Source organism: Tasmannia lanceolata, unplaced genomic scaffold, assembly GCF_043159265.1.
Source record: "Tasmannia lanceolata isolate RefF3 unplaced genomic scaffold, GAP_Taslan_0.1 ptg000008l, whole genome shotgun sequence".
NCBI classification, from domain to species: domain Eukaryota; kingdom Viridiplantae; phylum Streptophyta; class Magnoliopsida; order Canellales; family Winteraceae; genus Tasmannia; species Tasmannia lanceolata.
This window is the reverse complement of record NW_027518685.1, coordinates 45,697,630-45,769,718: the sequence shown is the minus strand read 5'-3', so window position 1 is coordinate 45,769,718 and position 72,089 is coordinate 45,697,630.

Genomic DNA, 72,089 nt, shown 5'->3' with positions numbered 1-72,089 from the left:
GGCTTTTAGGCTTTGTGGAGTGATCGGGGTTCCCATGATGCTTACCGTCATAACCTTTATAATTTTTGGGCTTGATCACGTCCTCCTTGACCATCTCTGCAAGCCTTTCAATCTTACCGTCCTCCCTGAATTTGGCTTTTCTTTTCGACGTGTAGAATGGAGTCATCCGTTTCCTGCCATAGCGGCTGCCCCTTGATGTCCACCATTTCCAGTGGATTTTAGGCTTTGTGGAGTGATCGGGGTTCCCATGATGCTTACCGTCATAATCTTTATAATTTTTGGGCTTGATCACGTCCTCCTTGACCATCTCTGCAAGCCTTTCAATCTTACCATCCTCCCTGAATTTGGCTTTTCTTTTCGACGTGTAGAATGGAGTCATCCGTTTCCTGCCATAGCGGCTGCCCCTTGATGTCCACCATTTCCAGTGGCTTTTAGGCTTTGTGGAGTGATCGGGGTTCCCATGATGCTTATCGCTATCCGTATAATCCTCATCACCACGTGTCAAGACACCTTTCCACCGGATACCACTTTTAAAATTTTTTAATGGTCCAGATATAAGTTTTCATGACGTGTCCTTCATTTGGTAATTCCGCCAAGAGGTATCCAACGCATGCCTTACAGAACACGCCATGTTCTTGACGGTGTCAATATCATTCCGCCGAAGAAGGGCAGGTGTAACTATCATACTAGCATCAATCGCCACGTGTTGTTGATCGGCCACTCCTCTCGATTTCTCCGCAGAAGGCCCAGCATGAAACCCAACTGTCCTCCAGCTTTTATCCATTTGTCTTCCAAAAAGACCTAGCATAGAGTCATGGAAATTTGACGTACGGGGAACCATTAACACACAAAATATCAGAGGTGTTTGGGTTTGTCGAAAATGACAGATGGGGGTCAAAACCCGGTTTACGAAAATTTGCATGACGAAAATGCCCCTCCGGCAGAAACAGAGTGATTTGACTTTGACAATAAAAAATACATTTCAGTTTTCCCTCTTCTCTTCTTTCGTCTCTGTTTTTTTTCCTCCTCTCCTCCGGCAACAGTGATCTCGACGGCGATCTCGACGGTGAGGACGAAGGTGAAGCAAGTATCAAACCTCCAAAACAGCAAACCCTACCTGGTACGTCGTTTCCTTCCCTTCCTTTATTCAATCTGTTTTTTATTTATTTTTTAAAATAAAAATCAGGTTGAGAGAGATGCAAAAGGGGGGGGAATCCTTTTTTATTCAATCTGTTTTTTATTTTTTTCATTTCATATGCATGTCCGTTACTGCATTTCCTCCTACAGAGTAAAATAGTTGTAAATGCTTGTAAATGCTGTTTGTTGCTGCTAGGGTTTTATGTTTTACATTAATTTGTGAAATGGAGAAATGTTATGCTATTTTTTGATTCTAGGGTTTTATTTTGTACATTAATTTGTGAAATGGAGAGATGGGATTTCATTTCATACATGTGTATGTTACTGCAAATCCACCTACAGAGTAAAATAGAGGTGCATGCTATTTGTTGATGCTAGGGTTTTATTTTTTACGTTAATTTGTGGGATGGATAAATGCGATTTCATTTCATGTACATATCACTTACCGCATTTCCACCTACAGAGTAAAATAAATGCAAATGCTCGTCTGCTATTTATTTATGCTAGGGTTTTATTTTTACAATTTGTGGAATGGAGGGATTTCATTTCATATAGGATGTGGACAGAAGAAATCTTGCTATAATTTTTTTTTTATGCTTTTCTGTGCCCGGAAGGAATGGTAATTTATATAAATGGCGTGAAGTAGATGTAAATGTTCAGGTTAGAAGTCTCATGTGGCGATTTAAAAAGAGGAAAAGAGCATATTCAATGTGTAGGAGAAAATCACGATTTGAAGTCCGACGGTAATTCAAGTCATTTGAGATTCAGAAAGCTAAGTCTATGGTTCGCTTTAGTCAAAATAGCCAAAGAAAATATCCAGGTGGCTCGTGGCAATGGTCCAATGAAAAATATCCAGGTCCCCCTTTACTACTAGTAACCCAATGTAGGTAGTTGGAAACCCCTGAGTCTGAACTTCATGACCATGGTTTGTAGTTGATAGGCCCTCTATGGGGACTTCTTCTACCCCATTTAAGGGCCAATAATACCTTCTTCAATACCTTGTAGAGCTCCCCTATATTGCCCTTTAAAACCCTCTTTAGGTACTAGTAACCCCACCTAGGTAGCTGAAAACCCTTTTCTGTGAACTTGAGGACAATGGTGGGCAGTTGATCTGCCCTCTATGGGGACTTCTTCTACCCCATTTAAGGACCCATAACACCTTCTTCAATACCATGTAGAGCTCCTCTATATTGCCCTTCAAAACCCTCTTTAGGTACTAGTAACCCCACCTAGGTAGCTGAAAACCCTTTTCTGTGAACTTGGGGACCATGGTGGGCAGTTGATGGGCCCTCTATGGGGACTTCTTCTACCCCATTTAAGGACCCATAACACCTTCTTCAATACCATGTAGAGCTCCCCTATATTGCCCTTCAAAACCTTCTTTAGGTACTAGTAACCTCACCTAATAGCTGAAAACCCTTTTCTGTGAACTTGGGGACCATGGTGGGCAGTTAATGGGGCTTCTATGGGGACTTCTTCTACCCCATTTAAGGACCCATAACACCTTCTTCAATACCATGTAGAGCTCCCCTATATTGCCCTTCAAAACCCTCTCTAGGTACTAGTAACCCCACCTAGGTAGCTGAAAGCCCTTTTCTGTGAACTTGGGGACCATGGTGGGCAGTTGATGGGCCCTCTATGGGGACTTCTTCTACCCCATTTAAGGACCCATAACACCTTCTTCAATACCATGTAGAGTTCCCCTATATTGCCAATGAGAAGCCCCCCTTAGGTACTAGTAACCCCATTTATGTAGCTGAAAACCCCTGAGTTTGAATTTGAGGACCATCTTCTGGATTCGATAGACCCTCCATGGATTCCTCTTCTACCCCATTTGAGGGCCCATAATCCCTTCTGTCATACCATGCACAGCTCCCCTATACTGCCCATGAGAAGCCCCCCTTAGGTACTAGTAACCCCATTTTTGTAGCTGAAAACCCATGACTTTGAACTTCAGGACCATCTTCTGGATTTATGGACCCTCCAAGGGTACTTCTTCTACCCCATTTGAGGACCCATAATCCCTTCTGTAATACCATACACAGCTCCGCTCTATTGCCCATGAGAAGCCCCCCTTAGGTACTAGTAACCCCATTTATGTAGCTGAGAACCCCTGGGTTTGAATTTGAGGACCATCTTCTGGATTTGAAGGACCCTCCAAGGGAACTTCTTCTACCCCATTTGAGGGCCCATAATCCCTTCTGTAATACCATGCACAACTCCCCTCCATTGCCCATGAGAATCCCCCCTTAGGTACTAGCAACCCCATTTATGTAGCTGAAAACCCCTGAGTTTGAATTTGAGGACCATCTTCTGGATTCGATGGACCCCCCATGGATTTTTCTTCTACCCCATTTGAGGGCCCATAATCCCTTCTGTAATACCATGCACAGCTCCCCTATATTGCCCATGACAAGCCCCCCTTAGGTACTAGTAACCCCATTTATGTAGCTGAAAACCCCTGGGTTTGAATTTGAGGATCATCTTCTGGATTTGATGGACCCTCCAAGGAACTTCTTCTACCCCATTTGAGGGCCCATAATCCCTTCTGTAATACCATGCACAGCTCCCCTCCATTGCCCATGAGAAGCCCCCCTTAGGTACTAGTAACCCCATTTATGAAGCTGAAAACCCCTGAGTTTGAATTTGAGGACCATGTTCTGGATTTGATGGGGCCTCCTAGGGTACTTCTTCTACCCCATTTGAGGGCCCATAATCCCTTCTATAATACCATGCACAGCTCCCCTCCATTGCCCATGAGAAGCGCCCCTTAGGTACTAGTAACCCCATTTATGAAGCTGAAAACCCCTGAGTTTGAATTTGAGGACCATGTTATGGATTTGATGGCCCCTCCAAGGGTACTTTTTTTACCCCATTTAAGGGCCCATAATCCCTTCTGGTGTCATTTAATTAAGAAAATATTATATCCTTGCCAGATCTAACATGTTAAACTAATTTCTGGTAGATTTCATCTGTAAACTAGATTTGGTACTGTGACCTGTATACTTGAAATGCAATGTTCACTTATGTGCAATTATTTGCATGCTTTAGTCTGGTATTAAATGTACTCTAAATAAAAATGTTATCATCTTGTTCTCATCTTTAAGTCTTAACCATATCATATACTCCTTTTGCAGACAAGTTCTCAATCAGGAAGGTCATATTTTCTTCTTTCAGAACCACAGTTGTCTGGTTCACGTCCTCAACGTGTGCCTCCCAAGGTTTTGGTTAAGCCGGCCTCTACTTATTCGCCTTGAGCAGCCCCCTTTACGTAGTGGTTCTTATGATATCTTGTCCGCCCTTTGCAGGTCTTCGTAAAGTGGCACGCACAATGCTTTCTCTACTGTTACACTATGATGGCATACTGAAGGATGAAGTTAATTGGGAATATGTTGGTGGGAGTAAGAAATTCTTATTGGTAAGTCCCCGAATGAATCTTAAAGAATTGGAGGCTCTAATCCACAGTCGAATTGGGAGTATTGGAGTACGGGTGTCACTATCCATCAAATGTCGATATGTTGTTGATCCATATATAAGCACTCTAATCGACGTCGATAGCGATGATATCTTCCAAACGTTGGTTAAGGTCCTTGAGAAAGATACTTTCAACTCTGTGATGCTATACATAACAAAAATTGACAATGGCCTAAACAATGTCATACCTTCTACTTCCTTTTCACCGCGAAATCCCTCTCATAACCTGGCCATACCTTTGACTTCTGTACCACCGATTCCCTCTCAAAATCCCTCTCATAATGCATGCATATCTCCTACTTCCGTTCCACCGATTCCACACCTAAGATATCCACCGGAACGAGTAACTGTCACTCCCGACTCTCGTTTTGAAGTAGACTTACAAAGAGAATATGAAACAGAATTGGGTAATACAAGCATAGGAGGTGACTCGGCACAATTTAGTTCAAGGTATGTTTGTAGAATTTTATTTATATTCAAGTACTCAATCTACTATCCTGATTTTATATTGTTGAACTGTGTAGGGTTCGAGTTGACCTAAATGAAAACTTCTCGGACGATATGTATGGGAACCATATCTTCGAAGATATCATTGTACCCGGGAAGGATGCAGATGTGCCGTTGGAGCATATTAATGTTTTCGAGGATGATTTTCATGTCTTCGGTTGTGATTTGGAAGAATTTAGAACTGAAGATGACAATGATGATGATCCTGCAGAGGATGATGATGAGGATGATGACGAGGCTGAGGCTGAGGTTCAGGATGAGCAGGGTGATGAGGCCGCCCATGATCCTGAAAATTATAATGGAAATCAAAATCACGACAAAGATTCTGGTGAAAACCTTAGGCCAACAGAAGTGGCTCCCCCTACCGGCAATGGTCGGCCATTTCTACCTGCTGGCACAAGTCGGCCAGTCGAAGTAGACGACATGTATGTTGGGGCTGATGAGGTAGATGCAGATAATCTTGAGTTCGTTGAGTTAACTGTTGGGGCTATGTATCCAAATATGAAGCAGTTCAAGAAGGCCATTAAGGAGTATGCAATTCGGCAGCGATTCATGTTCAAGAAGTCACGGTCAACTCCCAAGAAGTATGCCGTTGTATGCAAGGAACCAGGTTGCAAGTGGCATATATCAGGCATTAACCGTATGACTTATGTGTTAGTGAAGAAGTTTGTCAGCGACCATACGTGTACATCTCACTTAAAGGGCAATGATAATCATCTAGCTACATCAGCATGGGTTACGGAGACATGCTTACCCCTATTTGATCGTCCAGAAGATGTCGGGACAAGGATCATAAGACAGTACATCAAGTCGCACTGGGGTATAACCATGACCTACCGTAGAGCACACCTTGCGATGAACATCATCCTTGAAATAAAGTGTGGAAATGTGGAGGACTCGTACCGCTTGCTGCCTGCACTGATAGTTGAGATGATGAGAAGAAACCTGGGGATCCGCTACGGCCAGTTGTAGAGGAATTCTATAGTCCCCAAATGCCATCTACCGAAGATGATTGCTTCACAGAGTTCCTCTCCCATGATGACTATATGGGTCAGGATTCTCCCAATTTCAGTGCTCCCCAGATGCAGACCCCGATGACACACACTTCATCGACTATGCCAAATATTGGTAGGTCAATCCCGCACTAGAAGAAATTGATGGTCTTGATCGTGCAGTGCTCGCTGACATATATGAGTATCTAAGCACACACCTGACAGAAGGGCGATCGTTTATTCGCCGTGCGAAGGACCTCCGAGAAATGTATGTCGCTCGATTCATTCAGAGCCGGTCAGTTGGGAGGGAGTGATAGATGGAGTTGCCTACTTCTAACGTCAGTGGTGTTTTGATTGATTTGTTGTTGTGGTTGCTTCTATCTTGTTGTTGTATGCTTCTATCTTGTTGTTGTACGCTTCTCTGTGTTTGACTTCTATCTTGTTGTTGTACTACTGTTGTTGTACGCTTCTTTATGGTATGAGGACCACCCCTTCCCCCATATTACTGATATTAATGTAATGCTTGGATGCTTTTTTTTCAATGGTATAATGCCTGAATGATCTTCTTTCAATAATTGCTATAGGTCCTCTATTTATTAGCTTGATTAGTCTTGAATTGGAGAAGAGAATATATTGTGACAATTGGGTTTTCTGTTGGCTGAACTTCACTTTCAATAGCTCTTGGCTAAAAAATGCCTTATTCCAATTCAGTTTTATGTTTCTCTTTTCTGGGTCTTCTCTATATTGCATTTGCTTCCTTTTTATCCATATAGCTATCGTTTGGATTTGTGTTTGTGCAGGTGAATGGCAAAACAAAAGTTCTACGTGGTTTTTAAGGGAAAGCAAGTTGCGTATTTGACAATTGGCAGGACTGCCATCTTCAGGTGAACAAGTTTAGTGGAGCTTGTTACCAATCATATGGGACCAGGCAGGAGGCAGATGTTGCCCTTCATGCCTATTTACATGGCAGTAGTGGGTGCATACAAAATGAGAAACAGGAGAGCAGCGTTCAAGGGTATTCACTAGCGTCAACAAGTTCTACCTCGTCAACTTCCTCTTCTACTTAGATATGGTTGTAAAGTTTGGTGCTGTTCTTTTCATTTTACTGGACATCTGTAGTGGCTGTAAATATGCTTGGGAATCCAAAATGTGGTATGCTCGTATAACCATACCTGCATACATGTGAAACACCATGTTAATCATACTATAAACAGCGCAGTTAGAATATTAAACGTCATGAGTCCAAATTACCTGAATTACCAACGAGCAGCCACCAAGGTACCTGCCACCCTTGCTGACTCTGTCTAGGTAATCTACGAGCCAGTCATACACTGCCATCGCCCAATTATACTTGCCAATCTTTCCTATGTCGTCGATGTAGGGCCAGAACAGCTCGTCAGCTCGATGTGCGCTTTTTGTGAAAACGACAGACGCAAAAAGATACAGGAGAACATATTTGAGGGTTTTCTCTATCGAAGATTGATTTCGTTCTCTAACTATTGCTGTAATCTCATTCTCGATGATATCTTCCTTCACGTTGGCCTCGGGAAATGGCCAGCCAGGCACTTTAGGTTGGGGTTTTGTCCTGTCGAATGACAGAACCCTCACCACCTCCATTCTCTCTCCACTAAGTGGCAGTCCTAATGCCAATGCAACATCTCTTGGAAGGAAGGGGACATTTATACTCCCTAACGTGAACGTCTTAGTGGCAGGAGTCCACTTATCGTGGATAGCTCTTATCAGAGGCTTGTGCATGATAATGTCCTCCATGCCAAACAGATGTCGAAAAGGAGTCTTTTCTATGACATCAAAATGGACTGGCTTGAACTTTATCCTGTTCATTGCCGATTTGAAAGAAGCTGGAGAACATCGTACTGGGACGTATGGAGCCTGCAAAATAAATTACATCGCCAAAATATATGTGGTAAATGAATTAACTTACTATGATTGATACAATTAACAACATACACACTTACATGTGTTTGTCTCTTCTTCACAGCTCCCGTTTTCCTCTCCTCCCCTTTTAAACTCCTTTCTGACCTTCTTGGAGGCTTTCTTACTTTCAGTCTATCACTCTTTCGCATCAACATCTTTCAAGGCTTTGCAATGGCTCCTGACCTGATAAAAACTGTATGTCAATGTACAACCAAATCAAAATCACCGAGATCAATTCATAACCCAAAAATTCAGTTATATTGACCATCATTAAAATTCTGATCCTCATCATCTCTAAAAGAAATTACCAAGAAAATCAATAAAATCCAACCCATAGCATAAACTCATATTCCCAATCACTACTATTATGAAGAAAAGCTAGCAAACAAACCAACAATTATTACAATTCTCATACTAAGCTGAAAATATGTATCGTGTCTGTAACCTCTAAGGTCTGGCTTCTTAGATATCAAGCAAAGCAAACAAGAAACAAAAGAGCTGACCAATAAGTGCAAAGATCAGTGTTCTATATGAATTTTCTCAAAGCACAACAACAAGGACAAACCCCCAAAACATATTAGGAGGTCTGTTAAAATTCTGATCCACATGGGCATCAGGCGAGTATTAGCTCACATGACTTTAAAAAAAACTCATAGCATCAGACCTTTTGAGAAAGAAAGCAGATAAGCACTAGCTATTGGAATTCAATGACCACCATTGGCCCAATAATTTAATAAATGAAATCCAAGATAAAACAAGTGAACCATGACTGCTTCAACAATGAACATGGGTCTCCACATGGTATTAAAGAAGGCCCATCAACTACAAACTGTGGTATTGAAATTCACACTCAAGGGGTTCCCAGCTACCTATATTGGGTTACTGGTAGGTAAAGGAGGACTTTGTAGGGCAATATAGGGGAGCTCTACATGGTATTGATGAAGGTGTTATGAGTCCTTAAATGGGGTAAAAGAAGTCCCCATAGAGGGCCCATCAACTGCCCACCATGGTCCCCAAGTTCACAGAAAAGGGTTTTCAGCTACCTAGGTGGGGGTTACTAGTACCTAAAGAGGGTTTTGAAGGTCAATATAGGGGAGCTCTACATGGTATTGAAGAAGGTGTTATGGGTCCTTAAATGGGGTAGAAGAAGTCCCCATAGAGGCCCCATCAACTACAAACCATGCTCATGAAGTTCACACTCAACGGTTCCCAGCTACTTATATTGGGTTACTGGTAGGTAAAGGGGGACTCTATAGGGCATTACATGGGTCTCCACATGGTATTGAAGAAGGTGTTATGGGTCCTTAAATGGGGTGGAAGAAGTCCCCATAGAGGGCACATCAACTGCCCACCATGCTCCTCAAGTTCATAGAAAAGGGTTTTCAGCTACCTAGGTGGAGTTACAAGTACCTAAAGAGGGTTTTGAAGGGCAATATAGGGGAGCTCTACATAGTATTGAAGAAGGTGTTATGAGTCCTTAAATGGGGTAGAAAAAGTCCCCATAGAGGGCCCATCAACTGCCCACCATGGTCCCCAAGTTCACAGAAAAGGGTTTTCAGCTACCTAGGTGGGGTTACTAGTACCTAAAGAGGGTTTTGAAGGGCAATATAGGGGAGCTCTATATGGTATTGAAGAAGGTGTTATGGGTCCTTAAATGGGGTAGAAAAAGTCCCCATAGAGGCCCCATCAACTGCCCACTATGGTCCCCAAGTTCACAGAAAAGGGTTTTCAGCTACCTAGGTGGGGTTACTAGTACCTAAAGAGGGTTTTGAAGGGCAATATAGGAGAGTTCTACATGGTATTGAAGAAGGTGTTATGGGTCCTTAAATGGGGTAGAAGAAGTCCCCATAGAGGGCCCATCAACTGCCCACTATGGTCCCCAAGTTCACAGAAAAGGGTTTTCAGCTACCTAGGTGGGGTTACTAGTACCTAAAGAAGGTTTTGAAGGGCAATATATGGGAGCTCTACATGGTATTGAAGAAAGTATTATGGGTCCTTAAATGGGGTAGAAGAAGTCCCCATAGAGGGCACATCAACTGCCCACCATTGTCCTCAAGTTCACAGAAAAGGATTTTCGTTACCTAGGTGGGGTTACTAGTACCTAAAGAGGGTTTTGAAGGGCAATATAGGGGAGCTCTACAAGGTATTGAAGAAGGTATTATTGGCCCTTAAATGGGGTAGAAGAAGTCCCCATAGAGGGCCCATCAACTACAAACCATGGTCATGAAGTTCAGACTCAGGGGTTTCCAACTACCTACATTGGGTTACTAGTAGTAAAGGGGGACCTGGATATTTTTCATTGGAGCATTGCCACGAGCCACCTGGATATTTTCTTTGGCTATTTTGACTAAAGCGAACCATAGATTTGGCTTCCTAAATCTCAAATGACTTGAATTACCGTTAGACTTCAAATCGTGATTTTCTCCTACACATTGAATATGCTATTTTCCTCTTTTTAAATCGCCACATGAGACTTCTAACATGAACATTTACATCTACTTCACGCCATTTATATAAATTACCATTCCTTCCGGGCACAGAAAAGCATACAAAAAAAAAATAATAGCAAGATTTCTTCTGTCCAAATCCTATATGAAATGAAATCCCATTTCTCCATTCCACAAATTGTAAAAATAAAACCCTAGCATAAACAAATAGCAGACGAGCATTTGCATTTATTTTACTCTGTAGGTGGAAATGCGGTAAGTGATATGTACATGAAATGAAATCGCATTTACCCATTCCACAAATTAACGTAAAAAATAAAACCCTAGCATCAACAAATAGCATGCACCTCTATTTTACTCTGTAGGTGGATTTGCAGTAACATACGCATATATGAAATGAAATCCCATCTCTCCATTTCACAAATTAATGTACAAAATAAAACCCTAGAATAAAAAAACAGCATAACATTTCTCCATTTCACAAATTAATGTAAAACATAAAACCCTAGCAGCAACAAACAACATTTACAAGCATTTACAACTATTTTACTCTGTAGGAGGAAATGCAGTAACAGACATGTATATGAAATGAAAAAAATAAAAAACAGATTGAATAAAAAAGGATCCCCCCCCCCTTTTGCATCTCTCTCAACCTGATTTTTCTTTTAAAAAATAAATAAAAAACAGATTGAATAAAGGAAGGGAAGGAAACGACGTACCAGGTAGGGTTTGCTGTTTTGGAGGTTTGATACTTGCTTCACCTTCGTCCTCACCGTCGAGATCGCTGTTGCCGGAGGAGAGGAGGAAAAAAAACAGAGACGAAAGAAGAGAAGAGGGAAAACTGAAATGTATTTTTTATTGTCAAAGTCAAATCACTCTGTTTCTGCCAGAGGGCATTTTCGTCATGCAAATTTTCGTAAACCGGGTATTGACCCCATCTGTCATTTTCGACAAACCCAGACCCCTCTGATATTTTGTGTGTTATTTGTCCCCCGTACGTCAAATTTCCTAGTCATAATCAGCCACGTGTAATCCATCCAGTCCCTCTTTTAACGTTCCACCAAAGACCGCCTATTTTTGAAATTTGAATCAGCGGTCAAGATTTGATCCTGAACATGATCAGCATCCAACGGATATTTTCCTTTTCTTCTCCTTTCAGCGGACCACCGCGATAATTGATCTTGGCCATTCGATTTTGGATGATCAGACGGCCGATCTTTCGTCTTCTTCGCCGCGTCCAGGGACAGAAATGAGTAGACCTGGCAAAAGCAACCCGTGCCCGCGGGTCGACCCGACCCACCTGCAAATTTGTGGGCACGGGTTTGACTTTTAGTGACCCGTCAAATTTAACCCGCGGGTTGACCCAACCAGCAAAAACACGGGCCGGGTCGGGTCAACCCGCGGGCACCCGCATTTTTACAGTAATTTTTAAGAATTCATTGGAGAATGTTATCAGCACTTGGGAAATCATCCTATGGAAATGATTTTTGGAGCATAACCTATTTAGGCTATGGCCCATCTAATGGACGGTTTGGATCATCCGATGGTGTGGGCCATACCATACTTTTAATAAAGTGAGAGTGCCCTCAGTAGTGTTGATAACATTTCGTTTTTTTTTTTTTTTTATAGGTGGTAATACTCTGTGCAAAGATGCGCACATGGGGCGATGGTTTCTAGCCAAAGCAAGCAAAAAGCAAAAAAAAAGTAATCATTAAAAAAAAAAAAAGTAAATAACTGAGTTATAAAGTTTTAAATGAAAAATTACGTATAAATGGTTATGAAGTTATAAAATTACGAGAAAAATACTAACAACATGCCGAGAGTTATGACAATTACTGGAAAAACTTCTGCGGTGCTGTCAAATCATGAGAATTGGTCAAATCATGAGAATTACAATCCCATATTATATTTGCGGGTGACCCGCGGGTTGACCCGTCCCGACCCACCCGTTTGCCAGGTCTAGAAATGAACCAGAATTTTCAGTCCGGCGCGTTACCCTTTCCATACGACCCTCCCGCTTCTAATGCCCCGAAATTTCAAAAGGATATGTAACGTAATCCGGTATATAAGTATATTACAATTTGCACCGGTGCTAAGATCCTCCCCAAACTACCCCGCCACACCAATATTATATAATCTTCCCTCCACCTGCCGGTTTACCACCGATCTAAAGTATCCCCATTTTGAGGTGAACGCTTTGGCTTTTGCATACTCCATACTTTGGGGATCATCCCCCTCCGTTTTGACATCCAAGACCGTTCCAAAAAGCCCACCCAATTCTTCCACAGTAGAATTAGCCCATACATGAAAAGGAATGCCGAAAAATCGGATCCAGACTGCCTTAGCGCCAGTCTTATAAGAGGGGTGCCATGGATTAAGGATAGCAGGTTTTCACCAAACGCTGATGCCCCTTTTCCGAACACATGGTTGGCTTGCTCCTCGGAATCAAAACAAAAAAGTACCTCATCTTTACTAATCTTAAATGGTTTAACAAGTTCAGGAAGATCCCAAAACCATCGAGCCCAAATACCAAGCTCACCCAGCTTCCATTCCTTCGATTTAACTCTTCCGATTAGGCAAGTTCTATGAAGCCTGGTACGGGTTTCCACATGGCTCCCAGAGATTTCGATAACCCTCTGGTTACCTTCCAATTTAGATTTCAGGGTTCCCTCTTCAGGCCATAAAAAGGGCTCATCAACCTTAGGAACCGCCACCTTTCTCCTTATCGGCTCTTTTGCAGATACATGTCTTTTTGGCTTCATACATTTCCTACACTCCAATCGCCGCTTGAAACTGTGATATGAACAGGCGGTGCAAAACCAATCTCCAGGCAGAAACGATTTGCCGTTTTGGTTTCCGTCAGCGGCCTTCCTCCTGTCCTCCATAGATACGGATTGTCGGCAGGGACTTGAAGGGCTTGGGCCCTTAGAGTCGAAACAGAGGAGCAAGAACGGCTTGGGTCCTTCAAATCACCTTAATCGCCAGTGGGAATCTCAGCTAGAAGATTGTTGGCTGCTACTTTTCACCATTTCAGCAATTCACCTTCTTTTTGGGAAAAGAAAATCTCTAATTAAAAACACAAAATATTTTTTCCCTGCTTTTTTAGACACTTCTTACCCTCTCCCCAAAAGACATGTAGATAGAACGTGTAGAGCTCAAACATGGGCATCACTGTTCATGTTCTCTGAAGTGGAAGAACTGATCGGAATTTCCACCAAATTTGGTAAAGGCAATATGCGAACTTGAGAATCTACAGTGGTGGCACCCTGCACAGGAACAGTGACACTTTTTTTTTTTTGAAATGATCAGAAACACATTTTATTGACCTTTTGGCCTTGTGCGTGGGTGTGTGCACGCGGGCGACTCCAATGAAGCAGAAGGACGAGCCCATCTTTGGGGTTTGTGATTGCATTCTAACTCTATCAATGATCCCTTAGTCATTGAAGGTGATTCTTCAAATGTCATTGCATAGACAGCAAAAAAAAAATCATTTGGTTCTTGGAAACTAGTAGGTGCTATTTCTGAAATTAGAGCTCTATTTCAAATTAAGCCATAAATTTCATCATATGCTGAGGTCTACTAATGAACAAGCAGACAAATTGGCTAATGGAGCGGGAAAAGGGAGAACGGGTAATCATCAACTCCAGTCTAACCGAAGGAATGTTGTTGGGTTCTTAGATAGGATTTCAGGTGAGCTTACTTACCTTGTGTCTCTTATGCTCCCTTTGGGATGCCTTGTCCCATTTGAGTATGCTATGCAGATGTGTTGTACATTTTTTAGCAATAAAATTTGTTATCTTTCAAAAAACAAAAATGTTGAAGAACTATCTTATCAAAATGTTTCGAGTAGGCAATATTTTTTCTGAGTTTTTTCTTTCTCTGTTATTGATGCTTCTTGTGGTTGTTTCTAAAGTTTCGCCTCATACATGTTGCTTCTCTACGTTGAGCTTATGCTGGCCATAAAACCAAGACTAGATCTTCCTCCAGCTTCAAGAAACGTATTTGAATATTTTGAGTTCCTATTATGAAATACTATCAACCCTTTATTTTAGGGCAGTGATAAATCGACCCCCGTATCTCTCAAGAGTCAACACTGAGAAGATGCACTGAGAAGTGTCGACACTGAGAAGTGTCATACATTGGGGATTTTACTCACTAGCTGAGATGCACTTAAGAAGCACAGTCAAGCATGTAAGATATATCTCTCATTTGTGGTTATCTTTGCCACTTGTTAATAGTGTCACTGAAGTGTCATACATTGGGGATTTTACCATCTTCTCAAGAGTCAACACTGAGCACCGGTACCAGACCGTACTCACGAACAATTTTTAATTAGTGGTTAAGACATGCAAGATACATGACCTGGATAGGATAGAATGGAAGAAAATGATTCACGTAGACAAACCCAACTAGAGCAAGGATTAGAACCGGGTAGATTGCTTTCACCTTCTTCATGAAATTTTTCTAAAGGATTCATTTAGCCGACCCCAACTAATTTGGGACAAGGGCTTTGTTGATTTGATTTGAGTTGAGTTGAGTTAAAACATGCAAGATATCTCTAAAATTTTTGAAGTATAACTATTGGTTGTAAGAAAAAAATACCCTGAAAATTGCAAATCCAAATTGTCAATGGCTTCTAAGAAAGCCTAATTTTGTTATTTAATTCAAATCATGAATGCATAGCACATATAGAAAACCAGGCCGTAATTTAGCCCTTTAGAGGAGCAATCAGCTTGCTGTTAGGATTTAATCCTAACGGTTGGATGTGGCCTAAGCAAGATCAACGGCCGAGATCATTTTAGTTAGTTAAGTGTTTAAAGAATAAGATGTATCCCTTTATTGTGAAAGGGTATATTTGGAACAGGTGTAAAGAAAGAGACGTTTGAGAGAAGGGTCAACGTGATGATGAGTTGCATCCCTTCCCTCAAACGTCTATAAGAGAAGCCTCCAGTCCCTGCTTGTACACAACTAATTTTTTCCATTCTCTGTGAATCCACGTCTAAGCGAAGAGGAAAACAGTCCCCATCACTGTCTGTTGTGGAACAAGGAGATATATCGGAGTGGAACCATTTCAAGAGACAATAAGACAATATCCATGGCTTCCGGTATGTTCTTTTACTATTTCAATTTCAATTCATATGATTAACTGTGATTTTCTCAAAATTGGACCGCCAAAGATCCGTTGCCCGTGTTCCTTTTATGATGAACACTTACATGTGGTATCAGAGCCACGGTTTCGGCGAGAAAATTGGGAGAAAATCGCATTAAAAGTGATTGAAATAGGGTTTGTGAAAACTTGTATTTTGAGTACCGCCATTAATTCTGGAGTTGGATCGATGATTAAATGGCACTAAAATGTTGCCTGTGTTCCCACGAATCCAACGCAACAAACGGTTTGTCGATCCGATGTCTGGATTGCGTTTGGCGGTGATTTAAAGATGAAAATTTTAACTTTTGGGGAAGTTTTGGACCTCGCCGAAAACCGTGTACCGCCGGCGACCGGCTTGTCCGACCGGAGATTTTTCGGCGTGGTTACGAAGTTCGCCGAGGGACGAGTCCAACGGCGTATTGTGCACCTCAATCGGACTTCAAACGAAGCCGCAATAATAAATCGAACTTTGAGTGTTTTTTCGGATTTTGCTGGAATTTTCACTATTTTAATGAAGAAGACGATGAATAGTGTCGGGCTTCGCGGGCCGAAACGGGCCGAGCGGGCCCATCAAGGATCCACGATAGATTTTTCAATTTAAAAGGGCCCAGTAGACCCTCTAAGCCCACCAGTAGGGGTGCAACTCGGGTCGGGTTGGGTCGGGTTGAAGCCAACCCGACCCAACCCAAGGAACCCATTTTGCCAACCCGACCTGACCCAACCCGATTTCAAACCCGGCGGGACCCAACCTGACCCAACCCGATTTGCAATTGGGTCAACCCGACCCAATCCGATTTCCAATTTATGCACATGTTTTTTGTGGGCCCTACTATTTTTTTTTTTTTTGCTTTTTGCTCACATTCCCACACAGGCATCCACCATATAAAAACTCTGTAACTGAACTGAAGGATAAATTTATGTTGAAATTTAAGCACATTTCTAGATTCAATGGGAAATGACTTCAGTTGAAATCGGGTTTTAAGCATATATCGGAATTGGAAATCGGGTTTCGAGTCGGGTCGGGTTGCCCGACACCCCAACCCAACCTAACCCGATTTCCAATTCGGGTTGATTTTTCCCAACCCAACCCAACCCAACCCAAATTCGGGTTCAACCCGACCCAAGTTGCACCACTACCCACCAGACCGCTTGGCCCAACCTGACCCGAACAGGCCCATAGGCCCAAACAGCCCAAATCTGTGTTTGACTCTGTTTGGCCAATTTTTGTGATATTTTTTGCCGGATTATAGTGGTTCTGGGGGTTTTGACATTTCTTAACCCGATTTTGGGGTCCCTTTATGTATTTGAGGCCTATTTTTCATAATTACAGTATAATTTTCAAAACTTTTGACTTTATAAGTTGATTTTAAGTCAAATATTTTGGGGTTTTGGGCTTAGGTAAAACTGATTCCTAAGCTTACGGACCGTTCTAGACCTATTTTTGAGGTCATATTTGGTATTTAAGTACTGTATGATATAGTTACAGTGTAAAATCAAGACTTTTTGTTTTGTAAGTTTGATTTTAAGTCAAATATTTTGGGGTTTTGGACTTGGGTTAGACCATTCCTATGGTTTTAGACCATTCTGAACCCGTTTCCAAGGTCTGTTTTGGTGTTCGGAGTCTGGATTTTAAAATTCCAGTGTAATTTTATAACTTTTGGGTTTTTTAAAGTGGGCCTTGAGTTTGATTATGATTCCAAACTCTTAAGGAACTTAACCAAATGCCATAGGGCACTGATTTTTAATGAATTTATTACTGATTTATTACTCTAATTAAGTTTGGTTTCAAATTTATTAAAAGACTCTAATATTGTTTATATGCGTTGTGCTTTGCATATAACTTAGTGATTTAAATTATTGTTGAAGTCACATGTGAGACCATACGCTTGTTTGTACATATTGTTCATTAGTTTTAGTTGATTATAGATTGTTATCTTCTTATGATTAATCATTATTTGAATGAACAAATGAACAAAGAACCTCGATTCCACATGGGAAATGGAATCCTTAAGGTTAAGTGGTCAATTTTGAGAAATGTGTCGCATATAGTGACACCTTATGAATTATGAAACCACTTTGAGTTGCGTCTGTTTGTCCAAGAGCAACACTCAGCCCAACGGATGACTGTTGCTTTGCACAAATATGCGGTGTGAGGAGGCTAGGCCTAGATAACTCGGTTTGGGGTTGTGCTTCTGCCCAATGGTGATGTGTGCCCCTAGTACTAGGTTATTTGGCCCTAGTTGGTCTCATGGGAGAGCCAATTGTGTGCCATGGCACGGTCCAACGGACGGCCTATGGTGACACGCCTGGTGTTTCGCGAAAATCGTTTGTGTATTGTGGCACGGCCCATCGGACGGCCCACAATGACACGTCTGATGTTTCGTAAGGATCACATTTATGTGTTTCTGTGGTTCTGGGCAATCCAACTATTTTTCCTAAAGATGAATGACTCTGTATTGTATTTGAGAACCAATTGTGTGCCGTGGCAGGGCCCAACGGACGACCCACGGTGATACACCGATGTCTCTTCATAATCATGATATTGTGTTTTCTAAAGTAGAAACCAATTATGCATCGTGGCACGGCCCAACGGATGGCCCACGATGGCACGTATGGTATCTAATTAGAAGCATACTTATGTATCATCATGATTTTATACATTTTAGTCATTCTTTTCAGTTGGAATGATTGAAATCGTGGATTGAGTTAATTTAAATCCATTTGTGGACTGAATAGGTGTTATAAGAAGTGAGCATGTTTGGAACTGCAAGTCTGTGTCCGTGACAGTAAAGTTGTTGGTATCTTTTCTAGATACCGATTATGTTGAGTACTTTAGTGGGTCATAAACTTTAGCAAGTGATGGAATAGATCTGCATAATTCAAGACTACAAAAGGCTAGACTATGCATCATTGAATGACAGGCTCACTAAACCCACATCTAAAAGCTGCTTATGAATAGTGGGAGTTCAATGTTAGTATCAATCTAGTAGTAATGGTAGACCTCCATTTTTATGCAATTCGAGATGTTTTTAAGACTCGAAAATGCAAAGGAGTTCTTGAATGTAGTTAGTGAATATTTTAGAGGATCATTTGAAGCACTTGCAAATACCCTTATGATGTGTTTTGATAACCTTAAAGTATATTCACCAAAGTTGTAGTTTTGAGCACATTTTGAAAGGCTTTAGATTCAGAACCTTGGTTGTGCTCACTTGACGACACACCTCTTGGTTATTCTAAATGGCAACATTAGAGTCCCGAAGATATAGACCAGCCTTATCATTATCAATTAAAGAGAGTGAACTTAGTATCAAGTGCCATTATCTTGAATAATAAATGACACATAAAGTATGGATCCCTTAAGTTCGATATGGCCTGGAATTAATACCTTATCTTTGTATATTATGATTCCTATTTAGTAAGTACTCCGGAAAAGATTTGTGAATAGATTAAGGCATTACTATTCACATTTAGAATTCTATGTGAGGTCTTTGTGCGAGTCAGGTGCTTAGTAGAGGAGAGTATACCATTATATCGGGAAATAGAATAAAGGTGGTTGTTGAATCCATTGTTACTCGCCACTCTTTTCTGAAATTTTGGTTTCATATGAACTAGAAACCTTATTCTAGAAAAACTTGATTCATTTGGCTCTGAATCAAGGTCTAGAAGTATAATGGATTCTCTCTAGTTTTCCATTTCCCATTTAGTGAGTTTGGTTCTCTTCAGGGCAATCCTTATTGACTTGGATTGCACTTCTCTCAAGGTCAGACTTGGCCCACCTTGCATTAGAATGAGATAATCGGTATTGTTAGAAATAAATAAAATCGTGTGGACAAGAATTTATCCAATCAGTGGCTTAAGTTTTTTAACCACATATCTGAGGATAGTTGGGTAAAAGAAGAATTCTAGATTCACTTGATTTTACTGATTTAAACATTGATACGGGGTACATTGAAGGAAAAATATATAAAGATTAATCGGTTTAGGGTGTCACCAAGAGTATGATCTACTAAAGGTTATTCACAATGACATCTTGGATCTTTTGACTATGACGGTTGGTGGCAAAAGGTGTTATCCTTTTGGTTAAATTTTCTAGCCATAGTTAAATGTGTCTCTCTAATCAGAAGTAGGAGGCTCTATATTTGTTTGTGATCTATAAGGTAAGAGTCAAGAATTAACTTGACATAAACGATCAAAACAATGAGGGCCATTTATGCAACTCTCTGTTGCCTAAGATTGTGGGTTAAAACTCTTAAAACACCCATATATTTTGTGATCCGAGTAAGGCTGTGCCTAAGACCCTTTAAGATTTATGGGTCATAAGGAAGCTGAAATTGAGAAACATGCAACTTTGGGTTGTTTATATGAGGCAAAAGTTTATAACCCATAAATAAAGTGATTAAGCTCTATGACCATAAGTTGCAATTTCATAGATTATCTTAAAGTATTTAAGGGTTTTAGGTTCTGTTGGTTGACCCATATTACGTATATTGACGGGATTAAATGTGCCAAGACTTCTAAATGATGGTGATCTTAGTGGGAGTGTAGTGTCTTTAGTAAAATCACCTTTAAGGAGAACCAAACTGTAGTACCGGTACTGGTGATCCAAGAGCAGGTGGTACCAATGCTCGTTGGAACATCAAAAGGCACATATAAGTTAACAACCCACATTATAGATGTTTTGGCGGTGACGCCTACCGAACAATCCTTGATATGGTCACATTAAGTGAGAATGTCAACTTTTGCTAATGACTATATGTCTTTCTGAGTGGGTGAGAAATGACTAAGTAATTTCATTCTTTCAGTCAAGCACTAATGAGCAATCAAGAAACTCAATGGCTCAAAGCCATGAAAGAAGAGTTTCTCTCAATTAAACCTTGTCGAAGACTTAAGAGTCAAGCCATTTGACTGTATATGGGTCTTTACGACTAGGAAAGACTCCGTAGGTGGAATTAAGAGATATAAAGAAAATTTGATTGCAAAGGCTTCACTTCGAAAGAAACAATAAGAATACTTTCTCTCATGTTTTAAGAAATATTCTTTTGGAATGGTCATGAAGTTTGTAAGTCGTTGTAATCTAGAGTTACAATAAATGATAATAAAAGTAACTTTCTTAAAAGGTGACCCATTTGAGGTTATCTATAACCTGAAGGTTTTGAGGCTAAGGAAAGAGGCACATAGTCTGTAGACTTAGAGATTCTGCTTAAGGTTTAGAGCAGACTTCTTGACAATAGTACATAAAGTTTTATTTAGTACTCTATGTTAGATTGTAAGGAATTGTCACAGAATAATGGATATATCTTAAAGTCAGTGGGAGTAATATTATCTTCCTCATGTTATGTGTTGATGTTATACTACTTGCTAGTAGTACTTGGCCATGTTCAGTGATATTCATACAAAATAATTCAGGTGAAGCATCCTATATGATAGGAGTTTAGGTTCACCTAGTTGGGACTCGAGGATTGCTGAAATTGCAGAAAGCCTATATTGGTATAGTCCTTTAAGTATTGAACATGGATAAATTACTCCATTTGTAGTGTTCCTATAGTTAAGGGTGATATATTCAGTCAGTTCCAAAGTCCTAGGATCGATTCATTATAGGAGCAGATAAAGAGATTCCCTAATAGTTCCGCAATTGGGGGTCTATTGAATGTTTAAATCTACACCTATCTGTGTATAACCGATATGGTGGGCAAATTTAGAAAGTACCAATGTTATTTATGTATGGATCATTGAAAATTTGCCAACAGGTTATACATTGTCTGTAAGGGACTAAAGGTTTAATGCTCACATAAAGTAAATGAGAAAACCATAGTGTGATTGATTAATCTAATTCTGATTGTTGTCGGAACACCTAGAGTTCTGCTCTAGTATATTTTGCAGAAAGTCCTAAATCGTGGAAGAATGTCAGATTGACACTCAGTTGTTTCCACCTTGGGTACGGAGTTTATTGTGTACTTCAATGCCTTGTATTATGCCTTGAAGTCACAGAATTTTGTCTCATGATTTTATCTTGTTGATAGTCGACAAGTTACTGAGAATGTATTGTGATAATTCCGCTGCGGTTTTACAATTCCAAGAACGACAAATCAAGTAATGGGTCAATGTATTGACATATTGTCGTGAGGAAGTTCAGAATCAGTGTGTATCTGAAGATTACATAAGCACCGCACTTATGTTGGCGGATCCTTTGACTGAGGGCTTGTCACCAAAGCTCTTCAGAGAGCATGTAGTGCGCGTAAGGTTGGTTGACACTTTTGAGAGCCTGTGACAGTGGGAGTTTGCATTAGGTATTGAGATACAATGTTGTGATCACATTTTATTTTATGATTCTGATATATATTATTTTCTACCGCTCCATTTTGTGCACATTACGTAAATGGATTGTGAGTAAGAGGTAGAATGTCTGTAGACTGTTTTGGATCATATTTACATCTTATGCATGTATGCGTTTACATTCATGTTGGTAAGTATTACTAATGATATAATCGTGGGGTAGGCTATTGGGTAGAGTTGGTGACCCAATGGTTACATGGTTTATTGTTAGTAGTTTTTGCTGAACGGAATGTTTTATTTATTACTTAACTAACTTAAAGGTATGATTCTTATGTATGGCACAAAGATCTTGCTGGCCAAGCGGGAGAATGTTAGGATTTAATCCTAACGGTGGATGTGGCCTAAGCAAGATCAACTTGCCGAGATCATTTTAGTTAGTTAAGTGTTTAAAGAATAAGATGTATCCCTTTATTGTGAAAGGGTATATTTGGAACAGGTGTAAACAAAGAGACGTTTGAGAGAAGGGTCAACGTAATGAAGAGTTGCATCCCTTCCCTCAAACGTCTATAAGAGAAGCCTCCGGTCCCTGCTTGTACACAACTAATCTTTTCCATTCTCTGTGAATCCACTTCTAAGCGAAGAGGAAAACAGTCCCCATCACTGTCTGTTGTGGAACAAGGAGATATACCGGAGTGGAATCATTTCAAGAGACAATAAGACAATATCCATGGCTTCCTGTATGTTCTTTTACTATTTCAATTTCAATCCATATAATTAACTGTGATTTTCTCAAAGTTGGACCGCCAAAGATCCGTTCCCCGTGTTCCTTTTATGATGAACACTTATACTTGCTATTTCCCAGCGGATTTCATCATTTAGAAGAATTAGTGACTGTAACTTGAGAATAATATTTCCTCCGTTTTGGTTATTGAAGTTAAACACACCTTTTTCCATCATGCTTTATATAGTTTTTCCTTGGTACAATTTGAGCCATCATATTTGATACATGATAAAAAAAAACCAAATAGACGGAATACAACTTTGTACCGACACGTCTAAAAACACATGGCTTTGGCATCTGACTCTATAGTAACACATGGGTCTCCCTATTCTCGTGTTTGGGACTTGTAGGACATTGCCCATACAAGGATCAGATTGTTCTTATTCTTAAGGATAGTATCATCTCCATAAGAGAACTCGTACCTGATGGGGTGTAAAAACAGCAGCCTATCACAGGCCTCCACCTGTCCTGAAGTAGGTGAACTCCAGCCTATAGCAGGCCGCCACCTGTCCTGGACACCTGTCCTGAAGTAGGTGAACTTCAGCCTATAGCAGGCCGCCACCTCTCCTGGACACCTGTCCTAGAGTAGGTGAACTCCAGCCTATAGCAGGCCCCCACCTGTCCTGGACACCTATCCTGAAGTAGGTAAACTCCAGCCTATAGCAGGCCGCCACCTGTCCTGGACACCTGTCCTGGACACGTCATCGAATTTTCCTCTATAAAAGGGAGTTCAAAGCTCAAACCAAGGGTAATGAAAAACCTTCTCTCCACCCTAAACTCTTAAGACTAGCTCTACACTCCTGCTCATAAACTGACTTGAGTGTCGAAGGGCCTGTCCGGAGTAAAACCCGGGTTGGTCTTCTGACCTCGCTTGCCTCTGTGCAGGACTCAGCCCTCATAGCAGGACTCAGCCACTTCATCCCACCTCACTCCAGTCCCTCATGATTCAGCTCCTCTGGTCATCCAGCTCCGCTCTTACGTCACTGTCGTACCTGTTACCGATTTTCGGTCTAACAGATTGGCGCCATCTGTGGGACCCCAGAACTAAAAGCTGTTAAAATCCCTTAAAAAATGGCAGGGCGCAAGAGTGCGCGAATACCAACCGCACGGACGACTCAAGGCGCACTACCTCGCAGGACCCGGAGTGAGCGAATCGCCTCACTGGTGGTGGCAGCCTCTGCCACAGCTGAACAGAGCCCGGCTCGTTCGCAACACCTCAATCCTGCACCTACCCCAGATCAAGTTCAAGCCCTTTTTCAGCAGATGACGGCCCTCGTCGGTCAGTACCAGCAACTACTTCAAGCGTCTCCCCAACCTCCTCTAGAAGCTCCACGACCTATACGGGAAAGGTCGAATGTTCACGGGGGAGAGTCAGCTCGCCAAGGAGAAGACCAGACTCACCACTCAAGGCAAGTCCATCCCCCCAGAGCCAGGCATGCTCATACAGAGCCACACCGCCGCCATAGGCCGCGGTCTCGCTCTGCACAAAGGCACCGAGCTCACGAAGGGCGCGCATAGCAAGAGAAGTTTCGGCCTCGTCAAAAGAGTCCGAAAAGTCAGTCCAGCTCTGCAGCGAACCCGTCAGTAGAGAGAAACAGATCATCGGACCAGCCGGACCGCAGAGCTGACCCGATGCTACGGAGGATGGAAGAAATGGATCACAGGATAGAAGAGCTGGCAAAGGACCAGAGCCGGCCTACTGTGCGGCCGTTCTCAAGTAAAACGTCGTTCACCGACGACGTCATGGGTGCCCCAGCACCCAGAGGATTCAAAATGCCAACCGTCCCGCAGTACGACGGGACCATTGACCCAGTGGACCACTTGGAGACCTTCAGAACAATGATGCTTCTCCACGGCGCGTCAGACGGCTTCCTTTGTAGAGCATTCCCAACAACGTTGACTGGTGCCGCAAGGGACTGGTACTCAAGGATCAAAGCAAACTCCATCAGCAACTTTGATGACTTGGGGGATGATCTGGTCCGCCACTTCATGAGCAGCCGCAGGCCAAGGAAAACAACAGCATCCTTGATGGCCTTGCGGCAGGACGAAAGTGAGCCTCTGAAAGTGTTCGTCCGCCGCTTCAACAGGGAGGCACTTCAAGTGCCAAATCTGGATCCCTCAGCAGCTATGAACGCGCTCCTCACGGGTGCCAGATCCAATGATTTTTGCCGCTCAGTAGCCCGCCAAAATCCGCACTCGCTGGCAGACCTAATGGCAGGGGCTGAGGAGTACATAACGGTGGAAGAGACATTGGCAGCCCTCGACTCAAATCGGAGGAGAACCTCTGAAGACAAAAACCCTACCAAGCAGCGTAGGGAGGATAAAACCCCCAGAGGAGAGAAGTCTCCATAAAGAAGAGAAGTGAACTTCACGCTTCTCAACACCTCCCGGAAACACATACTGGCCGCCATCAGCGGAGAAGAATTCGTGAGGTGGCCAGCTAGAATGATCTCCAAAGAAAATAGGAGGGACCCATCAAAGTACTGTCGGTTCCACAGGGACCACAGCCACGACACGGACGAATGCTGGCAGCTCAAGGAGGAAATCGAGCAGTGGATTGGCCAGGGCTATTTGAAAAAATACGTCCGAGGTGACGGCCGTAAACCGGAGCGCAGAGAGAAGAGTCCTCGGGGCCATAGCCCTCGGCGGTCGCAGCCGCCCCTTACCCGGAACAAGTCCCCTCTGCCATCCAGTTCACAACCAGAGGCACCACGATCCCAGCCAAGGGGGGGTCATTGGCACAATTATGCGCGGACCGGCCGCAGGGGGCACATCAACTGTTGCTCGTAAAGCATATGCCCGTCGGGTAAACGCCGTGCACACAAGCAGTAAGAAGACCAAAGTTGTGACTGAACCACTATAAATCTTGTGCCTTGTGGATGCTTGCTCTTTTCTCTCTCTCTCTCTCTCTCGCACGTGTGGTGATTGGTAATCTCTAACCTTATTTATGTTTATGCTTTAATTAATTGAACAAGGGTTAGTGAATGCACTTAAGATAAATGTCTAAACCCTAAATTGCATTATAATATCTATTTGAAGAACGGTTAGCTAAATGTGCATGATTAGAAAGTTTAATCCCTAGAGTTTATTGATATACCTATTTGAACAAGGGTTAAACTAATTAGTGCTTAATTAAATGGATTAATTTTTAATCTCCTTTAATTAAGATTAAAATTTCTAATTGACCAATTCACCCCCCTCTTGGATTGTTACACCTGTATTTCACCCATCAAACTAGGGGTGCTCGCCCTGAACTATACAAGATCCAATCCCTACACTGGGGTACGTAGGCAGTTCGGTCGTTTCAAAAGGAAAAAAATCAATCGTTCCAAAAAGAAAAAGAAAGAGTATGTCAATCAGAGAAAAAGAAATTAATCAAACAAAGTGAAAAAGAAATCAATCGAAAAAGAGAAAAAAATAGAGTAAAAAAAAGGAGAAAAGAAAAATCAATCTACCTTCAAACTAGGGGCATTCGCCCTGAACTACGCGCGACCTGATTTCTACACTGGGATATACATAGGCAACTTGTTTACAGGTTAAGTCGAAATCTTTGCAAAGCCTTAAGCTTTTTCTTTGAAAAATCTTACCCTACCTATAAAGTCCTTCCGGTGTTTAGAATTAAGAATCTAGATCTAAAACTGAAGAAGAAATTAAGAAAAGAACGGAGTTTGAAGATCTGCTAGACTGAAAACCAGAAAGGGCGGTCTAGGCAAAATTTAAGATCATTCCCTGCTAAGTTGAAAACCTGAAAGGGCGGCTTAGGCAAAAGTTCAGGGGATAGCCTGCTGAGTTGAAAATCCGAAAGGGCGACTATGGCAAAATTGAAGGCCAACATGGTCCGCCAAGTTAAAAGCCCTGAAGAGCTGACTTGGTCACGGTAAGAAAATCATTATACGAAAGCTACAACCAGTATCAAGACTGAAGATCGAAAGGAAGTTCAAGCGAGTTGAAGTGACGTCCTAGAAACTGGGGGCATTGAAACCAAGCAATCCTAGGAATGATAATCAAATTCTTGAGGCATTACCGTTTTAAGGAAGAAGTCCAGTGTTTATCAATTGAGAAACTACTCTTTGAAATGATAGACTTACCAAATAAAATGTTAACTAAGTCAAAAGCATCACTATGTTTGTCAGTATAGTTAGTTAATCTTTGTTATTGTAAGATTCACATTTTCAGAGTTCCTTAGTCTTTTAAATAGTGTCTTTTACCCCAATTTCCTCTTTAAGAAGAGTCAATCGCCGTTCTTGTATCCAAATGATGCAACTGTCTCGGTGAAGGAGGACCGGCGTCGTCAGCTCCCTGTGATTGTACCTGAAAGACCTCAAAAATTTAGTTAACAGCTTCATTTCAAAGAAGATCAGCTCAGAAGAATTTAGAAGTAGAAACATCAGAAAGTGCAGTTTCCACAAAAAGACCATGCCCCGGAGCGGAACTTAAGGCTTGGGAGAGTCCTGTATGTGATAATGGTTGGGCCAATTTCTCAGAAAGATGAACCATTAAAATTCAGAATTTCCTTCTAGTTAGTTGAATACTATCCTGGTCAAGAAATGTTTGTCTAAAAACTTATCAAAAGAAGAAACTAACTTTTCAATTTCAGCATCCAAGAGAGTCGTTGGTCTAGATTACCAATTCCAGGTATTTAGATCAAAGTTTCAGTTAACAAAATCCCCTGCAGAAAAGACCAACTGTCTCTTTGCAATATATATATATATATATATATATATATATATATATGTATAAATATATCTTGTCGAAGCTTCCTGAAGGCGTTCCTAAACCTTTCTCGTTAGTCATACTTTATCGTTCTTAATGTTTATTGTCTCGTCATTCCTCAAAGTCCTATTGTCAATGTCTTCATCGGGCAAGATCTTTATTGTCTCCGATTTCACCCTTCACAAATTTCAAGAAACTAAAGTTCATCAAATTCAAGTTCTCATCAAATTCAAGTTCATGAAAAAACTCCAAATTCTTCATTTTCGAATTCATCAATTCATCTCAACTGAAGTTGTCTCACCTTCTTTGAGCCCGTTTGTGACCAATGCCTCATTTTCTGAGTCCATTTCTAAATGGTCTCATATCTCCCTTGAGCCCGTTTGTGAACGGTGTGTCATTTTCCTAGTCAATTTGTGAATGTTCTCATATCCTCTTTGAGCCCGTTTGTGAACGGTGTCTCATTTTCTGAGTCCATTTGTGATTGGTCTCGTATCCTCTTTGAGCCCGTTTGTGAATGGTGTCTCATTTTCTGAGTCTATTTGTGAATTGCCTCATATCCTCTTTGAGCCTGTTTGTGAACGGTGTCTCATTTTCTGAGTCCATTTGTAAATGGTCTCTTATCCTCTTTCAGCCCGTTTGTGAACGGTGTATGATTTCCCGACTCTATTTGTGAATGGTCTCATATCCTCTTTGCGCCCGTTTGTGAACGGTGTCTCATTTTTCGAGTCCATTTGTGAATGGTCTAATATCCCCTTTGAGTCCGTTTGTGAACGGTGTCTCATTTTTCGAGTCCATTTGTGAATGGCCTCGTATCCTCTTTGAGCATGTTTGTGAACGGTGTCTCATTTTTCGAGTCCATTTGTGAATGGTTTCATATCCTCCTGGGCCCGTTTGTGAACGGTGTCTCATTTTCTGAGTCCATTTATGAATGGTCTCATATCCTTCTTGAGCCTGTTTGTGAACGGTGTCTCATTTTCCGAGTCCATTTGTGAATGGTCTCTTATCCTCTTTGAGCCCATTTGTGAACGGTGTCTCATTTTCTGAGTCCATTTGTGAATGACCTCGTATCCTCTTTGAGCCCGTTTGTGAACAGTATCTCATTTTTCGAGTCCATTTGTGAATGGCCTCGTATCCTCTTTGAGCCTGTTTCTGAAAGGTGTCTCATTTTTCGAGTCCATTTGTGAATGGCCTCGTATCCTCTTTGAGCCCGTTTGTGAACGGTGTCTTATTTTTTGAGTCCATTTGTGAATGGTCTAATATCCTCTTTGAGCCTGTTTGTGAACGGTGTCTCATTTTTTGAGGCCATTTGTGAATGGTCTCGTATCCTCTTTGAGCCCGTTTGTGAACAGTGTCTCATTTTTCGAGTCCATTTGTGAATGGCCTCGTATCATCTTTGAGCCTTTTTTGAACGGTGTCTCATTTTTCGAGTCCATTTGTGAATGGCCTCGTATCCTCATTGAGCATGTTTGTGAACGATGTCTCATTTTCCGAGTCCATTTGTGAATGACCTCGTATCCTCTTTGAGCCCGTTTGTGAACGGTGTCTCATTTTTTGAGTCCATTTGTGAATAGCCTTGTATCCTCTTTGAGCCCGTTTGTGAACGGTGTCTCATTTTCTGAGTCCATTTGTGAATGGTCTCATATTCTCCTTGAGCCCGTTTGTGAACGGTGTCTCGTTTTCCGAGTCCATTTGTGAATGGTCTCATATCCTCTTTGAGCCCGCTTGTGAACGGTGTCTCGTTTTCCGAGTCCATTTGTGAATGGTCTCATATCTTCTTTGAGCCCGTTTGTGAACAATGTCTCATTTTCTGAGTCCATTTGTGAATGGCTTCATATCCTCTTTGAGCCCGTTTGTGAACGATGTCTCATTTTCCGAGTCCATTTGTGAATGGCTCTTATCCTCTTTGAGCCCGTTTGTGAACGGTGTCTCGTTTTCCAAGTCTATTTGTGAATGGTCTCTTATCCTCCTTGAGCCTGTTTGTGAACGATGTCTCATTTTCTTCTATAATCCGTTTGAGAACGATGTTTGTTCTTTCTCTTTAGATTCCATTCGAAAATGATATATCATTCTCTCATTTGCCCGTGTGTGAACGGCGCTACATCCTGATATCTTTCATTCTAAGTTGCGTGATTTTCGCACTTTGATTGAATTCATTTCTCCATTATTCTGAACTACCAGCTCATGGTGGTAAGAATAAATAATTTTTTATTACATTCCAATTCTAGGACTTTGTTTAGGGTCTTGCATTAGGTAGTATATATTTGCATTTAGATTGCATTGCGTGTAGTGAATCTTTTGTTGGTTAAAGCTATGCAAAATGGCTTTGTCACTTTTGCTTTGGAATTCGATGACTACGTCATCTCTACCAAAGAGGGGCATCTGTAGACACCCCCATTTTGCTACGTTTTAAAAAATAAAAGGTTTGTTTGGTTTGTGTCAGTCATCTGTATTAGGTATTCTTGCATTTTAGGGTGAATTACACCTCATTTTAGGAATTTTGAAGTTGATTCGCAATCCTAAAGGTCTTTAGGGGGTGCCATTGAACTCCGAAAGATGAAAATTCAAGTTTCCAATCAAATAAGAAAACTTGCTATTTTTGGGTTTCTCAGGGTTTCCCTCATTTTTGCCTATTTTTGCACATTGGGGTTATTTTGGTAATTTTCAGTGTGTTTCATTTGATCTCCGGGGTATGTCTAAGAGGTTATGGGTTATTTCATGAATTTTAAAAAACCTGCAATTTTTTGAATTTCTTAGGATTTTTCCTATTTTCATCGATTTTTTGCACTATAGGGGTATTTTGGTCATTTCTAATGTGTCCCATTTGACCCATAAGTTGTGTCTGAGAAATCTTGAGTGATTCCATGAATTTTGAAAAACTTGCTAAGTTTAGAATTTCTCAGGGGTTTCACTTGATTAGGAAATTTTGAGTGTCGAGGGCATTTTGGGCATTTTCAGGGGATTCCAAGTGATCCTGTTTGATATCACCCACCAAAAGAAGCAAACTTAAAAATTTTCTATTTTTTAGGTTTGACCATGAAGACTTTCTATTTTTAACTTTTCCCTTTAGGAGCAATCCAATTTAAGGTCATTTTAGTCGCCTTTGGGTGCGTAATGATCAAACAGGGGCATTTTAGTCTGAAAAATTATTTTTTCTAAAGAAGATGGTTCGACCATATGTAGAGGGTGCACCATAAATGTCATATGGGTTGGGTTCATCAATAAAAATTTTGAATTTAAAGAATTTTATTGAATTTTCATTGAAAAACATCCAAAATACATGTCGTAAGGCCCATTGGGCTAAAGCCCACAAGGTGGGGGTCCATGTGGACCCACCCATGTGGGTCAGCTACATAAGTGGTCGCCTCACATGGGGAGGCTACATGCAAAAATGTCCAACATGGGATGAGGTGGTTGGTGACATCATAGTTGTTCTGAAAAAAATAATAAAGAAATGAAGAGTTATAATTAGAAAGGGCTAGTGTGGTCAGATTACCAAAACGGCCTTAAATTTTATTTTCTCATCCAAAAAATTTGAACTTATACTTATTTCAAACGTCTCGAAAAGATCTACAACTTTCTAGTTTACGACTTTTCCTGATTCTGCCCCTAAGTATGTTGCAAATGAGCTCTAACGTTGGGTAGTTCTTTTTGGATGAGAATCTTTCATATATATGTTATTTCTATTGTGTGGGAGCTTCTAGAAGAGACTTGAAAGATCTACCTTATGCAAAATGGCATGCCTTGCTTTGCAAGTAATCCTACTTAGAAGCTAATCTAATTTGGAAACTAAAAGGAAGGAAAGATAAGGAAGAGAAATAAGAAACTACCTAATGTGAGACTCCTCACAAAAGAAACTACATATTCATTATTTTCCAACCCGAGCTTCGTTTTGCGTGCCATAATCATTTCTTATTATAAAATTGATTAATTCCTAAAATTTTCTTCACAGACAGTAATATATATTACTGGTATGTCTTAGAAAAATTCCAATGAATTTTTATAAAGATTTAATATGGTTTTTGATTTTCTATGAAATAAGTGAACTTTTCTTTAAAAATTGGGTTTCTTGGAAAAGTTTCGATTTTCAAGTTCTGAAATTTGAAAGAGAAATATCATGATACATATTATATCAACTATAATTTTCCCTTGATTTTAAGATGACATTAAGTATGCGTTTTGATTGATTCTTATAAAATATGCAGAGTTCGTATGATTTTTATTTAATATCAAATCACAAGAAAATTTTATGAAAGTGTGACAGTAGTTTTCTATCATGGTTATCTTGATACTGAAAAAGTTTGGGATGATTTGAAAGTTGTTTACTATAGATTTCTTTGTGAATTGAACAACCTGACCTCAATTTTGTAAAATTGAAACATAATAGTAAATTAAAATACAAATTGATGAAATTTTTACAGTGATCTATATTCATTCATATCTTAATACTGTAAAAATTTGAGCTCGATTGGAATTACTTTATTATAGGTTGCTTTGTAAATTCACCTACCTGGCCTGGAATTGATAATTCTATTAAAAATTGAAACTAATCCAAAAAATCATGAAAATTTTCTGAAAACTCTAACTTTCTATCCTGTATTCAATATCCAAGCCGATGAAACAGAAACCTTAGGGGTCATAGATCTCCTTTGAAAATTGCCATGGTGGGATAGTTTAGATGCCAAGGCTGCATTCATAATCGTATCTCAATTGTAATTGATCCTTGACAATTTGAGTATTTAAATTATAGTATGTTGTTGGTTCCGAGGTTGTAGTCCACAAAAATCCTAAGAACCATGCCAGGCAATAATATACTATAACTTAGTACTAAATTGCGCAAGGGGAGAGCGCACGCTCCCTTCCATGAAATCAATCTAAGCATGAAATTTGTCAAGCCTTGGAGCTTTTGGTATTCCTTAGATGTTTAGAAATTGAAAATCTTTGAAAGATTGAAAATTATTTAACTTACAAATTCGGGTCGATCTAACTCCTGTGTTTGGAATCGTTGCATTGCGGTCTCCCACCGTAAGAACCTTTAGGGGCCCTTAGGAACATTTACGTCACGTTGTGTTCTAGGTTTGAGGGTGTTCTAGAGTTAGGAGTCTAGCTTCATCACGACCATTTGCTATGGATAGCAACTGTGCCATAGATCTAGCTACACTAGTAAACCTATTTCCCTATATGACAAGCCTAGTTAACCTATGATGTAGGTTCACCTGCATTAGTTTAGGGAACGTCTTGCACTTAGATAGGACCATATAACATCTTAGATGAAGTCCTACGATAATAAAAGCTACTCAACTTGAATCAAATGAATTCCCTAGATTGGTGTCCTAGATGTTTAGGCATATAGGTTAATTTAGGCACCAAACTACGTCGAGTCTGATCCTAGTGAGGCTTGGGTACGTAGGCAACTTGGATGCTTGGACGACATACCAAGCACGAGTCAGCCCCACACACAATCAGTGGGTTTTTTAGGGTAGTTCTTTATTTCTTCTCTCATTTAAAACCCTAAATTAAATTGATTAAATCACTTAGGATTTTTTTTCAAATTAGACTTTTAGGAGAACTTTCACATAGATTGAGTCTCAACAAATCAAGAAAATTAAGATACACATTTAAGAATTACATTGAAATTAGATTTTAGATGCTTGTCACATAGTTCGCACATCAAAAGCGTTTAAATCAGCAATTTAAAAGAAATTCAAGAGAGTTAACTTTTGGAATTGAAGACCGGATTACTGGGCAAGAATGATGCTGTGGGACCCGATCTCGCGAGAGGGGAATGACGCGAGGCATCACGCTCTCTCTTGGTCTCTCGTACCCACGCGATTGGCGCATGCTTTTTATTGTTGATTTTACTTACCCAACCAAGCAGGCAGCAACCAAGCCATATGGTGCAAACAAACGTGCAACCCAGTACCCATAAGGGCAGGGGTAAGCCGTCGAGCCTAGTGAGGTGTGATTTAATTCATCTTTTCCGTGAACTTGGGATCACTAAGGCAATCCGAATTCCACGCAAAAGAGAGTGACAGAGTCGCCACCTAGATGATGGATCTAGGACCCATAATTGACCAGAAATCTAGACTCGTTACCTGGTTATGAGAATGGAAGGTATGGGGAGTTACCACCACATGCACCATTCCTGCCCGATAATCGGTTTTCAATTCCAAAAGTTAACTCTTTTGAATTTCTTTTAAATGGCTCATTTAACTCTATATTAATGTGTGAACTATGTGACATGCATCCTAAGATCTAATTTCAATGTAATTCCTAAATGTGTATCTTGATTTTCTTAATTTGTTTGAATTCAATCTAAGTGAAAGTTCTCTTAAAATTCTAATTTCATGGAAAGTCCTAAGTGATTTAATTACTTTTAATTTAAGGATTAATGTACAAAACCCCACTACTTATGTGTGGAGCCAACTCGTGATTGGTATGCCATCAAGCATCCAAGCTGCCTACGTACCCAAGCCTCACTGGGATCAGAGTCGACGTAGTTCGGTGCACCTAGGCTAAAGCTACTTATGCCTAACTCATCTAAGACACCGATCTAGACTGGATTGACTGTTTCCACAGTTTTAAGAGAAGTTATTTAATTCAAGTTGAAGCTTTTATTATCCTAGGACTTCATCTAAGATGCTATATGATCCTATATAAGTGCAAGTTGTCCCTTAGACTAATGCAGGTTAACCTACATCCTAGGTAACTACGCTTGTCCTATGGGAAAAAGGGATAAGTAGTGTAACTAAATCTATGACTCAATTGCTAATAATAGCAATCGGTCGTAATGAGGCTGAACTCCCCAACTCTAGGACACCCTAAAACCTAGAATACAACATGACACAAGTGTTCCTGAATGGGGCTCTAATGGTTCCTACGATGGGAAGCCGTAATCCAACGGTTCCAAAGACATGGAGTGAGTCAGTTCAATTTTTTAAAGTTGATGATTTTTTATTTCAGGAATTTTCGATTCCTAAACATCTAAGGAATACCAAAGGCTCCATGGAATGGAATCGTGCTCTCGACCCTCGTATAATTTAGCACGTAAGTTATAGTATATTATTGCCTGGCATATTTCTCAGGATTTCCGTGGACAGTGGACCTCGGAGCCAATAACATACTATAATTTACCCACTCTAATTATGCTAGATCAATCGCAATTAGTATACGATTATGGTTACGATCTTGGCATCTAAATTATCCTAGCATGTTATTTTACAAAGGAAATCTATTACTCCTAAGATTTCTATTTCAGATAGCTTAGTGATTGAATACATTATGAAAAGTTAGAGTTCTCTGAAAATTTTTAAGGTGCTTTAGATTAATTTGGATTTTTAAATGAATTTATCACAATTGGATCAGATTAATGATTTTACAAAGAAGCCTATGCTAATTAAGTTATCTGTTCCAGAAAGTTTAGGATATAATGTGCTCTTGAAAAATATATTCTTCTTTAATTTTTCATGATTTTAGAAATTGAAATTCGATTTTTAATTGATTTTCCACTTTCGGGTCAGATTGATGACATTATACTAACAAATATGCCCAAAATTTCCGAGAAATTCACAATATGATTCTGACTAGTCCGTTTATCTTGCTACCAAATTTCAGCTTTTAAGAAGTTTTTTTAATGATATGTTCTTCATATACATGAAAATCAATAATTTTATCAAAACAATTCCAGTAGAAATAATTAATCAACTCCAAATCTTTTGAAAATTTTTGCCTGATATTTAAACATCAAAAATCTACTGAGGACCAAATTTCAATCAGTTTCAATTTTTTTTGTTATACAAACGATTTTTAGAACCATCAAAATCCTATTTTTGGGTATTTTTAAACGAATTTTTGAGCCATCAAAACAGATGAAATCTACAGGAATTTTTAGATTTTTTGTGCTATTTTAACCATATTAAGACTCAGAAAACATAGCTTCACGAAAAACCCTTGGTTTTAAAACACTCACTTTGTAAAAACGATTCAAAAGCCACTAGATATCCCAATCAGTTAAACGCCCAATTTTCTCATATAACGATTAATTTTTGTACCCAAATTGATAATTAAATAAACTGACCCATAAAAATCATGCATGGTAGGTTTTACGAAATTCAAGAAGAAAACAAAGAAGAAATGGCCCTAAGCATGCTTTTCTACTTTTGATTTTAAACCTACAGTTGATCGCGCTCCTTGTCTCTAGGGTGTGTAAATCCGAGGTATACGCTTTGTCGCACCCTTTTATACGCTAGAAAATCCCCGACAATTACACAATATCGATGTCTATTGAAGAAGATATTGAAGAAAAGATGAAGAACTCTGATTGCTCTCCAATCGAGAACCTTTAAGAGAGATGGCCCACTCCTCCAAAAGGGATGAACGAAATTTCTTTGTGTTGGAGAGTGCTACGAAGAGAGAACCAAGATTGGGAGTGAAAGAATAATATGTTGAAGAGAGTGAAAACAATGAATCCTCCAAAAAAAATTTTGAACCTCTCTGGTAAGACCAATCGAGTATATATATATTCTCCTCCCATTTGCCTTAAATCCCTCCCAAAATATACAATAGAAAGTCTGCTAATCAAAAAAAAATTTCCTCTATGCATAACGTACATGCTTTAATCAAGGGTAGATAGAGTTGGAAAGAGTCCAAAAATCAAAGCTTCCTTCTTTTTCTAAAAGAAAATATTCTTTATTCCCTAAATAGTAGAGAGAGGGTGCCATCAACGTATTGAATATAAAAAGAAAACAATTTTTTTATTTTTAGCAAAGGTGATAGTACTATGCATTCCTTTTTTTAAATTGTTATTTAAAGAATACTCAAAACTAACAAACTAGCACCACACCCTTTACATCATTAAAAACCGTGTGGGGCCCATACAAGGAAAGAGAGAGATATCACTTTTTCAACATAACATGCTTCTTATAAAATATGAGGAAGACTCAACCGTACATGCCTTTTAGAGTCATTTTGTGTAATGGTAAGGGATATTGGAATTGTTATTTTAAGAACATTCAAAACCGTGTGAGCACTACACCTTTTCCAATATTAAAAAAAAACCGTGTGGGGCCCATACAAGGAAAGAGAGGTATTACTTTTTCAACATAACATGCTTCTTATAAAATATGAGGAAGACTCAACCGTTCATGCCTTTTTAGAGTCCTTTTGTGTAATGGTAAGAGATAATCCAAGTGGGCCCCATCATAGCAACCGAGTCCCATAGCATCAAAATATCACCGAATCCCATGGCCTAACAAATGCAATTTCCCATTGAATGAAAGTGCATGATCCAAACTGTCCATTTACATCAGCCACACAATAAATGGGTTGCGCTCCCAAATCATTTCCATAAGATGATATAGATTGTCCATTTGATGGAACCCATTTGATGATCTTGACCGTTCAATTGTTGGGCCTTCACTCAAGTGGATTATGTCTCACAAGTAATTTTTTGTTGGCTAATCCGATCCGTTCATTTTATTAGGCCAAAACATAAATTAATTACGATCACTTAATCAATTCTATAGGTTGATCCAAACCACCTAATTGATGGACCATCATATAAATAAGATGTGCCCCTTAAATCATGTATATGGGATGATTTGATCTGTACAATTGATGGGCCATATTACAAATTAGTTGTGCCACAAAATTAATTCTAATTAGAATAATCTCAACCATCAATTTGACTATCCACAGCTTCAAAAATCATTTTCAAGAATGGTTCGGATCAACCTAATATGATAAACACTAAATGTATAGTGGACCCCACTACCTCGCCGATCAACTATTCCTTCAAATTTTTGATTTTCCAAACCTTTGTGACCGCACCAAATGAATTGATTTTATTCAATTTTATTATCTTTAATGTCCAACTCTTGATGTGATAATAAGATCAGTGAGTGGCCCCACTTGTATTTGCTGGATTCCAATAAGATTTAATGATTATCAAGAACGAGTCCCACTTAAGTGACCGAATTCCCCTAGAATAATTTTCAGAATTTATTATTGGTAGGCTCAGACAAGACCAAAACTCTCTTGAAATTTGAACTTTTTCTAATCGACAATTATGTTGGCTCACTTGTTCAACCCGAATCACAATTGTAAGGCCACGAAATTCGTACAAAACTCCTCTCATTCGGAACCTCATGAACACTTTTTCTCAACACTTTGCTGGAAAAGATGAAAAACGCGGTGGAACTGACCGAAAAGATCGAGATAATATAAGAAACGGACATAGAAAGAGAAAACACTGAAAAACTGATAGGAAAACACTAACTTCTTTGTTGATTAAAGCGGAGCAAAATGGGGGTTTTTACAGATGCATGTGGTGGTAATTCCCCATACCTTCCATTCTCGTAATCAGGTAACAAATCTAGACTTCTGGGACCGCAGATCATTGTAGTGTCACTTATGGGTCCTAGGTCCCTTACCTAGGTAGCGATTCTGGTCATTCTCTTTTGTGTGAAATTCTGATTGCTTTAATGATCCCAAGTTCACGGAAAAGATGAATTAAATTAATAATAAAAAGCACACGTCATTCGCGTGGGTACGAGAGACCAAGAGAGAGAGGCAGGTCGCGCCCCCTCTTGCGGGATCGGGTCCCACAGGACGGTAAGAATAGGAAGGTTGGGCTATCATAAGAAACTTACATAGATATGATATTGGCGAGATTCTACATGGCAGATTCCAAGAAGAGATTAGTTCCTTTTAGGCATGGAATCAGGCTATCCAAGAAGATGTCTCCCAAGACACCTGAGGATAAGCGGGTTATGAATAACATTCCCTACACTTCGGCTGTGGGAAGTCTTATGTATGCTATGTTATGCACAAGACCAGATATCTGTCATTTTGTAAGTGTAGTTAGTAAATATCAGTCGGACCCAGGTCTAGAGCATTGAACAACAGGTAAACATATTTTTAAGTATCTTAGGAGAAGTAAACATTATTGTTTAGTTTACGGTGCAGACGAGTTAGTGGTTTCTGGTTTTACTGACGCAGACTGTCAGTCTGACGTTGATGACATGAAATCATCATCGAGTTTTGTGTTCACCTTAGTGTAGACTCCCCATTTTGCTCTGCTGTAATCAACAAAGAAGTTAGTGTTTCCCATTCCCGTGTCCGTCCCTTATGCTTTTTCAATCTTTCCGATCATTTCCGCAATGTTCCGTATTTTTCTTTTCGCTAAATGTTGAGAAGGGTTATTCACAAGAATCCAAAGAAGGGAAAATTTGGACCCATTTCATGCGCCATCATTGAATATTTTGATCAAATTTGGATCAAGCACGGAGCCCGCTGAGTGTTTTTTATGTAAAACTACAAGTATTGGGAAAATGTTCAAGTCTTATGAGGACCCCACCCATTTTTTTTTCAGGCTCATTTACAATTTGTATCTCATATAAAATAGAGGAAGATGCTTTATCGTTTCAATGGTTTAGATTGCCCCAAGAATTAATTAAGGCGGCGGCGCACCCAATTTAATTTGACCTACCAAATGAATTGTTTCGATCATTATATGGATATAATTTAAGGGATGTGACCAAGTTACATTGTCGCTTGTTAAATTGAATAATTCGGATTATCCTATGGAGGCGATTTGCGGGGGGCCTAACCTGTTTGCACCCGATCCAATAAATTGGATGGCTCGGATGAGCCCATGAAGGTAGCTTTGGAGGGATAACTAATTTATATTGTGACGCCTCATTTGGGCCATTCGGAAAATGAGGCCATTCGGATCAGCCCATTGAAATGATTTAAGATGACACAACCTGTTTGTGTTTATGGCCCATTAAATTGGAGGGTTCGGACAGTCCCATGTTATCCAATTCCCTCTCTCATATAGAAAGTAGGGCATGTTTTATTTGGCTCCTCCATCGTCCTAATTTCAGCAGCTTCTATTTTCTTAAAAATCAAAATTTTGGCAGCTTTATTCCTATAAGAAGGATATTCGGACATTTGGGAAAGAGGCCAAGCTAGCTTAATTAAATTGCCATTCGTGGGTCCCAAGTAGACCAACTCAAAATTCCTGTTATTTTATTTTATTTGAATTCCATAAATACAGGTGGTCTATTGTAGGTGAATTGCTAAATACAAATTTAGCCTTTCTAGTTATGGACTCTCGGCAATTTTGCTTTAGTGGGCAATTTTCTAATCTAAGGATATTTTGTAAGGAAAGAAAAGTTGAGAAGTAGAAAGATGTTTAGGAGGGATTCTAAGAAAAGAGTTATGAAAGGAGGAGGGGGACGGTTAAAAAGAAAAAAAGGAAAAAAAAGAAGATGAAGAGGAAAAACAGACAGCTCTCCATCTCTGAATCCCTCGGTGTCTCTCGTCTCTCACCATCTCTGTCTCACTCCTTCTCCCTCTCTATCTCTCTGCGTTGCTTTCTATTTCTCTATATCAACAGCAACAACTCTCATCTTGTTTCTAAAAAAAAAACAGAGCATCGGCTCTCTCTCTCTAAAACGTCCCAACCAAGCCTGAGCTCCATTTCAAAACAAAAACAGAGTATCATTCTGTCTTGCTCTCTCGCTCTCTCTCTCTCTCTCTCTCTCTCTACCACTCTGTGTTGCTCTCTCTCACCCCTCCATCGGTTTGTTTCTGTTGTTTATTTCACAAAAAAAAGAAAAAAAAAGAAAAAAAGAAAAAAACAGAGTCTCGTTTTTTTCCTTCTTCCTCTTGTTCTCATTCTCTCTCTCACTCTCTCACTCTCTCTATATCCCTCTCACCCTCTCTCTGTCTCACTCCCTCACTCTCCCACTCTCTCACTCTCTCTGTCACCCTCCCACTTCCTCTCTGTCTGCCACGCTCACTCTCCTTTATCTATTTCTCTGTTTCTCTTTCACTATCACTCTCTCTCTCTCTCTCTTCTCAAACACTCACTCTCGAACTCTCTATTTACCTCACTATTTCCCTATCTCTGTCCATCTCTTGAACGCTCTCTGTCAATCTCTCATTCACCTTCTTTCTCTCTCTCTCTCTCTCTCTCTCTCTCTCTCTCTCTCTCTCGGGGTCTCTCGGTTTTCTGGCTGAAGTGAGAAAAATAAAAAGAGAAAATAAAGGAAAAGAGAAGAAGGAAAAGGAGCAGATCGAGCGGCGGCGCAATTTTCGAATTTTTCGGCTCTCGGATTCGGCGGGGATCTCCACCATAGGTACGTACACTGTACTTGAATTTTTCCGAAATTATTTGGTATTTTTTTAGATTTTCGCATGATTTTTAAGCATTTAAATGAATTTAATTCAATATTAAATGTGTGTGCTCAAATCATGATTTGCATGGGAGTTTCAATTCCGTTTCGTCCCGAAATTTAATACAATGATCTACTTAAATAGACTAAAATAACTATCGGATCGGATCGGACATTGAATCAAAGGATTTCAAAAATTTGAGTGAAGAGCGGAATTTTATTTAAAATATTGGCTGAGTAATTACAAAATTCAAAAAAATAGCCATCTCAGGATGACCTATTTTTTGGAATTTTAAATTTTTTTTGTGTTCATCATATCAGAACAAGATTAAAGAACATTTTCCGGAGTCGTAATTTTCTCGAAAATCGTGTTTTAAAAATGAAAACTCTTCAAAAATATCTTTTTGACGAAGAAAAATAAATTATATACTAAACGGATTTGAAAATTAATGAAATTTCATGGGAAAATAATATAATACTGGTATATTCTACCATGAATGTTTGCGAATTTTTGGAATTGGTTTGGTATATTATTTTATTCTTTCTTTGAAAATTATCAGATTTTGGGGGAATTTTTACGGACATCAGATCACAGATAAAATTCCCAAACTTTTTACCGTAGTCTTATATTCTATATTTCTAGTTTTTGTAAAATTTTCAAGTGATGTAGATCTTGTTTCATATGGGATGTAGTGTTAATTCATAATCTGATCTGAAAATTGAAAAATCTGAAATTGATAGTAAATAATTTCTAAAATTCATGAAAATCTCACATCATGCTATTTTTACTTATATCTTGTTACTGTAGAAATTTCAATGAATTTAGATTTCTATTTCTAGTAGTTTCCGTGTTATTTTTGCAATCTGGTCAATTAATTGTTAAATCAAAATCAAATATGAGCTTAATGTAAAAATCTGCAAAAATCTTCCAGTAAGCTACCTCTCATCATATATTGTTTCTGTAGATGTTTCAACTCATTTCGAGTTCGTTTGCAACAGTTTCACTTGTAAAATCATTCACATGATTAAAATTGATAAATTCCATTGAAAGTTCGAAATTAATTAAAAATCAATTTAAAGCTTCTAAAAGAACCTTAAAATTCTATCACATGTTCACTCCTCAATTCATTGAAACAGAAATTTTAGGATCTTTAGATTTTCCTGGAAAAATGGCCAGTGTATCATAATCGTATCCCAATTGCACTCGATCTTTGACAATTTGAATATTTAAGCTATAGCATGTTGTTGGCTCCGATGTTACTGTCCACGGAAATCCTGAGATATGCCAGGCAATAAGGTGCTATAACCTAAGTATTAAATTGCACAAGGAAAGAGCGCACGATTCCCTTCCTTGGATGCCCTTCTGGGCCGAAATTGGTGAACCCTAGAACCATTGGTATTCCTTAATTGTCCATAAACTGAAAATCCTTAAAATCTGAAATTCATTAACTTCAAGAACTGAAATCGATTCATCTCGTGTCTCTCGGAACCATTGGATTATGGTTTCCGTCGTAAGAACCATTAGAGCCCAATTTAGGAACACTGGTGTCGTGTCGTGTCATGTCCTAAGTTTTAGGGAGTCTTAGGTTTTAGGGAGTCCTAGAGTTAGGAGTCCAGCCTCATCACGGACGCTTGCTATGGATAGCAACCGTGCCATAGGTCTAGTTACACTAGTCACCCAATCTTTCCCTAGGACAAGCCTAGTAAACTAGGATGTAGGCTAACCTGCATTAGTCTAAGGGACAACTTGCATTTAGATAAGAACCATATAACTAGGATAATAAAATTCTCAACTTGAATTAAATAACTTCTTTTAAAACTGTTAAAACAGTCAATCTCGTCTAGATCGGTGTCTTAGTTGAGTTAGGCATAAGTAGCTTAGCTTAGGTGCACCGAACTACGTCGACTCTGATCCCAGTGAGGCTTGGGTACGTAGGCAGCTTGGATGTCTGATGGCATACCAACCGCGAGTCGGCACCACTACAAATTGTGGTGTTTTGTATATTAATTTTCTTGTAAATGCTTAATCAAATCACTTAGGATTTTCCATGAAATTAAAATTTTAGGAGAACTGTCACTTAGATTGAATCCAGACAAATTAAGAAATCAAGATACACATTTAGGATTCACACTGAAATTAGATCATAGGATGCATGTCACTTAGTTCGCACATTAACTAAGAGTTGAATGAGCTATTTAAAATAAATTTAAAAGAGTTAGCTTTTGGAATTGAAGACCGATTATCGGGCAGGAATGGTGCATGTGGTGGATAACTCCACATACCTTCCATTCTTGTAATCAGGTAGCGAGTCTAGATTTCTGGTTAATCATGGGTCCTAGATCCCACATCTAGGTGGCGACTCTGTCAGTCTCTTTTGTGTGGAATTCGGATTGCCTTAGTAATCCCAAGTTCACATAAAAGACGAATTAAAATCAATACTTAAAATGCACACGTCAATCGCATGGGTACGAGAGACCAAGAGAGAGCGTGGCGGCTCGCGCCCCACCCCCTCCTGCGGGATCGGGTCCCACACTTAGCGAATGGGGAAGTGTCATGGAGAAGTTGCAAGCAAGACACCACAACAGATTCCACGACTGTGGCTGAGTACATCGCTGCGAGTGAAGCAGCGAAGGAGGCAGTATGGCTGTGAAAGTTTTTGGACGACCTTGGAGTCGTACTCTTTGTCGAGAGACCCATTATGCTGCATTGTGATAACAATGGAGTGATTGCTCTAGCAAAAGAACCGAGGTCTCATCAGAAGTCCAAGCATGTACTTCGAAAGTATCATGTGATACGGGAGATCATTGATAGAGGGGATGTGGCTATTGCAAAGGTTGCTTCAGCGGATGACATGGTGGACCTTTCACCAAGCCTCTTAGTCAAAAGGTGTTTGACAGGCATGTAGAGGGGATGGGTCTAAGATTAATGCATAACTGGCTTTGAGGGCAAGTGGGAGACTGTTCGAGTTGGTGCCCTAAAAACTAGTATATTTCGCATGTTAATCAATAAAAGTTTCTTTGTCATGACATTTACTAAAAGTTAAATATGTGTGATATGTTATTTGTTATGACACGTATTTGTCCTTAGGTAGCAAAGTAGGAAATCCATGCTCATGGATTCATAGATCCTAGGCAGCAAGGAGATATGAGATTCCGGTTCTATGCAGACCTTAGTAGTTCCTCGCTGGGGTTAAGGTTGGACACCTCCTCCTGTACACAACTAGTATCTATCTTGCCTACATGCACGAGATGTGGAGTAACTTAGCTGAATCACTTGGGTAGTGGACCCTAAGCAAGATAGAATGGGTACGACAATGAGATTGTGTACTGAAGAGGATCACATTAGAATGGCTTGTGGACAGGAGACAGTTGAGCTATTCTACCAGACAGGACCCTTTACATGCCCTTTGACTTGAGGGGTCATATTGGTCTGTTGGCGAGTCTCTCATTGTTTATCTATCTAACCGTGGTTCTTATTAGAGTCACCAAAGAGTAGTACTAGAATGTTGAACAAACCTTCGAGGTCAATAGTGACACCCGACATGGAATTCTCCGCTTACTTAATAGGATAACATCTGTGATTTTGGTCAGAGCAGTAGGCCTAGAAAAATACCTGGCCAGGTAGATTTGATAATGATGTTTATCAAAAGGATTTCACAAGATAAGTTTTGAAATGGTTTTAGCAAATGCATTTGCGGGCCAACACTGCTTGACTGAAAGGTATACCATGAGTGAGCCCAGAGGGTAATTAATGTCCATCTCCCGTAGGACTCAACTCGGTAGATGTGAACTTGGAGAAATGACTTGCACATTTGATGTGATTAGGGGTATGCTGATTTGACAGTTATCTTCATTGTTACGTCTTGATGGAGGCCACCGACTCAATGAGAAAGAAGCATTAGCTACGGAACAATAATCGCAGTGGGGCTATAAGCCCAAGGGTACATCCCTCTCTTGTTTTGATGATCAACAAACCCAAATTGATGGTAGTTTGCTAATGGCTTCTCTAGTGTTGTGATTTAGACAGGCTTTATTCATGTCAACACTTGGAGCAAGAAGAACAAGGGCTAGTCTTGGAGAAAGTCAAGTCTTGATGGTCACCCTTCAAGCCGTATGGTGTATCAAAGAATCATGGAAGCCACAAGTGCAAGAATGTATTTGATGACTATCTCAAGACAAGGAGAAGCTCATGCAAGCGGCCAACAAGATTGAAGATCAAGAAGACTCAAGGGTATAGTTTTAGAATCCATGAGAGTCCTCTTGGCATTTAGTGCTTGCATGTTTTGATGTTTTCAAATCATCTTTAAAACCATTTTTCTAAGTGCATTAATGTATTTGAAAACACATGTTTAAAGCCCAAAGACCATGGCCCAAAGTCCTTCAAACAAATATTTCAAAACTAGATTTTTAACACAGGGCCGGTTGACCGGGCGACCGCAGGATGCAACCTGAAATTCTAGGACATCTCGAATTTTATCAGGCCGGTCGACCGGGCCAATACGGTCGACCGTGGAATGATTTCTCAATTTTGAGAAATCATCCAGGTTGGTTTTGGCGGTCGACCGCGAAACATTTTAAAGCAAAATAATTTTTAGAAACAGACTGACCATGGCGGGCGACCGCGAAGGTTCGGTCGACTGCGTAAGTCTTTTTCAAGCCAAAATATTTTTCAAATAGGTAGTCCTTGGCGGTCGACCGCGGCAGTTTAGAATTTGAAAATAAAAAAGAGGCGCCTGATAAGGGCGGGCGACCGCCGTGGCTCGGTCGACCGCGCCGGTTCGGTGAAAGAGCCGTTTGAGCCTGCCAGTGGTAGGTGCAAGTACCCCACCTACCCAATTTTTTATGGTTTTGCCATTGAGGTTTTCTAAATGAACTATGAGTATTTAAACATAAAGAAAAACCTCATTTTATAGCTTTTGAATATCTATCAAACCCTAGAGCTTTTCTCTTTAAAAAATCAAAAGGATTATTCATCAAATCTCTTGAGCTTTCAAACTTGCATTCATTTCTTACCAAGAGGTTCTCCCTAAGCTTTTAGTTTCAATCATTGGGAGTCTTGTGAGCTTTGAGAGTTGTATACGCCCACAAGAGGCTTGAGAGGTTTTCATTTTCTTTCATCCTTCTTCCATTTGTATTTGAGATTGCAAAGAGGAGTTTCTTGCTTCAAGGCTGGAGTGCAACGAAGAAGAACATCCTTAGAAGCGGATTTATACTATAAGGGTGTGTCCCCTTGTGGAGGCGGTGATCTCTTGTATACGCTTTGTGAGGCGGTGTTGAGGAGCCTTGCCATAGTGGAGAAAATCTGAAGGAAAGACCAAGTACTTGGGTAGTAGAGTAGGTCAAGTTGTGACCGAACCACTATAAAATCATTGTGTGGTCTCCTTGCTTCCTCTCCTCTCTCTTGTGGTGTGATTGATAATTTCTTTCCATTTTCTATTTGAATATAATTTTGAACAAGGGTTAGAACTAACTAGGCTTCGGGATTGCGAATCAACTTCAAAACACCTAAAATGTAAGAACGCTTGACCTAACGCGGAAGACCGACTCAAAACTTAATGAAACTACTAAATCATTTACTTTTCAAAGTGCGGCAAAATAGGGGTGTCTACAGATGCCCCTCTTTGAGAGATATGACATAGTCATCGTATACCAAAGCAAAAGTGGCATAACCATTTTGCGTAGCATTAATCAACAAAAGATTCACTTGACAATGCAAATGTATGCAATCTAATGCAAAATCCTAAACGAAGTCCTAGAACATAATCAAGATATCAGTTATTCTTACCACCATGAGCTGCAGTTAGGATAACGAAGAACTTGAAATCGATTTAAGAGTGAAAATCACGCAGCTTAGAATGGGAGATGATACAATGCCGTTTTAAAACGGGCAAATAAGAATATAAGATTCAACTTTAGAAATGGATTCGAGATAAAAGGCCGTATTTATACAGACTCGAAAGATTTGAGAAACCATAGTCACATGGATTTGAGAAGAATGAGACAAGAATGAGACACCGTAGTTATATATACCAAAAAGAAGATAAGAGACCATAGTCGTATGGACTCGAAAAAAAATGGGACACCGTAGTCATACAGGCCCAAAGCGAATGGGACACTGTAGTCATACAGACCCAAAAGGATAAAGAGACCATAGTCGTATGGACTCGAAGAGAATGAGACACCGTAGTTGTACGGGTCTCGAAGGAAATGGGAACTGTAGTTATCAGGCCCAAAAGGATAAGAGACCATAGTCGTATGGACTAGAAGACAATGAGACACCGTAGTTGTATGGGCTCAAAGAGAATATGAGACCATTCACAAATGGACTCAAAAAATGAGACACCGTTCACAAACGTGCTCAAAGAGAATATGAGGCCATTCACAAATGGACTCGGAAAATGAGACACCATTCACAAACAGGCTCAAAGAGGATATGAGACCATTCACAAATGGACTCGGAAAATAAGACACCGTTCACAAACGGGCTCAAGGAGGATATGAGACCATTCACAAATGGACTCAAAAAATGAGGCATCGTTCACAAACAGGCTCAAAGAAGGTGAGATAACTTCGGTTGAGATGAATTGATGAATTTGATAATGAAGAATTTGGAGTTTTTTCATGAACTTGAATTTGATACGAAGTTGAATTTGATGAACTTTAGTTTCTTGAAACTAGTGAAGGATGAAATCGGGGACGATAAAGATCGTGCCCGAGGAAGACATTGACACTAGGACTTTAAGGAATGACGAGACAATAAACATTAAGAACGATGAAGTATGACTAACGAGAATGGTTTAGGAACGCCTTCAGGAAGCTTCGACAAGATTTTTTTTTGCAAAGAGACTGTTGGTCTTTTCTGCTTGGTATTTTGATAACTGAAGCCTTGATCTAAAAACCTGGAATTGGTAATCTAGAACAACGGCTCTCTTGGATACTGAAATTGGAAAGTGGAATTTTTCTCTTGGCAGGTATTTAGACTAACATTTCTTGACCAGGATAGTATTCAACTAACTGGAAGAAAATTCTGAATTTAAATGGTCCATCTTTCTGAGAAATTGGCCCAATCATTATCACATACAGGACTCTCTCAAGCTTCAGGTGCCGCTCCGGGGCATGGTCTTCTTATGGAAACTGCACTTTCTGATGTTTCTACTTCTGAATTCTTCTGAGCTGATCTTCTTTAAAATGAAGTTGTTGACTAGATTTTCAAGGTATTTCAGGTACAATCGCAGGGAGCTGACGACGCCGGGCCTCCTTCACCTAGACAGTTGTATCATTTGGACACAAGGACGGCGATTAACTCTTCTGAAAGAGGAAATTGGGGTAAAAGACACTATTCAAAGGACTGAGGAACTATAAAAAGGTGAATCTTAGAATAACAAAGATTAACTAACTATACTGACAAACATAGTGATGCTTCTGATTTAGTTAACATTTTATTTGGTAAGTCTATCATTTTAAATAGTAGTTTCTCAATTGATAAACACTGGACTTCTTCCTTAAAACGACAAAGCCTAAAGAATTTGATTACCATTCCTAGGATTGCTTGGTTTCAATGCCCTAAGTTTCTAGGACGTTACTTGAACTCGCTTGAACTTCCTTTCGATCTTCAGTCTTGATACTGGCTGTAGCCTTCGTATAATGATTCTCTTACTATACCAGGTCACCTCTTCAGGGTTTTTAACTTGGCGGACCGTGTTGGCCTTAACGTTTGCCTGAGTCGCCCTTTCGGATTTTCAACTCAACAGGCTATCCCCTTAACTTTTGCCTAAGCTACCCTTTCGGGTTTTCAACTTACCAGGGAATGATCTTAAATTTTGCCTAGACCGCCCTTTCAGGTTTTCAGTCTAGCAAATCTTCAAACTCTGTTATTTTCTTTGCTTCCTCTTCAACTTTGTTTTGGGATCTAGATCCTTCATTCTGATGACCAGAAGGACTTTATAGGTAGGGTAGAGCTTTTCAAAGAAAAGGCTTATGGCTTTGCAAAGATTTCGACCGAACCAGTAAACAGGTTGCCTAAGTATCCGAGTGTATGAATCAGGTTGCGCGTAGTTCAGGGCGAATGCCCCTAGTTTTAAGGTAGATTGATTTTTTTTTCTCCTTTTTTTTACTCTATTTTTTTCTCTTTTTCGATTGATTTCTTTCTCTTTTTTTCGATAAATTTCTTTTTCTCTGATTGATAGACTCTTTCTTTTTCTTTTTGGAACAATTGAATTTTTTCTTTTGAAACGACTGAACTCGGATTGACCGGGCTGCCTACGTACCCCAGTGTAGGGATCAGGTCTTGGGTAGTTCAGGGCGAATGCCCCTAGTTTGATGGATTTTCAAAGAAATTTTATTCAGGCTCAATGGGTTTGCAAAGGGGTATTCTTTTTTATACCGGGTCATGAATTTGGGATTTGTTCGGCCAAAGGAGGCCTTTCGTTGTTCAGGTTTGGAGTTGATCTAGGTTGATAAATTATCTTTGTTATTTTTTTCTTGCTCTTTTTTTCATAGAGTTTGACGGCATTTCCAGGTAAGAGATAATGGGTCTTCTTCTTTCAAGATTCTGATATATGCTTTTTGACTTTGATGGAGCGAACTCTTTCTCTGTCATCCTTCATTCATGAATCGGATATTTGACGATCGCTTTTCAATACTTGCTCTGAACTTTTCTATCTTGAATTTGTTGGCTTCACATTATGAATTTGGGAACCCAGGTCATTGACTGGATATATGAAATTTGTTTCCAATCCATGCACCTTGTAAATCTGTCTCTCACTTCCTTCATTTTCTTTAGGTTTCTATCTATGTCTTGCACCTGGTATCGGTTATAGCGCTTCTAGACAATCCTCTTATCCTCGAAATAATTTTGTTAATTCTTTACGCTCTTTGGGAGGGTAATGTATTTCTAATTGGCATTTACTGAATTAAAGGTTTTAGTGCCAATGTTTATCATTTCAATTTCTTCCTTGAAATGTTAGAGTCGGCGCTCCTCTTCTTGTTCAAGCAATTACTGTGAATCAATTGGAGTTTTGTCGATCTCTTCCTCATTTGAGGAGGGAGTCTTATTTTTATTGTTATTAAGATCAGAAGCATACTTGAGAGACAAACACATATGGGCAATCGGAACTGAAATTTTCATTTAAAGAAAAACTATTACATCAAATGACCTATCCTGAATATGCTCAGGATTCACAACTTCTAAAACAAGAAGAAAAGCGAAGGATAACTTGCTTGTACTAGGCACCGACTCTTCATTATAAAACCGTAAGACCTGACTTAATATTTGGACTGACCATAATGACTTGACTCAATAAGAAATAGTAAATGACTAAAAACTGCAACTGCTGCAACTGTCTGGCTTTGGAGACCCGACAGAAGCTGGTTCATGTTTGATACTCTCAATTTCTGATTCTTCACTGCACCTGGACCGGTGCTTCTCAAATATAGGGCCTTCTGAGCATTGAGATTGGCAGGCGACACAGCATGGTTCTGCATGGGATTATCAACAATATTCGGCGCTTGTTCGCATGCCAGCCTACGTTCATCAACCAATTTCTGGATCACATGCCTCAAAGTCATGCATTGATCAGTGCTATGCCCCTGTCCTTGTTGAAATCACAGCGATCATGCGCCCTCCATGTCTTGGGGAGTGGATTATGAGGAGGTTTAATGGGAGGTAAATAAATATTGCCTGAAGCTAATTCTCGTTGTAATATGACAGACGGTGAAAACGGGAGAGGGGTAAATTCCTTATTGAGCTCTTGCTTAGGTGTAGCATCTGACTGATCGTATTTGAATACCATAGGATTTTGCGACTGGTTAGTCCTCGATATATCACTTATTTTGGGAATCTGAGCTGGTGTAAGCTCCTTGATATCTTTTAAACCAAAATCGCCCATGGTATAAGCCCCATATGCTATGGCCTCTTTGATTTCCTGACCTGTGAAGATCGGGCTCAATATATTCCGACCCATCATTGTGCATTGATGGTCGTGATTATCGTAAGACTTTCTCTTCATTTGCTCAAACCATGGTTTGCGGTCATCGGGAAAGGATGGAGTTCCGCCGCTTGACAATAGATTATGAGGGTCGAGAAGCTCCGTGTCTATAAGGTCTTGAATATCATATTTCAAACTAAGGCATTAATCAGTAGCATGACCAGGACGTAAATGGTAATCACAAAATTCTTTCATTTGGAAGGTCCTGGGGAGAGGATTGGGAACAGGCTCAGGTCCCAATAGTGTTATCATTCTTTCCTTGAGCAAACATTTCAAAGCATCAGGTTGCGAGATCGGCAAGTCGGTGAATTCTCTTTTTGGAGTCTCAGATGGTGGCTCTTGGTCATATTCAAGAATTAAGGGCCCAACAGAATCCTGATGATGTCGAGAGACGGAGTTTCTGGGAACAACATCCTGGACTTTGATATTTTTGTCAGCGAAATGTTCAGAACTTTGGGACTGACAATACCAGGTTTGCATTTGTTGCTTCATCTAATGAACTTCTTCTGTTAGCGCAGCCATTTGTCTAGAGAGATTCATAATTAGTTCTTCCGAACCCATAACCATGGAGAAGCTAGGACCTTTACCCTTAGAAACAACAGTGGTTGGACTAAATTTTTCAGTTAGTTGAGCCTTTGATGAATTGATTTTCTTCCTTCAATTCCTTCATCTGCTGGACGAGCTAGGTCAAGGCTTCGATGATGTGAGAGAGCTAGGAATTTTTTATAGAGTTTGCCATGAGTATGGAAGGAGAGGATTAGAGACACTTCCAAAGAAAATGGGAAATTAGCTTCGTCACTGACCGCGAATAGATTCAAACCCAAGAAACTTTCCTTTAATTTCAGCTGTGAACTGACATGAAAACAATAAGAACAGTATATGAGCTTGACATTCAAGGAGTGTTCATTCTCAATGACTGAAAAAAGATTACACACTAAGCAAGTAATTGGGACAATAGAATGAATCCTAATGATCGAGACATAACAATGATGGCACAACCGCGCAAGGGAATGCCCCTAGTTTAATGATCATGAGAATGAACTCTGAAGGGTTTAGCAAAGTAATCTTGAAAAATGTCACCCCTTGAGTAAGAAGAGACCAAGCATACAAGTATGATCAGATCATTTCAAAAGGAGGATCAGGATTACATAATCATAACATCGAGACACACTTCCTGCCAATTAATAAAAGGAATGAAGACATTATTGAATCTCATACGAGAAAAATAATAGACGCATGATCAAAAGATTAGGCAAATTGCTCAAGATTGGACTCAACAGTTAGATCAAGAAGAGACTAATTCTATGAGATGGGATTTATATCCTAATCCCAAGGGAAAAGCTTTGAATCTTCTTACATATTATTGGTGTTACCTGAAGGCATCAATCTTAATCCTAATCAAGCGGAGTGGAGAAAGGATCTCTACTCTTGACTTTGTTTATTTACATAAAACCGATCGTAGCCATTGGAAGATGGACTACGGCCTAATCTAAACACAAATGAATAGGATATCCTAAGCTAGGCTTACACATGTGATGCATGCATGTTCGTACTATATGCAAGTATAGGATAATCTAGGGGTAAGGCCAAGAGTTCCCTTAGCGCGAATCTGTGTTCGATATACTCTACCGGTATCCAGAGTAGGAGTACGTAAACCAACGGATCCGTTTACGCACCATAAAGGTACTAGGCTAAGGGTGGAATGCTTCTCTAACACAGAGGCACCGGGTCATGACCTCCCAGTTAACCATGCTAGATAACACTCCGGGTTCCTAAATAGAACGTGTGTGTATGTGAGATGCATAGATTTTGATGCAAGTGATGTAAGTGTGTGCAATAAGTTCTCGCAGTCTATGATGCCTTCAGATTTTGTTAGATTAAGTTTGTATTATAATGTGATGAGAAAATAAAGCAAAACGAACAAACTAATCTAGCAAGCATATAAGATAAAAGATAGAGTTTTTATGAGCCAATTAAATTAAATTCAAATGAGTTATCCTTAGAAATTTTTATGAAGTTAGGTGGTCCCCAGCAGAGTCGCCAGTCTGTAGGACCCGATCTCGCGAGAGGGGCGCAAACCGCCTCCCCCTCTTGGTCTCTCGTACCCATGCGGTTGGCGTGTGCCTTCTATTATTGATTTAATTCATCTTTTTCATGAACTTGGGATCACTAAAGCAATCCGAATTTCATACAAAAGAGAATGACCAGAGTTGCCACCTTGGTAAGGGACCTAGGACCCATAAGTGACACTGCAATTATCTGCGGTCCTAGAAGTCTAGATTCGTTACCTGATTACGAAATGAAAGGTATGGGGAATTACCACCACATGTACCATTCTTGCCCGGTAATCCAGCCTTCAATTCCAAAAGTTAACTCTCTTGAATTTCTTTTAAATGACTCATTTAAACCTTTTGATGTGCGAACTATGTGACATGCCTTCTAAAATCTAATTTCAATGTAATTCCTAAATGTGTATCTTGATTTTCTTGATTTGTTGAGATTCAATTTATGTGAAAGTTTTTCTAAAATTCTAATTTGGGAAAAAATCCTAAGTGATTTAATCAATTTAATTTAGGGTTTTAAATGAGAAAAAATAAAAAAACTACCTTAAAAATCCAAGTAATTATGTGTGGAGGGCCAACTCGTGCTCGGTATGCCATCCAAGCATCCAAAGCTGCCTATGTATCCAAGCCTCACTCGAATCAGAGTCAATAGTAGTTCGGTGCCTAAATTAAGCTATATGCCTACGACATCTAGGACACCAATCTAAATCAGACTGACTGTTTCAACAGTTTAAGTGAATTCATTTAATTCAAGTTAAGTAGCTTTTATTATCCTAAGACTTCATCTAAGATGCTATATGGTCCTATCTAAGTGCAAGACGTTTCCTAAACTAATGCAGGTGAACCTACATCCTATGTTAACTAGGCTTGTCCTATAAGGAAATGGGTTAACTAGTGTAACTAGATCTATTGCACGATTGCTATCCATAGCAAACAGCCATGATGAGGCTAGACTCCTAACTCTAGAATACCCTAAAATCTAGAACACAACATGACGTAAATGTTCCTAAGGGGCCCTAAAGGTTCTTACGATGGGAGAGCGCAATCCAACGGTTCCAAAAGCATGGATCAAATGAACTTAATTTGTTAAGTTGCTGATTTTTTAGTTTTTAAAGGGGTTCTTAATATCTAAAATTTAAGGGAAACCTAAGACTCTAAGGGATGACATATTCTTATGCATAGGTTGCCTTCATGGAAGGGAATCATGCTTTCCACTCTTATACAATTTAGCATATAAATTATAACACCTTATTGCCTGGCATGTTCTTAGGATTTTCGTGGATAGAAGACCTCGGAGCAAAAACATGCTATAGTTTAGATGCCTAGACTACACAAGATGGATGCAATTAATAAATGATTATGAATTCAACCTTTGCACATAGAATAACCTAACACTCTAAATTCCAAAGGAAACGACTAACATCTATGGCTTCTGTTTAAATAGTTTAAGAATTATATTTTTACTGAAAGGTTTAGATGTTTTAAAAAATTTCACGGTTTTTTGGAATTAAAATCAATTTTTAAAGGATTTTATCAATTTGAGGCCAGATTGGTGATTTACAAAGCAACAGATAGCAAATCTATTTAGATTAAGTGCATATTTTTACAATAATATGATGACCATAAAATAAGCTTACTGTAAAACTTTTATTGATTTTTATTATGATTTACTATTAATTTTTCAATTGTAATAGCTTGAGTCCAGGTTGTTGATTTACTAAGTAACCTATAACAATCAGATTCTAATCAATTTTAAAGTTTTACAGAAACTTCCTCATAACCAGAGAAGGTTATTACTAAGCAACCTATAACAATCAGATTCTAATCAATTTTAAAGTTTTACAGAAACTTCCTCATAACCAGAGAAGGTTACTATAAAACTCTTAGGAATTAATAAGGTGATTTAGTATCATAATCTGATTTTATTAGATTTAGTCCAGATTGTATGAATTACAAGACAACCCAAAGCAAAAAAATTCCAAATTAATCGAACATTCTACAGTATCATTATAATCATGATAGAAAACTACTGTAAAAATTTCATTAAATTTTATTATGGTTTGATATCCAATAAAAGTCACACAAATCTGGATATTTTGGAAGAATCAATCAAAAGTCGTACTTAATGACATCCTAAAATTAAAGAAAAATTAGAGTAGATATAATATATATCATGATATTTCTCTTCCAAATTTCATAACTTGAAAATCAAAATTTTTCCAAGAAACCCAATTTTAAAAGAAAAGATCACTTGTTTCTTGGAAAATAAAAACCCGCTTTATTCAAAAAAAAAAAAAAAAAACCATATTAAATATTTATAACAATTCATGAAAAAATTTCTAAGACATATCAGTAATCTATATTACTGGTTTGTAAAGAATTTTTTTGTAATTAATCGATTTTATCATCTGAAATAATTATGGTATGCAAAGCGAAGCTCGGGTTAGAAAACAATGAATAAAGAAAATTATTTAAAATTTATTTTATGAAAAATTCTATTTATATATTAACCTAATATCTGAAAAGTTTCATGAGTTTTCAAATTGTTTTGATATTTATTAGAAATATCCCAAATTTAAAATAATTGAAAATTGGATTAAACATATTCTAAAAAATTCAAAAATTTATGAGTGATCTGTAAATCTAAAAATCGGTTTACAAATAATTTCCCATCGAATTTGGATTTGATTTGACCCATTTTTTATTTTATTCTTTGAGAAATAACCCTTTTCTATGTTATCTTTTGAAAAATAAAATGGAAAATAAAACGATCAAACCATGGTCAAAAATTATATTTTCCAATAGTTTTTATTTTTATATTAAACTCGGAAAATATTAAGTATTGAAAAACATAACGATTTGGAGGACTTGCTTTGAAAATCTCATTCAAAACCCATATTGAAGAAAGATCGAAGGAAATCAATATTTTAATGAAGAAAATTCAATTTTCAAGTAAAAATCTGAAAAATAAAAGATCATGATTTATATTATGTCATGCTCAAATTTCATCCAAAAACTCCATTGGTTAGATTATATTTGAAAATTAAACCCTAAATTTCTAAACAAAAAAGTGAAAAAGTGAAAGAACGCCCACCGTTGGTCGCGAGTCCTTGTCTCTACGGTGATATTCCGAGATATATGCTTTGTCCAGCCCTTATAATCGCTAAAGAAAGCCCGAAGAATGATCCAATAATCCGCAATATGTCATGTGTTGAAGAGGAAGAAGAAGGAATTCAAGTACACTTTGTGTAGAACACTTGGGAGAGATGAACCAAACACACTCAAAGGAGGGGATGAATTTTCTTGGGGAGTGAGGAGAGAGGGACGAATTTTCAAGAGCAGCCCAAGAGTTGATGTGTAGTTTCTTTTATAGAAAAAGTTAGGTTTGAAAAATGAATAGTAATTCTCAATGTGAGAGCTCTTACCATTAGCTAGCTTCCAATTTTCTTCTTTTGCTTTCTTTCTCTTTTGTTACTAAATTAGATTAGTTTTTAATTAGGATTACTTGCAAAGCAAGGTATGCCATTTTGCATACGATAGATCTTTCAAGACTCTTCTAGAAGCTCTCACACAATGGAAATAACATATACATGAAAGATTCCCGTCCAAAAAGGACTGCCCAATGTTGGAGCTCATTTTCGACTTATTTAGGGGCATAATCAGGAAAAGTTGTAAACTAGAAAGTTGTAGATCTTTTCGAGACGTTCGAAACAAGTATAAAAATAATTTTTTTGGCCAAAAAGGTAAAACGTTATTACCGTTTTAGTAACCTGACCATACTAGCCCTTTCTAATTATAACTCTTCATTTTTTTTATTGTTTCTTTCAAAACAAATATGATGTCACTAACCACCTCATCCCTTGGACGTTTTTGCATGTGGCCCCCCCATGTGGGGCGCCCACTTATGTAGCTGACACACATGGGTGGGTCCACATGGACTCCCACCTTGTGGGCTTTAGCCCAATGGGCCTTATGACATGTATTTTAGATTTTTTTTCAAGAAAATTCAATAAAATCCTTTAAATTTAAAATCTTTATTGATTAACCCAACCCATATGACATTTATGGTGCACCTTCGACATATGGTCGACCCATCATCTTTAGAAATAATTTTTCGGACCAAAATGCCCCTATTTGATCATTACGCACCCAAAGGCGACTCAAATAACCTTAAATTGGATTGCCCCCAAAGGGGAAAGTTAAAAATAGAAAGTCTTCATGGTCAAACCTAAAAAATAGGAAGTTTTTAAGCTTGCTTCTTTTGGTGGGTGATATCAAATAGGATCACTTGGAATCCCCTGAAAATGTCCAAAATGCCCTCGACACACGAAATTTTCAAATCAAGTGAAACCCCTGAAACTTCCGAATTTAGTAAGTTTTCCAAAATTCACGAAATGACTCGTGACTCCTTTGACACACTCTAGAGATCAAGTGAAACACATTGAAAATGACCAAATTACCCAAGAGGTGCAAAAATTGATAAAAAATAGGAAAAATCCTGAGAAATTCTAAAAATAGCAGGTTTTCTAAAATTCACGAAATGACTCGAGATTTCTCAAACACGGTCCAGGGATCAAATGAATCATACTGGAAAAGGCCAGAATACCCATGAAGTACAAAAAATAGGAGAAACATTGAGAAATCTAAATTTTGCAGGTCTCCCAAAGTTTATGAAATGACTTCTTGTAGACACCCTCATTTTGCTCCACTTTAACCAACAAAAAATTAGTATTATTCTTTTGATTTTTTCCAATGTTCTCCATTTCTGGGTTCATTCTCCATCTTGCCAAGACTCTTTTTTCACTTTTGGATATTCTCCCGAAAATTCCCTAGCCTTTTTAATTCCAGGAACATTTCCAGGGTTCGTCTTGGGCTTCCATTTACAATTTCCCATCATTGTGGCATTTTTCTAGTTGTTGGGAAAATTGTTAATTTTTCTATTTTCCCAAAGTTTTCTCTCCATTCATTTTTCTTAATACATTTTTCAAAGAGAATTCATTTTCCATGGAAAATTGAAAGGTCCTAATTCGGTCGAGGAGTGGACATATCAGTTTTTATACGAGTTTCAAAATGGGGATAGTGGTGGGCCCATCAAGTTCTCCAAATTGGGTATTATTTCAATTTGTTTCGGTCGTTCAAGTGGACCCACCCAATGTTTAAAATTTCAGTCTTTTAGGTTGTGGAGTTGTACACTTGGAGATTTGGAAAATTCAAGTGGGCCCACTATTTGTATTTTTCGAAAATTGTGGGATTCTTTACAAAGTAGAGTTCCGACCAAGCTTGAAAGTGGGGCCCGCTGAATGTTTATAATATACAACCACAAGGTGTTGGCAATTTGTCCATCTTATGAGGGACCCAATTGAAATTATCCTAATTCAACAATGAGAAAAACTCTTTCGGTATTTATTCTTAGGGAATGTTATCCGTACCCCCATATTTTGATGATTGCACTCCTCACTTTATTGAACATTTCTTTTGTTAGCCCAAGGGTTCCCCATGGGTTCATTCAATCACCTTGTTTTGATGATTAACAAACACAAATTGATTAGTCTTTTATGGACTAATTGTTTGCCTTGAGTGTTGTGCTATACACAGGGAATTCACATGTCAATCCATGCTAGCACACACCGTTGATAGCCTATGCTTGAAGATGAACCAAACAAAGGACAAAGGAGCTAGAGCATATTTGGACAAACCATACCTTGGAGGATCAACCAAGGAGAAGTTCCACACAACCATCTCAAAGCATTGAACAAACAAAGGAAGATCAATGGAGGCCAAAGCTTGTACATTAACAACTTGCAAAGGAGCTTGAACCAAATGGTGGCATCATCCTTTGAAGGTGTCAAGTAAAGAAGCTCAACCTTGAAGATCCCAAAGCAAACCAAGCACACCATTGAAGATCAAATGAAGATTGGCTTAAGAGAACAAGGGAATACTTAGAATGGTAGTATGTATCACCTTTCTCTCTTTTATTTTTTCTTGATCAAGGCACACCTTAAAACCCCTAAAAATATATTTTTCAAAGAGACTAACACACCCTTTAAGGACTTAAATGGATAAGTGAATGGCCATGGTGGTGCACCAACATGTTGGGTCCCATATGGCATTCAACACAACATTGAACAAAACAGAGTTTTAAGAGTACAATCTGGACCAGCAACTAAATCCTATCAAAACTTGTTTAAAACATTTTCAAATATTTTTGAAAATATTTTTAACAGATAGATCTCATTTTTCTCATATCCGTAGAGTATAAGAACGTCGAAATCCGACAAGAAACGAAGGAGATATGAATTTTTCAAATTGGAAGCTGTTTGCTGGAAATCCAGTCTCGGAGCTCCGAGAATTTTCTCGGAACTCCGAGACATTTCTCGGAGCTCCGAGAAAACAACCTGGACACAAAAAAATAGAGCCGTTGGGGGCCCAACGGCTAGTAGTTTTTTGACCCAAAAATGACCGAAATACCCCCAAAACGGTCATATTGAGTTGGAACTATATATATACACATTGTATGGACCTAAAACCACAAGAAGAACATGTTCCAACTCAAAAGAACCCTTGAAAACTACTTGCAATCATTTTGGGTTAATTTTCTCTCACCAACCTCTTGTTCCTTGATTTGAGAAAATCATTTGATATTGGTTTAGGCATTACTTGTAATTATCTTTGAGAGTGCATTGTGAGCTCTACTTTGTATTAGCCTATCTAGAGGCAAGTGAGCAACATCTTCTTCTCTTCATTGTATTTGGCAACAAAGGGCGCCGTATTTAAGACCTTTGGAGCTTGGACGCTCGGATTGTACAAGGCGAAAGGAACGCCGTATTTAAGTTCCTTGGAAGATAGTGGATACCTCAAGGAGAGCAAACTTGAGAAGAGTGGAGTAGGTCTTGGGTTTAAGACCGAACCACTATAAAAGCACTTGTGTCAAAGCCTCTTGTCTCTCTACCTCCTTCTCTTGATTGGTGATTGGTACACATCTCTCTTGCTCTCTCTTATAGGTGCTTTAATATTCATATCCTTGCTTGAGTGAGTGATTAGCACTTAAGTTGAAATTGCATATTAATCTCTTTCTAATTAAGCCTCTCATCATTCTAGTCAAGTTATAAAATCAACTAGGGAGTAAAGTTTACATCATTAATATTAAGCTTAATTAATCAAACTAACTTGATTGAGAAAAGTTAAAACTAGGGTAATTTTGGTAAGGAGTTTTTAAAGAGAATAAGTTTTTTTAAAGAAACCCAATTCACTCCCCTCTTGGGTTGCCTAGTGGGATTTCACTTGGTATCAAAGCTAAAGGCTCTAATATAGATTTTTGAACTTTCAAATTTCTTCAAGAGAAAAGATCTATATTGGCAACCTAATGGCTTCTAGACTTCCTTGTCTTGATGGAACCAACTATGGATCTTGGTCGATCCATATGAGGTCTTATCTAAAGAGTCTAGATAAAGACTTGCTTAAATCAATTGAAAATGGCTTTGTTTTAAATTCCAAATCTAAGAGAATTAGTGATTATGATAAAAGATTATTTTCTCTTAACTCAAAAGCCATGATTTCCTTATGTTGCTCCTTGCCCTCACATCTATTTGAAAAAGTTTCTTCATGCAAAAATGCTAAAGAAATTTGGATTTCATTAGAAAACAATTTCAAAGAAAATATTTGCTTGATGGCTCTTGAAAATCAAAATGAAGAAAATGGTGATTTAAGTGATGATGAATTAGATGGTTTTGTGCCTCCTAATTATGAAGATCTTGTGAATAACTATGTTAAACTTAATGATCAATTTGAACTACAAACCACAAAGAATCAATCACTTAAAAAATCTCTCAAATCAATTTCAAATGAACTTGAAAATCTTCAAAATGAATATGTAAATTTACAAAATGAAGAAAATAAATTAATTGAATATAACATTGAACTTGAAAAGAAAAACCTTGATTTATTGGAAAAACTTAAAGTTATCAATGAAGAAGAAGATAGAAATAGAGTTTTCTCATCTCTTGAATCAATAAACGTAAAAAGGGAAATAACTGATTTGAAAACCGAGAATGAGAAACTTGAGTTGGAAAACTATTGTCTACAAGAAGAAAAAGCTAAACATAATTGTCACCATATGCACTCTTGTAGTTCATCATGTTCATCTAGTCCTTCTACCTATTCTTCCATGTCTTGTGATTATTGTGGTAGATTAGGACATTACAAATCTAGATGTAGATTTAAATTTGTAAAAAGCTCTAAGTTTGTGTGGGTTAGAAAAGACTCATTACATCACACAAACTTAGTTGGGCCCAACATGGTTTGGGTTCCAAAACCCCCAACATGATCTATATTATGTTTATCTTAGATTAGGGGATGTGCTTTAATTGAATATCATTGGAAAATAAATTTGTTGATACAATGTGCTTATTCTTGTTTAAATTTTTTTTGTATCAATACATGTTGTGCCTTAAATTGAAAATCCTTTCAAAACATGTGTATGTAGATATCATATGCTCATATTTGCTTAAATAACTTATATCTATATATCACTTTAAAATTCAAAGTCTATATGCTCAAACTTAGTTAATATGAGACTTTAATACATATGAGCTTAATTGAATATCATAATTAGAACCACCACTCTAAGTGCATACATTACGATTTAGATATGCTTGCACTTAGTGAACATCCATAAAAGAAAACCACTCTAAAGAACTTAAAGTGAAAATCATAAATTGTGCTTATAGAATATTCAACCACACATATTGCCCATATGTTCAAATTAAATCTTCAAGTGCATCTTTAAAATTTGAACCCATTTTGGTAGTTGCTAGGAGTTACGTTAATTGATCACATCATTCTAGCAAAACCAAAAGAAAAGAAACCCATAGGTTTAAAGACTTGAACTTAAATGAAAATTTTTGGCAATCATATAATACTTGAGCAAAAATTGAGAAACTGCTAAAGTATTATTCTTTGAACTCTATTTTGGTCAAACATGGCACTTGCTAGATAATTAAGTATCTAAATTGGTTTAATATATCTTCTAGCAAAATTAAGAAACTAAATGCTATGTCTAAGAAATCACTTAAAATTCCTTCTTAGATATCTGTTTGTACCTTAGGTGAATAAACATGTTTATTCTTTGTACCTAATTGTCCTATCAAACCCATTCTAGTACATACTTAATAATTTTCATCAAATGTAATAAGAATCATAGATGGGTTAAAAATTAGTATATTTCCAAAAGCTTTAATTGGATAATCTCATAACTAAGTTGAATCTTGAAATGTATAGGTATTTTATATGTAATTCACTTCAAGTAGTCATGAAAGCTCATATTGGAATACATGTGTCCAAGGTGGTTTCTATCATATGATAAATATATTTCAAAATCCTTGGATCTTTCCCTAGAAACACAAAAGGATATAATATGTAGAAAAGTTAAAAATATGCCTAGATTCAATGTATGCTTGAAATGAAAATATCATAGGAATCTAGAATCATATTTGGGCATTTACTCACTTAAGTAAAATTAAAATTCACTATGGTGGTTGTATACATTAAATTGTGATGGGAACATGTGTCTCCCACATATTTTTGGTTTTCAATGGGCTTATGCACCTTGTGCCTAATGCCTTGTCATTTTACATGTGGTTGTGGATGTAGATGAAATGTTTAGACCATGCACATTATGTGTCATGTCCTTTGTGTCAAAACATGATAGATTATCTATGGAAACCTTGATGATCATATCTTTCTCATGAGGTATACTCTCACCTTCATGAATCATGGATGTCTCTCTAAGACATGGTACTTTATCGACCATGCTCACTATGTCTTAGTCCTATAGAATTGAATTAAAATTGGTTTATACATATTCTATAGTTATCACCCCTTGTTTGATAATATCTACACGTATGAGATATTAAACCTTAATCTTAAAAGTCACTCAATTGGTGCCCTTAGCCTTCTTAGATTCTAAGAGGGAGATGGTACATTCACCTTAATTAAAATATCTAACAAATTGGCCTTGTGCCAACATCTCAAACATGAATAGATATATGTTTGTGTGATCTCCCTATCTAGTTTATATGGTAAACACTTAAGGGAAGCAAAATTTGAAATAGTAAAATCAATATCACACTTCGGAGGAGCATGTGCTCTAAATTGTAAATCTTTTGTGCTATGCTTGTTTATCATGATGAGCTAGACTATAGCTATCATTTTATCATGATAAACTAACACTTGGAGAGTAAGTGTCATTGTAGCCCAAGGGTTGAGTTTAACTTGGTATCTTTTGGAAAATATATCCAAAAACCTTTGGAGTCTATGCAAGGACATCCCTTTGGATTCATGCATTGCATGATTCATTTTTAAAGGGAAAGCTTAAAGGTAAATTTGTCCTTAGTTACTTATCATATGATTCATAATGTGGTTATCACCTCACATATGATAAGTACACTCATTTGGAGCATGGTTGCTCCATATGGGTTGTTCGGGCTTGTCTTGTGTTCTTATTTTGGTATTAGTTCCTTTTTGTACAGACAAAAAGTCCATAGCCTAAAACTTAGTGTTATATCCTTTAGGCTTTTGACTTATCTTGGATAATCGAATGTGCTATCATCCATTCCAAGGATAAGGTTTGTTGGCCAAGTATTCAATTGATATATCTTTGGCCTATTGTATCATGTCATGCCTTGATTCATATGGTTTATATAAGGCCAATGACAAATACAAAGGGGGAGATCTAATTTTTGCTATTTTTATGTTTACATGGATCATTGTGAGATGGTCACATTATCCATTTAAACATATCCCCTCTAATTGTTCTAAAATTTTTCATATCTTAACAAAGAATTAGAGCTTAAATGATTTATCCTTTTACACAAGAGCTAAAAAATTGCATATCTTTCTAGATGTACATTCATAGAAGAAAATTAAACTTGCTAATCTATTTTCTATGAATTTGAGTACCTATCATGTGTTTTTCACTTCGCTATCTGTGTATCCACGATAGAGCTAGTTGTCATGCCATATATCCTAATAGTTAGCCGTATTAGGATCAAATGTCCATTTCTATGCATGACAATTTAAGAAAATAGTTTTAACTTGAAAATATATATTCTTGCTTATCATGATGAGTCTATAACTCCACATCACCTTATGATAAGATTCTAATAGAAATTTCTAAAACAAAAGGGGGCTTATCATGCTAAACTATACACTTGCTTGTTTTCTTTCATTATAAGAAAAATATAAGCTTTAACTTGCTAATCTATTATTATATTACGGGTCATAGGGTAGATTTATATTGGATTTATATATATATATACTAAGATACACCCTAAAAATTTGTGCTAAAATTGAAATGTCTCTTTGTTTTGCCAACATAGGCTTCATTTGTTTTGTGATTATTCATTTCCTATGTTGACTGTCTCTTATCATGCCATATATACTTTGGATTATACTTTGATTTTAATTGGTAACTCATGATAAGAAGCTAGGGGAGCATCTAGTCTCACTGAATATCTTTGATGCTTTTTGTATTATGCTTAAATGTTTAATCCTTCCTTTTTGCTAATGCCAAAAGGGGGAGAATTTGTGTAATTGATTAGATCCATAATCATATGCATTCTTATACTATAATTTGTTAAATATAACTCATGCATATGTTGAGGGGGAGTAGTTATTCTTACATTGTTTATCTAATCCTCATAAGAGGATCCTCCCACCTCTCTAATCAATTTAGTTTGTCATCATAAAAAAGGGGGAGATTGTTAGCCCAAGGGTTCCCCATGGGTTCATTCAATCACCTTGTTTTGATGATTAACAAACACAAATTGATTAGTCTTTTATGGACTAATTGTTTGCCTTGAGTGTTGTGCTATACACAGGGAATTCACATGTCAATCCATGCTAGCACACACCGTTGATAGCCTATGCTTGAAGATGAACCAAACAAAGGACAAAGGAGCTAGAGCATATTTGGACAAACCATACCTTGGAGGATCAACCAAGGAGAAGTTCCACACAACCATCTCAAAGCATTGAACAAACAAAGGAAGATCAATGGAGGCCAAAGCTTGTACATTAACAACTTGCAAAGGAGCTTGAACCAAATGGTGGCATCATCCTTTGAAGGTGTCAAGTAAAGAAGCTCAACCTTGAAGATCCCAAAGCAAACCAAGCACACCATTGAAGATCAAATGAAGATTGGCTTAAGAGAACAAGGGAATACTTAGAATGGTAGTATGTATCACCTTTCTCTCTTTTATTTTTTCTTGATCAAGGCACACCTTAAAACCCCTAAAAATATATTTTTCAAAGAGACTAACACACCCTTTAAGGACTTAAATGGATAAGTGAATGGCCATGGTGGTGCACCAACATGTTGGGTCCCATATGGCATTCAACACAACATTGAACAAAACAGAGTTTTAAGAGTACAATCTGGACCAGCAACTAAATCCATCAAAACTTGTTTAAAACATTTTCAAATATTTTTGAAAATATTTTTAACAGATAGCTCTCATTTTTCTCATATCCGTAGAGTATAAGAACGTCGAAATCCGACAAGAAACGAAGGAGATATGAATTTTTCAAATTGGAAGCTGTTTGCTGGAAATCCAGTCTCGGAGCTCCGAGAATTTTCTCGGAACTCCGAGACATTTCTCGGAGCTCCGAGAAAACAACCTGGACACAAAAAAATAGAGCCGTTGGGGGCCCAACGGCTAGTAGTTTTTTGACCCAAAAATGACCGAAATACCCCCAAAACGGTCATATTGAGTTGGAACTATATATATACACATTGTATGGACCTAAAACCACAAGAAGAACATGTTCCAACTCAAAAGAACCCTTGAAAACTACTTGCAATCATTTTGGGTTAATTTTCTCTCACCAACCTCTTGTTCCTTGATTTGAGAAAATCATTTGATATTGGTTTAGGCATTACTTGTAATTATCTTTGAGAGTGCATTGTGAGCTCTACTTTGTATTAGCCTATCTAGAGGCAAGTGAGCAACATCTTCTTCTCTTCATTGTATTTGGCAACAAAGGGCGCCGTATTTAAGACCTTTGGAGCTTGGACGCTCGGATTGTACAAGGCGAAAGGAACGCCGTATTTAAGTTCCTTGGAAGATAGTGGATACCTCAAGGAGAGCAAACTTGAGAAGAGTGGAGTAGGTCTTGGGTTTAAGACCGAACCACTATAAAAGCACTTGTGTCAAAGCCTCTTGTCTCTCTACCTCCTTCTCTTGATTGGTGATTGGTACACATCTCTCTTGCTCTCTCTTATAGGTGCTTTAATATTCATATCCTTGCTTGAGTGAGTGATTAGCACTTAAGTTGAAATTGCATATTAATCTCTTTCTAATTAAGCCTCTCATCATTCTAGTCAAGTTATAAAATCAACTAGGGAGTAAAGTTTACATCATTAATATTAAGCTTAATTAATCAAACTAACTTGATTGAGAAAAGTTAAAACTAGGGTAATTTTGGTAAGGAGTTTTTAAAGAGAATAAGTTTTTTTAAAGAAACCCAATTCACCCCCCTCTTGGGTTGCCTAGTGGGATTTCATCTTTCTTCTGAATTTTTACAATGATTAACAGCTAATTAGAATGGTATAGATTAAGGGTGTCAATTTTGGCTCGGGCTCAGAAGCTCGCTCGAGCTCGGCTCGAATCCTTAACGAGCCGAGCCGAGCCGGCTCGTTAAGCTTAACGAGCCGAGCCCAAGTTAGGCCAGGCTCGGCTCGTTAAGAATTTAATATATTTAAATATATATATTATATATTAATATGTACATTAAAAGGGTTGTCCATCGAGTGAAGGGGGGGGGGGGAATATGTCACTTCATTTTTGGAACCCCATTTGTTACTAGGACCACGCCCCATAGTGTAAAAAAAGTAGTCAAATTACACTAGTAGGGCTGTCCAGGGAAGATGAGGGGTGTGAACATAATATAACCCGAGCTCGGTAAGGCTTGCGAGCCTGGCCGAGCCGAGCCGAGCCCGAGCCGAGCCTCACTTGTGAGCTTAACGAGCCGAGCCGAGCCGAGCCTGGCCAAGCTCGGCTCAGCTCGGCTCGTTTACACCCCTAGTATAGATTGAAGATGGGAGTGCCAATAGCAAATATGGGAGTGTGAATATCATTACCCTTATTATAAGAGTGATAAAAATCACATTCGGTTACTTTGTAAGGGGTAAAACCAATTTGAATTGTGGCCCATCCATTGGACGGTTTAGATCATCCTATGGAACTAATTTTGGGGACAAAATCCATTTACGTTGTGGCCCAATCAATCGGATGGCGGATCAGCCTAGGGAAATGATTTAGGGGCGCGCCTAAATTTAGGTTGCAGCCCATTAGTTGAACGGTTCGGATCACTCCATGATGCAGACCACACACACACATTGTGCCACCTCACCTTGAGAGAGACAAGCAACAGCTTCTCTTCTCTCCATGTACATCCCATAGTCACATATCTCCACATCTCATCTTCCTTATTTCCTAATTCCCAGCTACCATACCCATGGGAAATTCAATCACGTAAGCCACTCATATAAAATCAATTTACAAACCCTCCATGGCCCAATTTTTGGCATGTTGATAAAAGTGTTTTTCTTTTTACTGAAATAAAGAACCGACCCTTTGATTTCTCACCTTTGAAATTCTCGCCCAAGCCTACAAAAGAAAGAAATTTATTAATCAAGGCATTCCCATATTAATAGTAATTATATATGATGTTCAAAAGGCAATAGCAGATTTTCTGATGTCACATGGCTGCAAAATTTTGGGCAAGCAGATTCATCTCATACCTATTCCGGAAAGGTCAAATTCGGCAATGGAAAGATGCTGCGATTGAACAAATAAAAAGAGGATACATAAAAGAAGATTTAGAAGGCGGTTGTGCATGTTTTGGAAACCCCAATCAATTTTCTAAAAGAAAGAGGGAATAAGGATTGGTTGTTATCTTGGAAAAATAGCAACTGGGTAAAATTAGCAACAGTCTCACTATAAATACTCCCATATACCTTCATAAAAAAAGGAGCAGCCCCTTCCCTTCATTCTCAAACTAGCACCACGCCTCCTCCTCCTCCATTTTCGAACCAGCACTATGCCTCTTCCCACTCCCTAATAACCATTTGGCTAGCATCCTAACCCAACTCCACCATTGGCTATCACCTCCTTTTTTACAGCCCTTGCATCCGGTCTCACCACAATTCGCAGCTGCCACCATCATTACCTTGCCCGTAACACCACCATTTTGTAGCCCTTACCACCTCTATTTGCAGCCCTTTTCTACAGCCCTTAACGCCCAACAAAAACAGCCCTCTCTCTCGCTGTTTTAGAAAAAAGAAACTCACTCACTCTCTTTTGGCGGTGTTTATCTTTCAATTGTGTTGAGTCGGGTTCTAGTCTGGAACATCCCCTTCTCTTTGAATCGCTTGGGATTATCTATCATCAGGAATCATCTTGGTTATCATCATCAAAGGACTTCACCAAGGGAATTCGAAACTCGAAGGAGAGCGATATCAAACTCCGGAAAAAGTAGGTCTACACTATAAATCCACGTTGTAGTTAGGCTGAGGTTATTTTTTAGTTCAATTATCTCTCATTTATCCATCTCTGTCATCTCTCTCATCTCTATCTTCCTTTTCATTTTTTTTAATGCTCTTTTGTTATCCCACCAACCCTTAAAGACTTTTGGTTTTGAACCCCCATACCCGAGCCCCAAATGGCCGTGAGCCATAAACCTTGCCATCTTGTGTAGATAATTTCAATTTGAAACCCACTTCCATGTCTACTGTGCGCAAAGTGTACACACCTTTACTTATCCACTCTCTTGTACACTGTTGGCACACTTTGAATTCCTTGAACAAGCTACTGTCGTGTACGCTGTGTATATATATGAAAGGAATTCAATTTTATATGCACAGTGGACATGGCCACAACCGGCCCAATTTTAAGAGTGCACATCTATTCAACCATTGAAACATGCACTCCGTGCATTAATTCGGGTCCAACCCGGACCCACTGGATCCTCCCGGTCAAACCCCGAGTCAACCTGATCCGGCCCACATTGTCCCAAACTCAACCCATATCCCATCCCTCATCCATCATAGCCATCATTCTTCACCCATCCATACTCACAACAGCGCACACGCCCCCTCACGATAACCCCATTCGGCCACATATCCCTTAAACCATGTCCCATATCAAATTAGTTTACCCTGTAGCCCATTCATCTCATAACATGGCCGAGCCTTACCCATCCAATATAATTCATTCACACCCAACAGAGCCTATCTTATTACCCATTTGGCCATCCGTACATCATACCACATCCAAACCATGGCCAAATATGCCCATGTTTCTATCCCCACTTCATACGATATCCAATCCATGTTGCCATCCTCACATCATATCTCATCAACCCATGGCCTGTTTCTACAATTAATACGCTATATTACCGCACTCCCATTCAAGCATCCAATCGACTCAACCTAAATCCTACACACCCAATCTAATCTCATCATCACCCATCCTTGTTATGCCTCATCAAAGTGGACCCAGCCCCCTACTTCAATTAAATTGACTTACCCTCTACAATCAATCGAGCTACACTCTATCCTATTTCACCCTACCAGAGAGCCCCATCCTCTCTTATCCTACCATGAAAACCTCATCCTTTTATGCCCGACTTAGTCATTCTCCCCTCATTTTAATCATAACTGAGTTACACCCTTTCCCATAGCCGAGTTACGCCTTTTCTCCTATAATCGAGTTGCACTCTCTACCCCAAACCGAGTGTCTCCTAACCAAGTGGCCCTCATCTCCCGAACTGCCCTCATCTCCCAAATTTGTTAGACCCCACCCTCTAAGCCAAGTCACACGCGCCTTTAGCCCCAACCGAGTTGCATACCTATGCCGGAATCTATTTGGCCGAATCTCATAAGTCCACCACTTTTGAATTCTTAAAATGATGACTTTGTGATTCAATCCTTCGGAGCTAATTCCCAGTTTGCAATCTAAATTCCCTATCCAAGTCTCCAATTCTCAATTCTAGCTTCCAAAGCTAATCCAAATCCAAATCCCAATTCGTAATCTCAACCACCCCAAGGAACTAGGGTGGCTTGATCCCTACCATGGGGTGCGTAGGCAACTTGGCACTCCCAAGTTCAATCGCACCTTTCTCCATCATTCTCATTCCCTTACACCTTTCCTCATCTCTTTCATTCCCCTTTTCACCCTTTTCTTTTCCCTAATTTTTTTTTTTCATGCTAGATGTTTCATTTTATATTCTAGTCGCATGAATAATTGCATGTTAGATTTTTTCTTTTGATAATTGTTCTCATCGTATGCTAGAAATAGTATGTTGCTTGCTTGTTATGCTTAGAATTCGCATGCTAGGTTGTTTGTTTCTGTTAGAATAATTGTTTGTATGCTTAGTTATTTGTGCTGTTGAAACTCTAAAAGAATTCAAAAATCTAAAAGAACCTAAGAACTCCCATTCATTAGAAAATCACTATTCGAAAATTTTAAATTCCAAGAACATAAATACCTTAGGTTCTAAAACTTAGAAATTTCAATCTAGGTTTCACAGTAGAACTTTTAGAACCCAAACTTCACAAAAATACTAAAAATGCAATTTAGGTCCATTGCATTAGATCTAGGTTCATATAGCATAGGTCACTTCACATCAAATCAATCAATCTAATCCAACTCAAACCAAATCCCTTCAATCTCATAAAGTATCTAAAAACACTCACATAGGCTCATAGGCATGTAGTTGCATGTATGATGCACTCCTGGCCCGCATGAGTCTAAACTGTGAATAGCCAAATCCTTAGTAATATTTAGATTTTCCAAATAAAACTCACATTTACCCCCTTTAGTTAAAACTTAAACAACTAAAGCATTTAAAAGGTAAAGTCTGACTTTCGTTAGGCAATATTGATGATGTACACTTCGTGCGGTACACCTTCCGATCTCGTAACCAGATAACTTACCTAGAATTTAAATCGTAGACCAAATATACAGAGTCAATCATGGGTCCTAGATCCATAATTTACGTGGCGACTCTGGTCATGACTTCTCTCGTAAATTAGGATTTTTATCCCAAATTTACGAGAAAAGAAACCATATTCAAATTCAATGGACAAAGGCTCTATCATCATAAAAACACACACCCTTGTGGGATCGACCTCCGGGACGGGATTCACAGACTGGCGACTCTGCTGGGGATAAATTACCTAACTTTATAACTTTTAAAAGGTTTAGTCATTTAAGTCGTAATTAAAATGGATAAATGTGGAACAAAAATCAAAAAAATCAAAAATCCAAAAAGTAAAAAAAATCCAAAAAATATTTCAAAAACTCAAAAATTCAAAAAAACAGAAAAAGACGAACCCAAAATATTGTGTGCTTGAATAATCCCTCACCCAAACCTTCAAAAGATTAATTAAGGACTTGAGGGCATTAGATGCGAATTCCCAAATTGCACACACTTGCATTTGCATTTGCATATCACAACACACACGTCCTATTTAGGAACCTGGAGTGTTATCTAGGATAGTTGACTGTGAGGTCATGACGCGGTGCCTCTGTGTTAGAGAAGCATTCTACTCTTAGCCTAGTACTTTTATGGTGTGTAAATGGATCTGTTGCTTCACGTACTCTACTCTGGACACCGGTAGAGTATATCGAACACGGATTCGCCCTAAGGGAACTCTTGGCCTTACCCCTAGATTACCCCACACATTCATGTAGATCAGACATGTGTACTTCACGCATGTGAGCCAGACTAGGAAATCCTTTCCCATCTTTAGAATAGGTAGCCGATCTCTTGAGGCTACATCCGATGTCTTAGGAACATAAACAAAGTCATGAATCGATCATAATGGTTCCCCTAGATTAGGAGTTAGGAATTGCGCCCTCCAAGTAAAGCACAAAAATAAAATGCCTTTGAGGTTGGGATAATAATCTCATTGTTCTTAGATTTAGAAAATCCATCAATTCCTACCAATCATCTCCTCTTGATCAACAATTTTGTAAAATCATTACCCTCTATTCCTTTCCTGTGGATCGTGGGGCAATGTCCTATTGCTTAGGGTTCCCTTTCGAGGTTTCATCTCCTGCAATGTCCTATTACTCTCCTAACCATAGCTTAGGATTTCAACTTCCTTTAGAGTAGGGGCATCCTCCTCAGGTCATCTTTAAAACCCCTAAAATGTCATTTCGTTCAAACTAGGGGCATCCCGTTTTGAGGATCATTCCTTACCAATTCATTGATCACATTTTGAATGAAAGATCTGTCAGTCTCAAATGTGTTTACAAAATGAGTCATTCTAGCCAATGCATGTTTTCAACCAAGAACATGCATTGGTCACCTTTAATCATTTCTTTGTTAGGAGTTCTTGTGTCAACCATTGATCACCTTCAAGCATCTTGGGTTCGAGTAGACTCTCA